The 72,089-nt window shown below is 45.4% G+C and overlaps 1 protein-coding gene across 4 annotated transcripts; it reads left to right on the top strand.

Moving 5' to 3' along the window:
- Positions 1-17,207: 17,207 nt before the first annotated feature.
- SELENOM (selenoprotein M) lies at positions 17,208-48,505 on the top strand. 4 transcript variants are annotated; one of them, XR_015300890.1, is made up of 7 exons: positions 17,208-17,424; positions 18,837-18,872; positions 34,238-34,272; positions 41,430-41,508; positions 44,117-47,199; positions 47,245-47,479; positions 47,526-48,505. XR_015300890.1 is itself a non-coding variant. In XM_086943172.1 (5 exons), exons 1-5 carry the CDS (start codon positions 17,323-17,325, stop codon positions 44,282-44,284), a joined length of 420 nt encoding a protein of 139 aa, XP_086799298.1. In that variant the 5' UTR covers positions 17,208-17,322; the 3' UTR covers positions 44,285-48,505. The 4 variants fall into 4 exon arrangements, 1 of the variants encoding a protein (XP_086799298.1); XR_015300888.1 differs by having other exon boundaries at positions 47,245-48,505; XR_015300889.1 differs by having other exon boundaries at positions 44,117-47,479.
- Positions 48,506-72,089: the final 23,584 nt, after the last annotated feature.

Below are 72,089 nucleotides of genomic sequence, written 5' to 3'. Positions count from 1 at the left end.
TGGATCGGTCTGCTACCGATCTAGCCCAAGACCTTGCGGCATACCAATTGGACCAGAAGATCCGCAAGCAACTCATACCAAAGGACACCTCCTCGATCTTATTTTCTCCTGTCTGGGTAAATTAAAAGTGAAAGCTTGCATCCCACTCCCATGGTCGGACTATTTTTTAGTCCTTTTTTCCTGGTCTTCCCCAATCACGGGCTCACAGACCCTGTTGACACGAACTTGTATATGTCCCTGGCCCAAGCTCCCCGTAGAGGATTGGACCCGTGAACTAGAAAAGACCAAACCATACCAAAACTCCAAACAGATGTTTCTCCACCTGGATTGAGAACTCACTCAACATCGTTCTACCTAAAAAATTAATACAGAAAAAGTTGGGCCTAACAAGTCTGCATGGTTCTCCCCCAAATTACGTCTCCTGAAACAACAATGTAAAAAATTAGAGAGAACGTGGAGGAAAGATTTCTCACCCGATAAGAAATCAGAATACAGGGCGGCCATCGCAACTTACAAAGCAGAAATAAAAACAGCCCAGGCCTCCTACTATGAGGAAAAGATCTTATTTTCAGCCAATTCCTCTAGAGAAACGTTTCTTATTGCTAAAATCTACTTAAAGTCCCTGACACCCGGGGGTACCAGACAAGTCAGGTCGCCACTATAATGAACTTGCTGATTTTTTTCCCACCAAAGTTCAGAACATCCTTAGGCACTTCACCCAAACAGACATTGAGTCAATACCCAAGCTTTCAGACTCTGAACAGCACAAGAGTAATCATTACTTGGAGACCTATACCCCGCTTACCCAGGAATCACTCCTATCCATTCTATCTTATGTGCTTTTACCACACATACATTTACAACGAAATTCGTTGTAAATGCATGAATTGTAAAAGCATGATTTTTTAAAATGTTTGGAAAAGGTAAGTATGGGTATATGGGTATATGTTTTGGGGTACTGAGGTATATGTTTTGGGCTGTTTGGGTATTTTAAGGGTTCAGATATAGTTTTGGGTTATGGGGTACAGGGGTAATTTTAGGGTTTATGGATAGGTATGGGTTTTGGGGTACAGGGTTATTTTTATAGTTCAGGGCTAGGTTTGGGTTTTGGGTTATAGGGGTATTTTTAGGGTTATGGGGTAGGTTTGGGTTTTGGGGTACAGGGGTATTTTAAGGGTTCAGGGCTGGGTTTGGGTTTTGGGGTACAGGGGTATTTTTAGGGTTCAGGGCTAGGTTTGGGTTTTGGGGTCCAGGGGTATTTTAAGGTTCAGGAGTAGGTTTGGGTTTTGGGGTACAGGGTTATTTTTAGGGTTCAGGGCTAGGTTTGGGTTTTGGGATACAGGGGTATTTTTAGGGGTCATGGGTAGGTTTGGGTTTTGGGGTACAGGGGTATTTTAAGGGTTCAGGGCTAAGTTTTGGTTTTGGGGTATAGGGGTATGTTAGGGTTATGGGGTAGGTTTGGGTTTTGGGGTACAGTGGTATTTTTAGGGTTCAAGGCTAGGTTTGGGTTTTGGGGTACAGGGGTATTTTTAGGGTTCAGGGGTAGGTTTGGGTTTTGAGGTACAGGGGTATTTATAGGGTTCAGGGCTAGGTTTGGGTATTGTAATACAGGGGTATTTTTCGGGTTTAGGGATAGGTTTAGGTTTTGGGGTACAGGGTATATTTATAGGGTTCAGATCGGTTAGTGTTTAAGGGTGTTGAGGTATTTTAAGGAGTAAGGGTGGGTTATGATTATGGGGTGCAGGGGTATTTAAAGGGAGCAGGGTGGGATTAGCACGCGATATAAGACATGGCATGAAGGGCGGAACGTACCACACGCCCCCAGCGTTTGTCACGCCCCCAGCACAAGCCCACAGCACAACGCAGACACACCCACAAGGGACTACTTTGCTGGCACGGTTCTTTTACATTTTAAATGTATATGGTGGGCGTCTGCATAGCCTATGTCCTTCTGCTGCAACTGCCCTTTCCAACGCTGTATTGGGTGTTGTGATTGGTGCTGTGGTTTCTGAGATTACCCGCCTCAAAGGTTTGGGCTCTCTCTTTATTATATTAGTATGGATAACTCTAATCACTAGTATATGTAGTAGTCCTTTGTACTCTATACCATTCCTATGTACTCTTAGAGTATATCCATTCGCATACCTTCCCTATGTATATAGAGATAACTCTAATCACTAGTATATGCAGTAGACCTTTGTACTCTCTACCATTCCTATGTGACTCTTAGAGTATATTGGTTAGACCTGGCATCTTTGGCGTGGTTTCCCCTGTCTTTTTGGCCTCTACCTCCTGTATTTTTGATGCTGTGCTGGATTTCGTTTTTGCTGGTTTAGATGCTTTGGACACTCTGCCACTGCTGATCAGTGTCAGAGTGTAAGTGCTCCCTGTGTAAATTGTTATTATGATTGGATATACGTGATTGGCACATTTCTATCACCAAGAAGTCCCTAGTAAAGTGCACTGGGTGTGCCAGGGCTGGTGATGACAAATGCTACTAGTGGGCCTGCAGCACTGATTGTGCCACCCACATGAGTTGCCCCAAAATGGTGTCTCAGGCCTGCCTGCCTGCAGTCTGTGAACTGCCATGCCCTCCTGGTCAGTGTCCCCACTGACCAGGCCTAACTCTTCCCTTTTTGTGCACATTGGTCACCCCTATGGAAGGCCCAAGGTACCCCCTTGGGCAGGGTGCAGTGTATGTGAAAGGTAGAGCATGTACTGGTGCAAGTGGCATGCTCTGGTAGTGAATTACAGCCATTTTCGTTTTTCACTATTGTAAGGCTATCTTGCTCCATAGGCTATCATGGGGGATGCTGGCTACCGTGGCTACCAGCATATCTTCCCATAGGAACAAGATAGGACATAAAAGTCTGGTATCCCTGAACTCAGAATTTAATCACACATCTTTTAGGAAAGGTTGTTTTTAAATCCTGTGTTTGAGAACAGCACTTTTAGAAAGTTGCTCTTCTCTTGTCTGACCTTTCTGTGTGCCTTGGCCTGTTTCTGTATTGACTGTCTGGTTTGAGAGTGACAGGGGCTGGGGATTCCCCATGAGGCTGGCTGAGCCAGCCCTAGGCTGAAAGACTGCATTTGCAACTTGAGTGGTGGGAGGAGATAGCACCTGGGCCTGAATAGGGCTGTGCCTGCCTTCCACAATGCTGGCTCTACCTCCTGCTGGGCGGCTGATGACTCTGCCCCTCACTCTGAAAGGAAAGGAGAAGCCAGGAAAACAAAGTGATCAAGGAACACAAAGAACTGGTTCAGACCGGGCTCAGAGCCCACATGTAAAAAGAGAACAAATACTTTTAGGGGTATAAGTACAGGACCCCGACAACAGAAGATTAGATCATCCTGGAATCAAGAAGGAACCTCTGCTAAGGAGAAAGCTGAAACCGAAGAAGGAAGATTGTCCTGCTGTTGCTATGCTGGATTGCCCTGCTGTTGCTTTGCTGCCAAGGGGAGGGGAAGGACTTTGCTTTGTGCTGTGTCCCCTTGCTTGAAGGAATCTCCAAGGGCCTGAGAAGAGCTGGCTCCCTGTTTTGAAGTCCCAGGAACAAAAGGACTTCACCCCCAACTTCCCCTGAGCTCTACTGAGAGAGTTCTGTCCTTCCTGGAGTGCGTGGTCCATGTGTGGTGCCTCTGGAAGTTGTACGTGTGGTGGGAAGCTGGAAATCACGCTTTAAAGACTTTGTTACAGAAAAGTTATCGCATCGTTCGCTGCGGAGCGCACCAGCGACAGTGCGAGGAAATTCCCGCCGCTACGCAGGCAGAGATCGTCGCAATCAATCAATCAATCAATGCATTTGTAAAGCGCACTACTCACCCGGAGGGTCTCAAGGTGCTAGGGGAGGGGTGGTCCGCTACTGCTCGAACAGCCATGTCTTGAGCTGCTTCCTGAAGGCGAGGTGGTCCTGGGTCAGGCGGAGGTGGGTCGGGAGGGAGTTCCAAGTCTTGGCGGCGAGGTAGGAGTAGGACCTTCCCCCTGTGGTGGCTCTTCGGATGCGGGGGACGGCGACGAGGGCGAGGCCGGTCGATCGAAGCTGGCGTTTGGGGGCGTAGAAGTTGAGGCGGCTGTTGAGGTATCCTGGGCCTTGGTTGTGTAGGGATTTGTGTGCGTGGGTGAGGAGACGGAAGGTGATTCTCTTGTTGACCGGGAGCCAGTGCAGGTCTCTCAGGTGTCCGGAGATGTGGTTGTGACGAGGGATGTCCAGGATAAGTCGTGCTGAGGCGTTCTGGATCCACTGGAGTCTCTTCTGGATTTTGGCGGTGGTTCCGGCGTAGAGGGAGTTGCCGTAGTCCAGACGGCTGGTGACGAGGGCCTGGGTGACCGTCTTCCTGGTCTCGGTGGGGATCCACCGGAAGATATTCCGTAGCATGCGCAGGATGTTGAAGCATGACGAGGAGACGGCGTTGACTTGTCTGGTCATGGAGAGGGAGGAGTCCAGGATGAAGCCCAGGTTGCGTGCGTGATCTGTCGGTTTGGGTGCGGTGCCCAGGGCGGGGGGCCACCAGGAGTCGTCCCAGGCAGAGGGCGAGGAGCCCAGGATGAGGACTTCCGTCTTGTCTGAGTTCAGTTTCAGGCGGCTGTTCTTCATCCATTCGGCTACCTCTTTCATCCCATCGTGTAGGTTGGCTCTGGCGGTGGCTGGGTCGTTGGTGAGGGAGAGGATCAGCTGGGTGTCGTCGGCATAGGAGATGATGTTGAGGTTGTGCTGGCGTGCGATGGCAGCGAGGGGGCTCATGTAGACGTTGAAGAGGGAAGGGCTGAGCGAGGAGCCTTGAGGAACGCCGCAGATGACTTCGATGGCTTCTGATCTGAACGGGGGGAGGCGGACTCCCTGTGTCCTTCTGGCGAGGAAGGAGATGATCCACTCCAGTGCCTTCTCCTGGATTCCGACGTTGCTGAGGCGCTGCACTAGGGTACGGTGGCAGACAGTGTCGAAGGCCGCGGAGAGGTCCAGGAGGATGAGGGCCGCTGTTTTTCCATTGTCGAGCAGGGCTCGGATGTCATCGGTTGCTGCGATCAGGGCGGTCTCGTTGCTGTGGTTGGCCCTGAAGCCAGACTGCGAGAGGTCGAGGGTGGGTCGCAGCACCTGTTGCCGCTGCCAGAGCCGTCGCATCCTTCGTTTGCGGGACGTACCAGACCGGTGCGGGAAGAAAAGGTACTGTTGGCTAAGCGTGACGCAACTGTGAAATTTTCACGCAACTGTGGATTATTTTTATCGCAACCTTAAGAACTCTTCTGCAACCGTATTCTTAAACTGTGTATGTTGGATTTTTGTTGTTTAGGTCTTGTGTAGTTTAGATTAAATACCTTTATTTTTCTAAACTGTTGTGGAGTTAGTTTGTGGTGTTTTCACTGTGTTACTGTGAGTGTTGGTACAAATATTTTACACATTGCCTTCTGTTTAGCCTTGACTGCTCGTGCCAAGCTACCTAGAGGGTGAGCAGGGGGTTATCTCAGAGGGTTTCCTCCTTACCCTGACTAGAAGCAAGGGTCCCTATTGGGACAGTGGCACCTACCTGTGCCAACTAGAGACCCCCAGTTCTAACAATATCCATTTGTATCCCTTCCCTATGTATATAGAGATAACTCTAATCACTAGTATATGCAGTAGACCTTTGAACTCTCTACCATTCCTATGTGACTCTTAGAGTATATCCATTCGTATCTCTTCCTTGAGTGACTTTACTATTTGTACATTTGCACTTTTTCTTTCTGTGTGTATCTCTTCCTTGTGTGACTTTACATTTTGTACATTTCCAATTTTTCTGTTTGTATATTTTATGTAACGCATGTAATCCTTAGTCCTTATGTTTTGCTACTGGTTCTTATGTAAAGCGCTCTGACACTTTCGGGTAAAGTTCGCGCTTTAAAAAAAATCGCATTAAATAAAGAAATAATAAACATTTTTAATGAAGGATAGCTCGTTTTGGGCTTGAGGTTCCAGTAAAACCCTGAGTGCAAGGTAGGAAGAGGCACCGGTGCACTCTTCTTCAGAGGATATTGCCTTTCTGTCACTGACAACCTGTTGAAGTGAACTTCTGTGGCGACATCTGTGGTGCCAGCCAGCTCGATTGCCACCGTAGCGCTGTGGGAATCTGAACGCCCGGTGAAGTCCCTGGTGCGGCGGCTGTCACTCTCGCTACCCGGGGCTTGCTGCTGGAGGACGGGTGAGTGACGCCCCCTGTGCTGCGGTACATGTAAATGTGGGTGTACTTGTAAAGCGCACTGTGACAACAAGAAGTATCCTGGCGCTGAAGACCGCTGGGGAACCCATCCTGGTTTTCCCTGTGAGATGGTCCCTTTCTGGGTATCTCCAAGGTGAAACCAGTCATCCCCGGCGTCTGTTGGGGGCCGTTGTAGAGATGAGGCAAGCTTAATGCCCAGAGTTGCCGAGTGTGTTCCCTGGTTAGAGTAGGCACCGAGGCGAGAATTATCGAGTCCGTTTGACCCTGGTCCACGACCCTGCTGCGTCGGGAATTGAACCCTGGTCCCGGGCTGTCTTCTGCTTATGGGTCTGCCACCTCTAACCAGTGAGCCACACCACTCCACTTGTCTTTGGCGACACCTGTGATGCCAGCCAGCGTGATTGCCACCGTAGAGCTGTGGGAATCTGAACGCCCGGTGAGGTCCCTGGGTTGGGCATAGAGTTAATAGCCATCTCAATCTATTTCACTTCAGAATCCTATTAAAACTCCCACCCTGGATATGGGCATTTGTTAAACAACCTTTTCTTCTGTTCTCGCTGTCTTAAGACTTGCCGCACAGTGAAAACCGTCAGGCTGGCCGTGAAGGAGGGCTACAAGGCCATCATGAGGATGCTGTTGCCTCATCTACAGCTGTGCAGCAAGTAGTGCCAGCTGCACCGTTTAGGCCTTTTACAGCTGTGCAGCAAGTAGTGCCAGTTGCACCATTTAGGCCTTTTACAGCTGCGTAGCAAGTAGTGCCAGCTGCACCGTTTTGGCCTTTTACAGTTGCGCAGCAAGTAGTGCCAGCTGCACCGTTTAGGTCATCAACAGCTGTGCAGCAAGTAGTGCCAGCTGCATTGTTTAAGCCTTTTACAGCTGCGCAGCAAGTAGTGCCAGCTGCACCGTTTAGGCCTTTAACAGCTGTGCAGCAAGTAGTGCCAGCTGCATTGTTTAGACCACTTTATCAGTGGGGACAGTTCTGATTGAGTTAGGACTCCCGCTGCCTCGGCAGCAGCATTGACATTATGGATTCAGGGCATTTGTGCCCCCTGCTGAGATGGCCAGTTGGCCTGGGAGACTGCGAGGTATGTAGGCCCTTTTACGGATATGTGGTGCTAGGAAATGTTTTCCTTGTAGTATGAGTTAAGCACCCTGTTCTGAGTACCGCTAAAGGTGGTCTTATAATGACGAGGTTGTCGTGCATATTTAGACCTTGTTAGACAGATTTTGTTCCACCCCATGCTCTTTGCCCCTAATGTTAGTGATTCTCAGGAGATTAGGGTCCAATAGTAGTCGGTTGAGATTATGGGCGTACAACACGTTTGGTGGCGAATGTGCTTCTGTTACAGGCTGATGCTAAGTTCAGTGATCACCAGTGGTCACTGGGTGTTCGTTTATAATCTGTTCTAGTTTGACCAAATTTGCTTTTTGATGGTTCTGAAAGTAGTCCAGCTGGTCCTATCATATGTAAACAATTCCTTTGTTTATGTAGTGCCAGGTGACATCATGCATACCTAGATGAAGGGCCCAACAAATACCCACCCCACTTCCCGGACGGCACATTAGTTCTGATTTCTTCACCCAACATCTGGAATATATGCCCCCTTCTTGTCCTTTTACTTCTCATCACCACCGCTTTCCTAGTAACACCCTTCTCATATCCCCCCCACCCTCCTCCGTCTCATTTTCCCAACATGGCCACCACTCGAGTTAAGGCTGGAATTAATTGCTACAAAATCATGTATCCTCCCAACCAGACGAAAGCTTCAGTAAAACGATTGAAGCATAACACTATTGAACGTTTCCCTGATTCCCTTTTTGTTGATCAATTTTACAATGGTCGTTTTGGGAGGCTCAAAAATGATTTCATCTTCTTCACTCACGACACCCCCTCTTGGTCCACCAGCTTATATAATTCCCTTAACGTCACCTCCTCCTCCTCTATCCCTCATGGCAAACAACTAAAAATGTCCCCCTCTGCGTGTTTCGACAGCTACCTCACTATCTCACTCTATAGCAACGGTACTGTCCTGATCCAAGGCAAAGACACCTGTCTCTTGCTCTTTGACCAACTCTTCCCCTCCCTACTCCGCTCCTCTGCAACTGGGTTATCCCCGGACTCTTAATCTAGCTCCACCCACTAATCACTTTCTCCTCCTCTGACCCCCCTACATACCATTAGGGTGCACCCTCGAGAAGCACAGGTAGGCCCTCTTCCCTCCCCTCCCCTGTGCCCTCCTCTCCTATGCCTCCCCCCTCACAGTTTGCCCCCCATTCATCACTTCAGCCTTACCTCTAACTAATACCCTCCTCGTCCAATCTGCACCATCCCGGTTCCCCAATCTCTTCACCTCACCCATATTTCTACCTGCCACCCCCCTTTTGAGTCCACCTCTCCTCCAACCCTCTCCCCCGGTTAACCTTCCCTACGCTCCCCTTATTCCTCCATCCCCCCTCTCCTCTACCCCCTCCTACCCTTGTTATTCACCCCGATTTCTGCACAAACCCATTGCATCTCTCTCCTTCCCCCCACTCCTCCAGCTATGCTGTGCTACCCCCTTTCCCCCCTTGGTAACCCTTTCCATTTCCCTCCGTCGGGCACAGCAGAACCACTTCCTTTGTTCAACTTCCCTTTCTCCCAACCTCCTTCACTCTGCCAGATGCCCATTCCCTCACAGCCACCTCTTCTCGATGACAGGACCTCTTCAACCACCTCTCCTCTTTTCCTCCCTAACCTCCTACATTTCCATGACTCCACACAGTCCTCTCCTCTCCTTCTACCATACTGCCCTGATCCGCACCCATCTCCCCCTAAATTTGTCCTTAATCCCTTTCCTTCTTGCAACTCCAACAAAGACAACTCTCCCTTCACCTCTGATTCACTGACTCCCACTCTCAACCTCCAACTTTACCCACTTTTGAACCCTATACCCCAACTCCCCTCCTGTACCCCCACCTCTCCCTGCCTTCCACCACCAATTCCACCTCCTCCTGTTTCCATCCAGCCACCCAACCATCCGTGCTTTGCCTTACTCTCTCTGGAAAATAAGCTAGACTCTCTGATCACCTACATCTTCCAGCTTGTAACTGCCATTTCACTTTTAAGCTCCAAGATTTCCACCTTTCCATACACCTCTACTCCTTTGGAAAACCCTCACCGTCCCACGAGATGCACCTCGCCCCCTCACCCCACTATAGCCAAGCCCAACCTGTCATCTGCAAACTTCGTTAACTTACACAAGCCTTCGAATGCCACCCTTCTTCAACCTGCACCTCCCAGTAACCCTACTAATTACTCTATTACGACCATCTCCTCTGTCAGGACCAAGCATCCACCTAAACCCTCCCGAGCACCCCCGTATAAATACAATATCCCGATCACCCTTCAGAGCCCAAGTGCCCCCGTCACCAAAACAGTCTTGACAGAGCTGTGCTGTCTGCTCCACAACTGCAGATCTGCAGTAAAACACAAACTTGAAATCTCTGATACCATCACCTTTCACAATATAGACATGCTCTTCCTCACAGAGACCTGGTTCAACGATACCTCTCACTCTATCTTTGATCTCCTATTACCCACAGGCTATTCTTTACTTACGAATGACAGAACTGACAGCGTTGGGGCAGGTGTTGCAGTCATCTTTAGAAACTCCCTTCAACTGAAGGCTTTTCCTTTCAGCTCCTTCCACACTTATGAATGCCTTTCTCTTGAGCTACAAGTGCACCACCGCTCACCCATCCGATTCCATGCCATTTACCGCCCGCCGGGTAGCGGCCCTTCGTACATGGAGGAACTCACTGACTTCATCAGCGACCAATACTCGCAAAGTGACAATCAGACCTTTGTGGGTTACTTCAATCTCCACTGGGGCTCACCGCAAGACTCTTCTGTGAACTCGCTGGCCACCTTCCTCTCTGCAAACAATCCTATCTAACACTGCACAGAGTCAACACACTCTAAAGGCTCAATCCTGGACCTTGTCATTTCTAAAGCAGACATGCTTTCTATCACTATCCCTATTCATGTAGACTGGTCTGACCACCTCCTCATCCCATTCTCTCTTCACCTATCACACTCTATAACTCTTGGCCAACCTAGGAGGGCTACCTCGTGGTTCCGTGATGCTAAAAATATTGATGTTGTTTCCCTCTGTGAATCAGCTTTGTTATCACTTCCAAGGCTTGACCCGAACCTAGATGTTGACAAACTCACCTCCCAATGCCTCACAGTCCTTGCAGTCGAAATCAATAACGTCGCTCCTCTCCAAAGCAAAAAGATAAGGCCCACTCCCTCAGGACCCTGGTTCAACAAATGCCTCTATGAAGAAAGGAAGCAGCTAAGATTCCTGGAGAAACAATGGAGGCAAGCGCCCTCCACCGATAATTTGGCCACGCTTCATTCAGCAAGATCCAAGTACCACAAGAGCATCTTCCTTGGGAAAGCGTCGCATTTCAGAACCCTCCTTGACTCTGCCAAAAATAGACCCATAAAACTATTCGATCTCATCAAGATTCCTAACCGCTCTCCCTCAACCTCCAAGCTCGAGGATTCTACAAAGAAAGCAGCAGATTTTGCTATATTCTTTGACGAAAAAGTAAAATCTCTTGTGGCTCAGGTCGCTCATCCTACCCCTCCAGAGGAGCGCAAATCCTGAGCCATTTGGCAGAACTTTGACCCCATCTCTGAAGATGCCCTCCTCACTTGCATCATCAAAACAAAGCCCTCTAACCATTCTCTTGACCCCATCCCCAGTGCCATTGCCATTGACTTCTATTCCCATTCTCTTTCCTATTGGACCACTCTGGTCAACCTCTCCCTCTGTCAAGGCTCCCTTCCTGTCTCCTTCAAAACTGGGCAGGTCACCCCTCTGCTTAAAAAACCCACTGCTTATGCGAATGACCTCAACAACTTCCGCCCCATCACTAACCTACCCTTTCTTGCGAAGATCACAGAAAGATGTGTAGCGAAACAACTTTCTCGTCATATCAAGGACAATGATCTTCTTGACAATTGTCACTCCGGCTTCATCCAAAACTGCTGCAGTGAAACAGCCCTACTGCAAGTGGTTGATGACGCGCTGAGGATACTCGACTTGGGGGTCCTGTCTTCTAATTCTCCTTGACCTTTCTGCAGCCTTTGACACTGTCAATCACGACACTCTCCTCAACACTCTGCAACAGAGAATGGGCATGGAGGGCACTGTGCTTAAATGGTTTGCTTCCTTCCTCTCTGATAGATCCCAAATGATCAAAATAGCGAACAGTCTTTCATCTCCTTTGGCGGTAGGTCAAGGTGTTCCTCAAGGCTCTATACTTGCACCCACATTGTTCAATCTCTACCTAGAACCACTGGGAAATCTCTTAAGTAAATCTGGGATCCACTATCATCTCTACGCAGGTGACACTCAAATCTACCTCAAGGTTGCCTCCACTCACGAGCTCGCCATCCTAAGCTCGACTCTCGACTCCATTCAAAACTGGATGTCAACTCATCAACTCATTCTGAATTCCTCCAAAACTGAATTCCTCCTTCTCACTTTCTCCTCCCCCGGTTCAATCATGGATGGATCAGATTAATCTACTTCACAATAAACCCATCATTGTCGACAGCGCAAAATACCTTGGTGTCACACTCCACAACAAACTCAATCTAATCCCCCACATCAACTCCATTGCAAAGTCTGCACAATACCAACTGCACCTTTTTGGGGGAATTTGTCGCTTTTTCCCTGAGCAAGACCTTAAAATACTGGTGCAATCGCTGGTCCTCTCCAGACTGGACTACTGCAATTCTCTTTTTACTGGCCTCCCCAAATCCCACCCCCTTAAATCTGTCCTCCACTCTAAAGCCCGTTTCATTTGTGGGGCCAAAAGAAGCGACCACATCACACTGTTGTTATCCACCCTTCGCTGGCTTCCAATCGAGGCTAGAGCTATCTACAATACTGCCTGTATCACCCACAAAGCCTTACACTCCTCCTCTCCTCGCTACCTGTCGAATAAACTGAAACTGTCTGGAGGTTCTAGACCATCTCGTAATGCGGAAAATCTACTGCTTGAACCCCCCACTTTCAAGAAGGAAAGATTGATGGCCCAATCCTTTTTCAGGCAATGCAGTAAGAATCCACAGTTCTAATGAATACTGTGGATTATGAGTTGGAATGTACCAGACAACTCAGCGACCAGAGGTACTATACACCCATCGCTAATGATCCAACCACACGCCTACAGACCACGATCACAAGCTTAGTCACAAGCGCGGAGTGTGATCAATGGATCACCAGAAAGGAGGCAGATTTTCTTATAAAAAAGGACCCCAGGGTACCATATTTTTATATCTTGCCCAAGATCCATAAAGCGACCAGGCCAGTACCAGGGAGACCTATTGTCTCAGGGATTGACTCCGTATTGGAGCCCCTCTCACAATTCTGTGACCATTTTCTACAACCCCTTGTGAAAAGCATTCCCTCATACATTCAAGACACCACGGATGTACTACGAATACTGGACACTATCCAGGACATAGGAGAGATTGATCTTTTGATTACCCTGGATATTGAAGCCCTTTATACGAACATCCCCCAGAGGGCTACTCTAGAGGTGATTGAGGAAAGACTGGGCTTAGAGTCTTGGAACTCTAACACTCCTCAGACCTTCATCATGGAATGCGCCACCCTAGCCTTGACGGAAAACTATTTCGAATACAGAGGCAAGTTCTACCATCAGACCCTAGGTACCTCTATGGGCAGTACCTTTGCCCCTTCGGTGACTTGTCTGTATATGGCTAAATTTGAGGGATTACATATACACCATGAGTCAAATCCTTTCCGGGACAACATCAAAATGTGGAAACGCTTCATTGATGACATCCTAATCCTGTGGAGAGGCCCCCCGACTTCTCACGAAGGTTTTCTGGAATGGGTCAACACATTGAACCCTCACTTACATTTCACCATGGCCTCCTCACCTAATGAGATCGCCTTCCTTGATCTAAGTATTAGACTAGAAGCAGGATCCATAAGCACTACCATGTACCGTAAACCCACAGACCGCAACAGCCTACTACACTACAAGAGTCACCACCCGAGGGCCTTACGCACTAACCTGCCCTTTGGCCAATTCTTACGAATAAGGCGTAATTGTAGTGCTGTGTCTGACTACAAGAAGGAATCCGCAATCCTCTCTAGGAACCTACTTGATAGGGGCTATCCCAAGAGCAATGTCCTAAAAGCTAGAAAACGGGCCCGGAATAACAACCGAGAAGCCCTTCTTGAACGGCAGGAAAGAATCCCGGTTGAGAATCAACCGATAACCTGTGTGACCACATTCACCCCATTATCCAATAAAATCAGGAATACGATCAAACATCACTGGGGCATTCTCAACACGGGTGACATGGTCCTGGAAGAACCGAGGTTCGCCTTCAAGAGATCACAAAATCTGAAGGATATCCTAATCAGCACTAGACCCAAGAGTAACAGGAAAGAAACTCAACAAACCTTGTAGCATCTACCCCCCGTGACAGGCCATTACCCTTGTGGCATGTGTGGGGTCTGCAGATACACCATGACACTGAAGACCATAAAAATTTCCGAGACTTTCAAATGGGAGCTCAGACATCACACCAATTGTAACACATCACATTGTATATATATGCTCACGTGCCCGTGTGGCTTACAGTACATTGGGATGACAACTCGTCCCGTCAAGACCCGCATCATTGAACACCGCAGCAATTTTCGCTGCAAGAAGACCCACACAAAAATGTGTAAACATTATGTGGACTCCAACCATGATGCAGACTCTATGAAGTGGGTAGTATTAGAATCCAGCCCTAACTGCCCGAAAAATGCCCTCTTCCGTAAGGAACAGAGATGGGTACATCGATTGTCTTCGGATAAACAGGGTCTTAACGAAGACATTCCCTGGCACTCACTGTAAATTCTCTAGTCTCTTCATTTGCACCGTGGTCACCCTCATACCCGTGCTCTTACATCTAACAAAGGTCCACATCGCAAGCCAATACAACCTACAGTCACTCTCACCCTTGTCATTACTACTACCCCTTCTGACCTTGACCCACGCGCTGACACCGTTTTCCCACCATAGGTACACCATGGTCTACCTGAATACAGGACCCCTATACAGCCACTTGAGCTGCTTTCTCACGTTTCTGCATCAACAGGCTAGGCTTTGAGCCCCTTACATCATGGCCGCCGTAATATAGACACTCATCAGGCCGGGCGTCACCTTTTATGTATGCGTAGAAACTTGATAGGCACAACGTCTCATAAACACGGGACGCCTTTTTGCCCTCAAAGATCCTGCCAATCTAGGCCCTTCCGATTCAAAACCGGGCACTACAAACCCAAATAAATAGCGATCACGCACTTCCTCACCATCTTAAGATGGCCGCCACAGTATCGGCCCCTAACACGTGACCTGGCACAGTGGGCGGCGACGCGTCCCTGCACGCCGGTCCGCTTGTTTGTTTAAATAACCCCGGCCGCCGAGCTCACTCATCTACTCGAGCTCGGCGGTTATGGGTAGGTCTCCCCACGCGGACACAGGAGATTAGAGGTGAGTGCAACAGCGCAAAGCGGGAGAAGGGTGGATAGACCCCCGTTCCTAGAGCATTAACTTACTTTGCCTGCATTTAATAACTAAGAGGTGCATTTAATAACCAAGAGGCGCGTTTGTTATGCTCCTACTCTAGCCACACCCTATGGGCTCATCCCTGATGTTCTGTCCCGCTGATCCCTCATGTGGCAATTAGTGTTTGACCAGTAGGTGAGTAGGGAACGTGATGCTTTATCTCTTAACGCTTGACAGGTCACAGTGTGAGTTTGATTCTGTATCCAGCCACAGTTTGTTTTAACTGGTGCCTTTTACATTAGACCTGCTCATTATTTGACACTCTATGGGTAGGTCATCACGCTAAGACTGCTGCATTTTAACAATTGTTTTTAATCATCACCCTCTCCCATCACAGTCCTCCTCACAGATTCAGTTATTGCGTGTGCTCCCCACTCTGCACGTTGCACGCTCAATACACAAGGCATGTAGTGGTTGTGCTCAATAATCCACAGTACCACCAGCATGCCAGAATTTTCACATGCCCTGGCAATGATGTGACTTGTATTAGTTTACTGCATATTCGTATTAACTATTGTTTCCTTATCTTTTCTCTATGTATAGGCATAGGAGAATCCACAGAGGTAACATACACCACACACATGACACTAGCATGATGTTGATATTCTCACTTTTTTAAGGTCCTGAAGAATCGTGGGCGATTAACCCATTGCGAGAAACATGTCGACCACGTTCACTTCTAGTCTCCTCTAGGGTCACTCGACCTAACCTGTTGACTCCTAGCGAGCTAGCCCCACTTTTTAATTGCAGCCAGGGGACCCCCAGAATAAAGTGAATTCCGGTACCCCTTGCTACATTTTAATAACCCTACCACAACAATACACCGTCCTGCCCACACACCCCCACCTCACCATAAGGCTGTTGGATAAAAAGATCTCCGCCAAAGAGCCCCTCTTTGAGGTGAGCCCGTCGGGGGTTGCACCGCCTCCCCGACGAGGAGCAACCGCCTATGATGAAGCATGACACCCTTCTGGGTGTGTGAGGCAACTACATCCAACATAATGGATGCCCCAGGGTATCATTCGAACACCCTTGGTCACGCCAGGTAAATTTTCCCTATCCCTCCATAGGAACAGTTCAGTAACCCCTTTTGTATCCAAAGTCTGCACAATACCAACTGCACCTTTTTGGGGGAATTTGTCGCTTTTTCCCTGAGCAAGACCTTAAAATACTGGTGCAATCGCTGGTCCTCTCCAGACTGGACTACTGCAATTCTCTTCTTACTGGCCTCCCCAAATCCCACCTGTCCCCCCTTAAATCTGTCCTCCACTCTAAAGCCTGTTTCATTTGTGGGGCCAAAAGAAGCGACCACATCACACTGTTGTTATCCACCCTTCGCTGGCTTCCAATCGAGGCTAGAGCTATCTACAAGACTGCCTGTATCACCCACAAAGCCTTACACTCCTCCTCTCCTCGCTACCTGTCGAATAAACTGAAACTGTCTGGAGGTTCTAGACCATCTCGTAATGCGGAAAATCTACTGCTTGAACCCCCCACTTTCAAGAAGGAAAGATTGATGGCCCAATCCTTTTCCAGGCAACGCAGTAAGAATCTGGAACTCACTTCCGCCTCAGCTTCGGACCACCTCATCCTCCCAGGCCTTCAAAATGGACCTCAAAGTTCTCCTCCTCCAAAGACACCTCCAAATTTAATTCACGCCTCTCTATCATATGAAGGAAGACCTCCCATTATTGAAAATTCTATTGTCCATGACTATGGAAGTGTCTTCCCAGTGTGTTCTGGTAGTTTGAGTGTTTACCATTTATTGCAGTATTATCCTTGTACCTGTGTATGGTACCCTTTTGTAACTTGCACACGTCACTTTTCTCTTGTAACACACTGTTTGCTACCTCTCACATTTTGTTTGCTTTAGATACTTGCACAAGTGCCACCATTGCCTATGTAACGTTTGTTCTTGTGCTGGAGTGTCTGCCATTTACTGCAGTATTACACCTCTACTTGTACTTTGTACGCTTTTGTAACCTGCACACATATCACTTTTTCCTCCTGTAATGTACCGATTGCTACCTCATGTATTGTGGTTGCTCACTATTGTCACTTTTGATTCATGTAACTTAACGTATGATTTTGTAATTTGTTCACTTGTAATTTTCTCCTCATGTATCATTACTGTTCCTATTGTGAAGCGCTCTAACACCTTCGGGTAAAGTCCGCGCTATATAAAGTCGCATAAATAAAATCAAATAAAATTAAGTCATCTGGCTAGAGCCCTGCCAGCCGCCCGAGTCCTCCTCCCACCCCTCTTCCATAGTTCCTAAACCCGTTTTTAGGTCCGCCCCCTAGTTTCTGCCTCCGCCTCCCGCGCCTCCGACCGCCTCTCGAGTCCTTCTCCACACACCGGCCCATCTGCTTCTCTGACGTGGCAGGCAGCCCGGCACTGATCCACGCTCGCGCCCCTGCACTCACTTCCTCTGCTGCTGCTCCAGATACAAGTCGGAGCACCTCTCGCGCGCCATGGCGTGGGCACTGCTGCTGCTGGCCGGGCTCCTCCAGCACGCACTCGCCTACGACGTTGACTTGAAGAGACTGGAGGGTCTGACGAGGGGAAAGGTTGAGGTGAGCGCGCAGCCAGGTGTAAACTGACTCGGTGCAAGATGTTAGACTGCTTTTGCTTGTTTTGCATTCCCGCTGCTGCCTATGTTGCATGTGATGTACTCCGAAGACGCTTGCACTGCCGCTTCCAAACATTCATGCATTAGAGCCTTGTCATTTGTATTGTATTTATATATAGCTCCGGAAGCTCCCACTACCCCTGGCCATTGCTGCTCGTGGATTATCCCCACTGGGTGCGAGAGAAGCTTGCGCTCCTGTGTGTGGAAGAAGCTCGCACTGGTCCGAGGCTCTTGCACTGCTGATGCCCACGTGGGCATGTTCCGTGTGGTGGAAGCTTGCTTGATGCAGACGTCAGTGAAATTGCGGATGCCTGTCTGCGCCATTGGTCTGTCTGATGGAATCACGTTACTTGCGTCAGTCGTGCGATGCTCGATGTGAACTGAGAGAGAAGTGCGCAGTGATACATTTTTTTTTTCGTTTTGTGGGTGACATTTTGCATGAATGACGAGCAGCACAGGTTGTTTTGACAAGAGAGGGGTGGGTGCCCCAGGGGGGTTGTCGATAGGTGTGGTTTAGCTGATATTTGGAAATGTGGAGTCGAGTATCACGCGTGTTTAGAAGTAGAAATCCATGTAACAATTAGAAAGTGAAAAGTCTTTGTGTATTCTAGAAACAGAAAGCACGGGGTTTCGTGGGGTCAGAATGGCTTTAACTTTTGTACTAAAGAAATGGAAGGCTGCTGCTGCTACAGGGTGGGGCTATTAAAAAAAAAAAAATCATGTTTGTATCTGTAAACCTGTACTCATAATTATAGTTCTAGGCGCTTTTCACGAGCACATATCATACTTCGAAAGCATCTGGCCGAAGAAAAGCAGTGTTCACTGCTGTGAGGCTTTGACGTTCACAGCACATCACTCCAGTACAGGGCCCAACTAGAGTAAAATGTAAAAAACGAATATTCCTTACGCAGTCCCCCCTCTTTCAAGAGCCACCAACAATAGCTATTCCAGAATCTTCGTTTGATGACGTCTGCTTGGGGTTTGAACTCTTTTGTGACATCATTCACAGGGTGACCCATTTAAATACTGGTATTACCAAGAAGAGAGTGAAATGATGCCAGTTGACATGGACTGGTGGTGCTAAGTTTATGAACTGCACATGACACGTTGCAGAGTGACTGTACGGGGTGTGAGGGCGTGCAAGGGTAGTAAGTGTCCATTGTGCCAAGAAATGGACATGGGTAGCGCGCATCCACTATTTGTAGGAAGTTAGTCTGCGGATAAGTCCTTGCAGTGCTAGAGTGGAGGCTTCGGAGTAGGTAGAGGCTTTGGTGATGTCGATGGTTGAGTATACCAGCTCAAGGACATGTTTGTTCCTGTGTGGCTCTTAATTTTTTTTTCTCTGTTTCCTTGCAGTCCTGTGGTGGATGACAGTTAAACCGCCTTAAAGAGGTAGGTCCTTGGCATGCACTGATTACCGCTAAGAGGGAAGTGTCAGCAACCCAACTTTATTGCAGATACCGAGCAGCATGTTTGCCAACATGGGGGAATGAAATACCTATTATACACCACAAAGTACCCAGTGTCAGCCTCCATGTAATGACTGTATCGCAGCCTACGCTCTCGCCCTTGTCCAGTTCTTTTCAGCTGGATTTGGGCTGTGAAAGAACCCATATCTATCTATCTATCTATCTATCTATCTATCTATCTATCTATCTATCTATCTTCTCATACATCTTACTAAAGAGTTAAACTAGAGTGTAGGGGACATTACATTTAGCATTCATTGACATCTAAATGGTGAATCCTTTCAACCAGTGACAGTCTTGCCACGTGTTCATCTGTGTAAAGGACACATAACAGGTTGCTGGCTAGGTTACATTTCAGTAACTGGACAACAGATGGGACTAAACTCCTTTAGTAAGTTGTATAGCAAGCCTAGTGCCAGTCAGACAGTGGCACTAGATTTTAGAAAAAGACAGTCATGGATGCAAATAAACATTGTGGTAAGATGATTTGTGCTGCCCTGCGGCAAAAAGTGGACAGTCTGGCGTGCATACGCTGCTTACGAAATGCACCTTTGCTTTTTCACGTAATTCTCGTATAAAATGGTGCCTGCGTTGTTGCATGATTTGTGCTCTGTAGAGCACGCCTTACCTGCGAGGCACGTCTTCAGTGTTCTTCGAGCCATGTTTCCTTGGATGAGCAGCGCCAAGTAAGTGCAGAGCTGGGAGCCCATCGTTCACCCAGCACTGTTGAAACAGCATTTCTGACCCCTTATTTATCGAGTTGCTCATATTTTTCTTTGTATGGCACTAGCTATACATGAATGCAGACCGCACGAATTACCAAGTACTGAATTTCAAGTGAAGTTGGGGCCACGAGTTGCCACACACAGCTGGAATGAGGTGGGCCCCCATATTCCTAGTTCCGGTTCTCCGGCCAGCTTTGTGTGAGCAGTGTTCCCTGGGGCTGGCCCATGCGGTCATACACCCTCCTGCTGCCAGGCAGGCTGTGAGCAGGTGGTCTGCAGCCTGCAGCAGTCTGATGCAACTCAGTTCTGATTCCCAGTAATCTGCCAAACTGCCAATTATGTGAATACTCCAGAGATTTTGTTGAGATGTTTTTCACTTCTAGCTGCCATGACGTTCCATTTAACGCTTTATGGTACATCCCATCGGTTCAGGTGAAATCCACTTTAATGTGGTGTGTCTCATGTAGGCTGCAGTAGCGTCTACTGTAATAAACCATATATTCTTTCTCCTACACAATAGTTTGGAAACCTTTGTATGCTACATATTTTTCTACACTACAATAATAATCCGTTCAGTTCTTCGTATTATCTCTCATATGCTAAGGCAGCATTCTTTTCAATGTTACGTTGTAGCTCTATTGGGTTGCGGTAACATTCAATGAATGCTGTGTATTGTCCTCGACAGTAGCGTGTCTTTCAATTTAATCCATTTTCTCTTGTTCAGACTGCAGTTGTTGTGTTACCTTCAACGGTGAGCATTCCATTTAGGGCCATATTTTCTCCCAGGCTGCAATAATGTCACCTCTAACACTGAACATTCCATTCAGGATTACATATGTTCCTAGGCTGCAGTAACATTGCCTTCTGAGATAATGTAACCTTTAATGCTGAACATTACATTAAGGGATATATATTATGCTAGACTGCAGTAATAATGCCGTAATGCCTTCTCCAGTAATATTGCCTTTTATTCTGAACTTTTTATTCAGGTTTTCATGTTCTCGTAGACTGTAATATCATTGCCTTCTGCAGTAATGTTACCATTAAGGCTGAACATTCCATTAAGGGCTATGTATTCTGCTAGACTGACGTAATAATGCCTTCTACTGTAACGTTGCCTTTTATTATGAACATTCCATTTAGGTCTTCATATTCTGGTGGACTGCAGTAATGTTAACTTTACTGCTGAACGTTGCATTCAGGATTACACATACCCCTAGATTGAATAAAAAATGCCCTCTGCAATAACATTGCCATTAAAGATGAAAATTCCATGCAGTGCTAAGTATTCTTTTAGACTGCAGTAACATTGCCCTCTGCAGTAATGTTACCTTTAAAGGTGAATATTCCATACAGGTCTAAGTTTTCTTTTAGACTGCAGTAAGGTTACCTTTAATACTGATCATTCCATTCCAGGTTACATATTCTCCTAGACTGCAGTATCATTGCCTTCTACAATAACGTTCCCTTTAATGCTGAACATTCCATTCCAGGTTTCATATTTCCCCTAGACTGCAATCAATCCATCAATCAATCAATCATTATACTTGTAGAGCACGCTACTTACCTGCAAGGGTCTCAAGGCGCTGGGAGAGGGGGGTGGGGGGGGGGGGGGTGCCGCTACTGGTTGAAGAGCCAGGTCTTGAGGAGCCTCCTGAAGGTGAGCAGGGCTTGGGTCAGCCGAAGGTGGGTGGGGAGGGTGTTCCAGGTCTTGGCGGCGAGGTAGGAGAAGGATCTTCCGCCGGTGGTCGTACGTTGGATGCAGGGGACTGCGGCAAGGGCGAGGCTTGGAGCTGGCGATGGGGGTGTAGAAGCTGAGTCTGCTGTTGAGGTAGGCTGGACCAGTGTTGTGGAGTGCTTTGTGTGCGTGGATGAGCAGCTTGAAGGTGATCCTCTTGTCGATGGGGAGCCAGTGTAGGTCTCTCAGGTGAGGGTGATGTGGCTGCGGCGAGGGGCGTTGAGGACCAGTCGGGTGGAGGAGTTTTGGATGCGTTGCAGTTGACCGAGATGTTTGTCCGGGATTCCTGCGTAGAGTGCGTTGACGTAGTCCAGTCTGCTGATGATGAGGGTCTGTGTCGCTGTCTGTCTTGTTTCGGTGGGGATCCACTTGTAGATCCTGCAAAGCATGCGGAGGGTGTTGTAGCAGGAGGAGGAGACGGTGTTGACCTGCTTCGACATGGAGAGGGAGGAGTCGAGGATGAATCAGAGGTTCCGTGCATGGTCGGTGGGCATCAATGCTGTTCCTAGCGTGGTCGGCGGGCGTCAGTGCTGTTCCTAGCATGGTCAGCCACCAGGAGTCATCCCAGGCTGAGGGGCTGGACCACAGGAGGAGGATCTCCGTCTTGTCCGAGTTCAGCTTCAGTCGGCTGTTCCTCATCCATTTGGCGACGGCCATCATTCCCTCATGGAGGTTGGTTTTGGCGGTGTGCGGGTCCTTGGTGAGGGAGAGGATGAGCTGGATCTCATCGGCGTAGGAGATGATGTTGAGGTCGTGCTGGCGGGCGACTTGAGCGAGGGGGGCCATGTAAATGTTGAACAGCGTCCGGTTGAGGGAGTATCCCTGGGGTATGCCGCAGATGATGTCGGTGGCTGAGGAGTGGAAGGGGGGGGGTGCTCTGGGCTCTGCTGGAGAGGAAGGACGTGGTCCAGTCCAGGGCCTTCTCTTGGATGCCGGCTTCTTGGAGCCATGTCCTTAGTGTGCTGTGACAGACCGTGTCGAAGGTGGCTGGCAGGTCCAGGAGGATGAGGGCCGATGCTTGGCTGTTGTCCAGTTGGGCCCTTATGTCGTCTGTGGCGGCGATTAGGGCTGTCTCGGTGCTGTGGTTTCTTCGGAATCCGGACTGGGATGGGTCCAGGATGTTGTTGTCCTCGAGGTAGCGGGTCAGTTGCATGTTGACTATTTTCTCGATGACCTTCGCTGGGAATGGGGGCCAGGAGATGGGCCCGAAATTCTTGAGGTCCTTGGGGTCCGCCTTCCAGTTTCTTGAGAAGGGCGTTGATCTCAGCATGCTTCCAGCTTTCCGGGAATATGGATGTCTCAAAGGAGATGTTGATCACTTTTCGAAGTTGGGGTGTGATGGCTGAGTCGGCTTTGTTGAATATGTGGTGAGGGCAGGGGTCTGACGGTGATCCTGGATGGAGTTCATGACCTTGCGGGTTTCGTCGTCGTTGTCGTAGGTCCAGGAGGTCAGGTGGTTGATGCGGGTGGGGTTCGCGGGTGGGGAGGGGACTGGCGTTGTCGGGTTAGTCTTTGTGTTGAAGCTGTCTTGTGTATCTTTCGGTGGAAGAAGGTGGCCAGCGAGTCGCAGAGTTCTTGTGAGGGCAGGATGTCGTTGGCGCTGGCGCCAGGGTTGGAGAGTTTCTATCACAATGCTGAAGAGCTCTTTGCTGTTGTGTGCGTTGTTGTCCAGGTGGGCTTTGAAGGAGGATCTCTTGGCAATTCTGATGAGGTGGTGGTGTCTGCGGGTGGCGTCCTTGTGGGCTGCGTGGCTGTCTTGTGTTTGTTCGTGAAGCCATTTTTTCTCCAGTTTCCGGCAGCTACGTTTGGAGGTCTTTAGTTCTTCGGTGAACCAGGTGGCTTTCTTGCTGGTGTGGCTGTTGGATGGTTTCTTGAGCGGGGCGAGTGTGTTGGCGCAGACTATGATCCACTGTCTGAGGTTGCGGGCGGCGGCGTCTGGGTTGGTGGGGGTCGGTGGGGGTGTTCCGGGCAAGGGTGGTGGTAAGCTGATCCTCAGTGACTTTGCTTCAGCAGCGTCGGGGCAGTTGTTGGGTGCGGTGGTGCGTGGTGGGATTCTTGTATGTGAAGTGGATGCAGCTGTGATCGGTCCAGTGGGGTTCGGTGGTGTGGTCGAATGAGACGTGGGAGCTTGTGGAGAAGATTGGGTCAAGCGTGTGGCCGGTGGCGTGGGTGGGAGCGGTGACTAGCTGCCAGAAGCAGAGGTTGGCGAGGTTGTCAAACAGGGCAGCGGAGTTGGCGTCGTTGTTGTTCTCGAGGTGGAAGTTCAGGTCCCCGAGGAGGATGTAGTCTGTTGAGGCAATTCCTCCTCCAATCCCATTGGCGCGGTCTCTGCGGGCGATCTTGTAGCTGTCCGGGATGGCTTTGGCGATGTCGGGGGCCGAGGCATTGTTCCACCAGGTTTCGGTCAGAAAGGGGACATATGGGGCGGAGGTGTCGAGCAGGTCTCAGAGCTCGACGGCGTGTTTGCGTGCGGAGCTGGTATTTAGGAATATGCAGCAGAGGTGGTTGGGTCCTGTCTTTGGTGGTTTGGCGGCTTTGTTGCAGTTGAAGCTGCAGGTGCGGCAGGAGAAGTGCGTTTCGGAGCGGCCTGGAAGCAGCTGTGGTTTTGTCTGGTGTTGAGTGAGTTTAGGGTGCTGGCGTCGTATTGGAGTCTGGCGTCGTGGCGTTTGTGGGGGTCAGGGGTTCTAGCAACGGGCGTAGATGGGCTTGCCTCCGGCACGCCCGCTGCGCTGCCACGCAGCGGCCACCATATAAGGCGAGGTGGGAGGGAGGAGCAGCTGGGTGGCGATTGGGCGTCGGGTACAGAAGGAAAGGGGGACGTGCCGCAGGGGGAAGCGGCGGTAATGGGAACGGACCGATGAAACGAGGTGGGGAGAGTGGCTAAAGGCACACAGGGGCAGAGCGGCAAAATAAGTGAAAACAGAAGAAGATAAGTACTGAATTGCAGAATTGCACAATAAAGACAACAGTGACAATTACACTAACCGGGCAGCAGCAGGAGGCTGAGCCGAACTCGCTGGAATCGGGAGTGGGGAGGCCTGAGCACACAGGCTGGGCTGTGTGGCGTGTAGAGCGACCTGACCTGCAGTATCATTGACTACTACAGTAAGGTTACCTTTAATGCTGAACATTCCATTCAGGATTATGTATTTTACTACAAATTGTACTGAGTTAGTAAGTGACTGAGATGGGCCAAAGCGCCTTTACGTGCCGTTCTATCTCCCTTTAGGTAGCATAACCTCACTTGAAATTCCTCTGAATTCAGCATCTACCAGAACTGTACAATAAAATCAGGAGTTAAAACCTGGAGATCCAGACAAAAGTTCACATAGAAAGAGTGAACAATTGTATTTTTCAAATTCTGCTAAAAGCAGAGTAAACACAGTAGAAATCCAAAAGAAAATCATACCAACAGGTATTGTAATATTAGGGTTTATGGCCTTCTCTTAACCCCTTAGCTGTGGCGGCTATTCCACCGCAGCGCTAGGGGGGAGGGGAGGCCGCGCGGCGCTCCGGTACTCGTGACGGAACCGCTCCGTCACGAGCCTCAGGTGGGCTGTGCTTGTGATGGAGCGGTTCCGTCACGAGCATGGAACAGGTTACCGCGTTTTCAGAGGGAGCTTATTAAAGTCCTTTCTAGAAATGTTCCTTTCTGTTTTTATGTGTTTTTATTTTAATTTTTTTTTTTTAGTGGTGCAACTGGAAGAGTGGACGTTGGCACGAGGGTGAAAATGTGGCTTGTTTATAAGGTTCTTTCAGACATTGATTTCAAGTAACTTGTACAAAACTAGTCTCTGGTGGTGCTCCAAGCCGGTTCTTCTTGAGGCGACTTGAATTGAAGAGGCAGCTTCAGGTGGCAGACTGGACTTCCAAAAACTAAAGCAAGCTAGTAGACTGCCAGATGGATAGTGTGGTTTTTCCTCAGTGGCTCTCTGCCGAAAAGTTGTCTCAAACAGAATTCAGCATAGGACTCCATATTGCCCACAGTGTTCGAAGCCAGTTCCATAACATAGAATCAACTCTGTGGGATGGGCTGGTGCAGAATTGTTAAGATTAAGTAAATTCTCAGAGTGGCAGAGACCTAACCGAGGGATAAAGGAAGATGTGTGGGCCTTGGATCAACAAAATGGTTGCTCGCAGTATATTCTCTTCAGTATGAATTTTTGAGTCAAAGTTTATTTGAGAATTAGAACTTGCAAAAATGTTTTTCCACCAGGGTATTTGTCAATACGGATCTCTGCATCGAATTGTTGGAAACCAGTTCAAAGCTTTTGGGCCTGCCTAGCAAGACATGGTCCTGTTGGAACTGTACCACCAAATAGAAATTTTGCAATCTCCTTGCTTAGTGCCAATAGGGTGGATGGCAATTTTCTGCTCAGGTTGCCTGGTTAAACACATGGAGGCAATGGGTTTGATCCACCACGAGGACTTCTGGTGGAATTGCACAGAGATCTCATGGGCTGGTCTAGGTGCAGTTTCTTTCCTTTTGGTCAGGTAGGCTGGCACAGCCCGCTATGGTCCAGGTTCTGGAGGTGTGACCATGCTGGATGCTTTATTCCATGAATGACACTGGATTGTGCCAGGCCTGTGGCAGTGTCACACTTGTGCGGCACTGCTGATGTCTATTGCTCTAGGTGTACTTTGGTAAACTTAAATATCAAATGGAAAACAACTTTTTTTCATTCCACATATCCCAGATTAGGAACCTAACAGGAAGACTTGGACAGTTCGTCTGAGCTCAAATGATAATTCACTCTCTCAAATGGGCTCACAAGAAATTTGACCCAGTTGAGGCCAAGTACCCACTGATGCAGGGAAAGATGCGCTCTTTCATCCTCTGCCACTGGTGCAGAGCGGAATGTCAGGACTCTGGAGACTCAGAATTCCCTGCTGAGCATAGGCCTACCAGGGGCGTAACTCTGCCCTACTCTTCAGTGCTCCTCTCTAGAACTGCGAATTATGCACTATCATGTGAGATAGGAGTATTTCCGCAGCCACTCGCCTCATTTTGAAAGGGGGTCAAATCATTTTGTGTTATGCCTCAGATACCATCTTAAGAAGAAAGGTAGAGAACCTTGGAATCAGACCCAGAGTGAGGAACCATAGACTCCTGGGGTCCAAGGGTGAGATCGATGGCACGTGCATCTGGATCTTGGGAGAGCTGCTAAGGGCTTTAAAAATGCCAACTCAGAGCCTGACCAGATCGTGAGCAAGGGGAGGTGTTATCACTTCTCTCAAGGAATTGGTAATGACATAGACAGTGTTAATTAATGGTTGCTACAGGGGAGGAGATTATGTGCGAGAACTGGGAGGTATTCATTTTCCCTGATGTTTACCATGAAACTTCTCAGGAAAAAAGCGCTTTGTTAGATGTGAGGAAGGTGCCAGTATCAGGTGGTGCCGGATACATCCCTCTGCCTCGCGTATAACCGAGGCGACTCTATAGTACGCTTGTGCAACAGCATATTTTACTACAAGTCACTGCGACTCAGGATTGGGTTGTTAATACGATTGTGGAAGTCTATTGATCATTACTTATTTGGAACATGACTAATGCTCTTCTTTGACCAATTCTTTATTCTAATGACGAATATATTTAGTCTGTGCTGAGGTCGAATTTTTCATCCAACCTTGCCACCCACTACGTTATTCTACTGTGCCTGACTCATTTGGATACTTTGGACTCTTGTCTTTCATTTTGGAATTTTATGATCATGCCCACAATCATAGTACTTGATGATGCATGCGCCGTTTAATCCATTCTTATTAGCCTTGAAAAAGTCTGAGTACTTATTGTGAGTACGGACGAAACACGTGTCAGCTGTCTTCTTATCAACTGAGAAAGGAATATTTTATGGATCTTCTAATAAAGAAAAAGATGACACAAATATGAACTTTATCTATTGATCTGTTCTGTCCTGCACTACAAGCTACACATTATATTCAGATCTAATACTGTTATGACTATATAACTCACTAGTTTCATATGGATTTGTACTTTTAGGATTGTGCTCTTTTTGACCTTTTTTGTCTAGATGTGAGGAAAGAGTTACTGACTTTGGAGGTGCAAGACTCAGGAGTGCCACAGGCATGACAACAAGTCACATTGAAAAATAAGCAGTTTGTTACCAAGTGGACACGTCCAGGCCTTTGTGGAAACAGAACAAAGCACTAAGTCCACATGTTAGAACAGAGTGACAGCACTGCTCGTCGTAGGATTTTTGAAGGCCTAGGCATCCTTTAGGCTGTACAAAAGGTCATACTTATTATAGAAGCATCACCCAGCATCATCAATACAAATCCTAAGAAAGCTCTGTGGCAAAAGTGGCACAGAGTACTATTTTCAGGGTTTACTGAACACTCTCTCATCTGCTGTTTAACCAACCTAAGGAACCCAAAGACGAGGCTCCTTGAAGACCGCCGACTGCGAGGGCGGTTATCGACTGGTTTGTACTGTGCCTGATGAGGTGAGTGAATGGATGCCATGTCTGTGTACTGCATTTGGAGATGGAATAGCCTGATGGCACTAGTGCAAAATAAAGCATGAAGGAGCATTCCAAGCAATATTTGCCCTTTACTGGCTGAAAGACGACCCGTGTAGAACATTCAACATGAGGCATGCGCATAAAGATGACACCACCCCTTCAGTGTGCACCTCCACCCAGGCACAAGCGGAACGAGGTATGCTATTCGCATATTGAAATACATTTGGGGCTTTGTCAGGTGTGATAGGCGCTATACAAATGCTCCCACTATGCACTATGCACTGCAGAACATGTAAAGAGGAAAGCCAAGCACATCCTTGTTAAAACTGACTCGATCCTTATCTTCTAACAGCTCCTAATGTCCGCAACTTTTGCTGAGCAAATACTTGAACCAGTCGTGTGTGGTGCTGAGACATCAGTTCCAATTATGTTTTTAAGAGATGAGCAAACTGATTGCAGTCAGGAAATATAGGAGCATCATTTTTAGGTGTGGACTGAGGACCACTGCTCCCACTATCTACTGTTTTCTTAAAAAGAAAGAAATACTTTTAGGTCCTGTCGGCCAGCTGGCTTCCCCTGTTACCCTGCCCACCACTGCGTACATCATGGGGCTGGGGACAAGCCCACTTGATGTACTAGTTCTTATCGTGAGTGAAGGTTTCTTGCCTGTGCGCATGTCAACATCTGCTAACAAAACATGCCGGAGCTCATGTACCCATTTCTTCTTTCATTTACTTTTTTGTTAATGTTGGCTTTCCCAATTATTTTTTTTTAATGAGGACTCAGCAGAACCGGATAGTGCTTACTGGCTGCGTCCTACCCATACTGCGGCTTGCGGTTCTACATTCAAGTACTTTTTAGGTCAAAGACAGCTCTGCTGTCTAGTTTGCTAAAAACATCTTAGGGACATTCAGAAAGCTGACCATGCATTCCGCCCTTAGCTTGTTTGCGACTCTAATTTTCTGGCATTCTATTTGCTTGCTTTAGACTGTCCAACTTGAGTTCATCCCTTCCATCGCCCAAACCTTGTTTACTGTATTCTTCCATGAACTCGTTTTCTTTAAACAAGCCTTTACATCTTGTTCTTATCTTGTTACATTTGCTGTGTGTTCAAAGACCGAGGTCAGATGTCAAGTTCTCCCTTCTGAGGGAGCTTTGTGTTTACTTTTCTTTCTCTGACTTCAAATTGAGAGAATTTATGTAACAATCTTGCTAGGTATCCATGTAAGAGGAGAGGCTTTAGGTTTTTTTCTTCTTTCTAGCACACAGCAAAAAAAAAAAAGAAAGAAACAAAAGTGCTGATATTTTAGAATTGGTACAAATGAAGCACATTTTTTGGGTAAGTCTGAAGAGTGGTAGAAACAAATATTTGAATACAAACAAAACCCATCAATACACTAGGTGATGACATTTGCACACATTATCATTTGTGTGCAGTAAAACCGTATTTCAGTGCAAATGTAATGGTCATTTCAATTCAAAATCTGTTGTCTGTAATGGCAGTGAGCTACCACACCGTGAATACTCTGCACTACGCTACTCTGTGCCCTTCCACTCCATTATACCCCACTCCATGACATGCCACTCCAATCTGCGACATGCCACTCCACTCCTCTTCCCTCTAAGACACTCTGCGCCTACCCACTCAACTCTACAATAAACACAATGCACCACTCCACGCCCAACAACACTACTTGCCCAAACCCAGTCCGTTCTATTCTACCCCACTTCCCTCGTCTACCCTACTCCACTGCAATGCACCCAACCCACTTCACTACAACCTACTCATTCTGTTCAACTCCAGTCTACCCCAACCCACCCCACCCCAATCTAACCAAATCCACCCCACTCTAACCCAATCTACTCCACTCTACCATATTCTTCCCACTCCACTACAATCTACCAAATTCCACTACAATCTAACCCACTACAATCAATCTAACCCAATAAACCCCACCCCAATCCAGTCTACCTCACTCCACACCATTCTACAGCACTCCACTCAAATTTACCTCACCCTGCTCCAATCTATCGCACTCCACTTTACCCTACTCCAATCCACCTAATCTACCCCATTTTACTCTAACATAACCCACTCTGCTCTACCACACTCATCTCCACTCAAATCTACCCCACTCCAATCTACCACACTCCACTCCAGTCTAACTCACACCACCTAACTCCAATCTTCCCTACCCCACTCCAGCCCAGTCTGCCCCTCCTCAATACACCCCACTCTAATCTACTCCGTTCCAATCTACCCCACCCTAACCCATTCCAGTCTACCTCACCCTAAAGTACCCCACTCCTATCTATCTTACTCCAGTCTATGCTACACCATTCCAATCTACCCTACTTTATTCCAATCCAATCTACCACACTGCACTCTACCCCATTCCACCCTAATCTGCCCTATTCCAACCCTAATGTACCCCACTCCAATCTGCCCCAATCCACTGCACTCCACTCTTCCTCAATCTACTCCATTCTACTCCTCTCCAAACTACCCCACTCAGCTCTACCTCACTTCACCCCAATCTATTCAATTCAATCTACCTGGTCCAATCTACTCCACTCCAATCTTATCCACTCCAATCTTATCCACTCTATCTCAACTCCACTCCATGCTAATCCACCCCACCCAAATCGACCCTACACCACTCCAATCTGCCCCACTATACCGCAATAGTCCCCACTCCAAACTACCCCAATCGACCCCCACTCCATTGTACCCTACTATAATCCACTCAAATAACCCCACTCTAATCTACTCCTCTCCAATTTACCCGACTCCACTCCAGTCTACCCCACTCCACTTCAGTCTATTCCAATATAGCCCACCCCACACTACCCCAATCTACTCTATCTGTCCCACTCTAAACTACCCCAATCTATCTTAATTCAATCTACCCTGTTCAAATCAGCCATGCGTAACTACCCAACTCCCCCACTCCAATCTAACCCAATCCACCTCACTCCATTCTACCCCACCCCACTAACGTTTAGCCATGCTGAACAGCAGCCACACACCATGGTGCACGTAATGGCTAAAACAAATTGCCAAAGTAAATCGCTCTCGTGTAGGGGAGTCCTATTTGCTTTGCTAAGGCTTGTTTACATTTGGCATTTTTGTTTTTTGCCTTTGCTAGGTGTTTTTATTTTTTGGCAAAGGCCTACACCTCCCCGCATACTTAGTTCTGCTGATGCTGCCCTGTAGAATGTCACAACCACTTCTGGAAAGGGAGCCGCCATCATTGAATGGTTTACCAATATTTTATCATTGCTTTATCTTAACAAGATGATTGACACCTTGGTTTTAAACCCGCCGCTAATCTTGGAAGGGTGAACTAATGATAAAATGTGACAAAATCTTCGAAATATGTACACTTGTACTTGCTCAATCACTGCCAGTGACCTTTTAGTCGGTTAGACATACATGGGATTAGCCTTCCAATATGGCCAACGCGTGGCACCTGTGTGTCTGCCATCTTGGAAGGGCAACTCAACAACCAAGTACACCAACACCATCCCAAGATGATTGTCCACAATTCCGCAAGCACTGGCAAAAACAATAGCTCAACCATACACTACCACATTAAAGGGCAACTTTTTCTACTTTGCCAGTGCTCTTTTGTGTTGTAGTTAGTGAATGAAAGAGTAGGGAGAACACCCCCAATACTACACTGTGTGTGTAAAAAGGGAATCCTTTACCTGGGAGCAGGATTTCCATATTAAGAAAAAAAGATTTTGGTAAACCTCTAAATGACACTTAGCCGTACAAATGTGGAGTTCCCACAACGTAGATCTGCACACGTAGCAATATAGAGAACAGTTACACACCAGGAAAATTCAACAAAAATATATACAAACGTAACTCGAGAAAGTGTGCATCACTTCCGCTTAGTACAATTGTGAGTTCCTTTGGATAAAGAAAGCACATTTCTTTAATGCGGTTTCCTCTGTCACTTATGTCATGGTTATTATTTTCCATCAAATTCCTTAACTCGTGGGGGACGCTGCCATCTAGTGTCCGAGTTATGAACTGATTTTGTAGTACATGGTTTATTTGCCTTTTTGTGTCGGAGGTCGAACATAAAGGGCATCACATAAATAACACACTATAACCAGTGCTGTAAATGAGAGAAAAAACTCTGGAATCCCATAAATTGGGGTTTAGGGTGTGGCAGAAGAAAGTGGAGTGGAGTAATGAAAAGCGGCTTCAGAGAGTCCACCTCTACGGAAGTTCACTGAAGCTATCTATGCTTCACTGGTGGACCAGATTATGTGGCAGGGTTTACTACATTATGCATCAAGAAAAGACCAATGGCGTGTTGCGGTGATAGTACTATTTCAGTGTTTTGACATTTTTACACGTTAACTCTAGGAGCAAATGCAGTAACGGTATTAATCCTCAAACACAGCAAAAAGCAACTCTAAGGTCACCAGTCAGCTTTTGCAATCGCTTTCCACTGAATGGCAACTCTTGCTGCTGTGTTTTTACTAACCATTTAACCAGACAGTGCTCATGTAGATCTCAGACCTCTGGGGTGTACAGTAATGTCTTTGCAGTGGTGGCAATGATCATACACAACATAGACACACGGTTACATGCACCAGGGCACAGCGAAAGCCATCTGATTGGTTCTTCCTACGCCAAGAATTATTTTGCCCAAGAGTACAAAGATACCAGTGGAGAGTCACAGAACGCGAATACATTCTCCATCAGCAAATTCTGCATTGTTTCTTTGGCAATCTTCCTTATCACGGTCCTTACTAAGTGAAGACCAGCCTGATCGGCGGGACCGGATTTACCGAACGTAGGGGCCAGATGTTCAAACCTCAGTCACAAACGGAGACCAGTATTATTGCGATCAGTAAAGGTTTTTAAGAACCTATCTGTGTACCAATAGGTTTGTTATTTAAAATGTGAATCATAGTGGGTCAGAATCTAACCTGCCTCATAAATATTAATGAGGCACTTCACAAATTGTGGCTCAATAGGATTGGAGGGATAGTGGCGTGTAAACTTTTTTTTTAATGCAGACTGTTTTCTTTAAAGGAAACATAGCTGTTTAAAAAGAAAAGTTTAACCTTTTGTTCTTCTTTTGAATGGACAGTGGTCCCATGGAAACTAACCACTCATCAACAAACTACTTTTCATATTCACAATGGGGCAGGGGTACCTAGGAAACCCTTCCCTTTTACAAATGCATTACCACCTCCTTTGAGGCATTGCAAAAAAAAAAGCAATGTTTTTGCGACTGGATTTAGGTGGCAACATATTGATTATATATTAGATACCTATTCAGTATTTAGAAGCGTAACCTACAACATGTCCCTTGTTGATACCAAATCAGTACCCATTTGCAATCCCATTTTAGAAGTCAGAAAACTTTTCTGATGTTTCAAATGGGAGTAGTACATAATTATAAAAAAACATTTACTGGTCACAAACCTCGATTTGTAGTGTTTGCGATCATTAAAATGCTTTTGTAAACCTGGTGCCTAATACTATTAAAAATGAGATAGGAAATGTTCTTTCCCAGGTCCAGTTCCTGTTGACGTAAACAGGCCTGGGCACACCTCGCTGATATTAATGACAATAGAAAGTGGTCTGAGCAGAGATGGCCATCAGCTGGTAGCAAGAGATACACGGGCCAGAGCAGTTAACTACACATTCTCGATTCTCTGTGCCAAACCTGTAGGTTACTTCAACTCGCATTCTAAATCCGCTACTTGGAGTTCAACAGTTGGCGACGCATTAGGTTTACCCTAGTACATTTCGTTACAATAAAGGAGGCTTTTGGTATAAAGAAAAAAATCACAGTTGTCCTTCCATCGTCTGTGTAGTGGTTCTCTCTAGAAGTTCTGTTTTCTTGAAGGACTTACATAGTTTTCCATCCTCTTACTTCCCTCGACCAGCAGCGGCTCCCCCTTCAAGAGCTGTTTTTCTTCCTAAGGCTAGGGTGATGTCTCGAATCTCCTGCGGTCTGCAATGCCTTTTGATTGAATGCAGTGTTTTCCTGCCCTCAAACCTGCTGCGACAATGTCTCCAGTGCTGTGTGTTTACTTGGTACCCAGGATTCTTCACACCAGCCTCCCAGACCCAAGCAGAAGGCGCATGCAGAATTTTTCTGATACAACCTCGGTGCTTGAAAATGTAACTGTACATAGCAAACCCAAAGTCTATCAACCATCCTTGCCTGATATGTTGTTTTATCCCCCCAGGTCTCATATGCTTTTAATGCCGATTGTTTGCGTTCTCGCTTGTACTGCTTCTTAATGTCACGTAAACTGACCTCAAACATGTGAAGACTTAATTATTTTTGTTTTCTTCTAGGTGAAGGCCTTCGTCACTGAGGACCTCCCTCTGTAGTATCCTTTGTTGGTTGATTGGTGTTGTCTTGTGTGTTGTGTTCATTTTTTTCTTCAGCACACTTTCTCTGAAGAACGTACACAGCTATTCATATATTAAAATCCAGTGGTTAAATAGTAAGGTTTTAAGAGCGCATTAGAGTTTCCAGAAGACAATCGGGTTGTTTCACAGACCAGTAGTCTGGATGGAAATGGCCTCTTTTCATCTAAGATTACACAAAAGGTAAACGTGACAAATATGTGCCAGTGATAAAGGTTTATTTTCTAGTGACCAGTGAATATGTGTATTGTGAATATTTAAGACTCACTCTGAGATTCACACCATAGATGTGTCTCACAGGCTTCATTCCGATCAGAAGTTAAGATTTTTTTTTTCTGCATCCAAAAATAGAAGGGGTGGCTAAGAAGTAAGAATTGACACTCCTAGCATAGGTGGCAGAAATGAGTACAATAGGCACTGTGTTTGCCAATGCAACTGCTACAGTTTACATAATAAACTACTGTGGCATCCTTCTTGTGCATTCACCATTGGCTGGCCTGCCAAACAAGGTCTGAAAGTCACCTAGAAGAGTAAAGTGATATCAAACTGTCTTTGGATTGGTACTTTTGCTCAGATTCAACATTCTTGGAAAACAGTGTATGGTAGTGGATATATTTGTATCCAGTATTTGATCTTTAATCAGTTCAGGTGTTCATTTAAATTATCTCCCCCAGCATCCAGGGTGGTTTCTTGAACACCTTATTTAGTCTCATAAATACTTGGATTTCTTGTAGGAAAAGAAAGTGCTAAATATTGAAAAGCCCTGAGTTCTGTCTATATCACACAGACTACCGCCCCTGGAAACCTTGTGAAGAGGACTTGCTGGGGGAGGGGGTGGCTTAAGAAAAAATTGAGTAGTAGGGATAACATTGGCAGGCAGTAGGACAAATTATTGATATGTAACTATGCAGTTGTGACAGAAGACATTAAAGAAATGGGAATACCTACCACTGACTGTAGTCAAATCAAATTAGTCAAGGTGATTCTGCTGCCCAAATTCTTGTATTCATTTAGATCACATCCTGTTTACATCCCACCTTCATTCATAACTGGTCTATATTCAGATATATCCTTATTCATTTGGAATCATATAAAACCTAGACAAGCTTTTAAGATGCTGCAACACCTTATTAACTGGGAATGTTTGTCTCGTCCTAATATTTAGGTCAAAGCTAAACAGACAGCTCTCTGCTGTCTGGCTGCAAAAACATATTGGGGAGAGCTAGAAGCTGGCCTATAAATGCATTCTGCCCGTTGCTTACAATTGGCTTTGCCTTTTTCCATTTACATTTGAATGCTTTTTGTTCGCTGGCTTTTTGTATTAGGCTGTCCATCGTGAGTTAGTCCCTCCCGTGAAGCATAGCCTGTTTACCACCTCCTTGAGTGCCTCCTTATATTCTTCCACAACTGCTTGCGTTTTGGAACTCTTTTTCTTTTTTGTGATGCACTTCATGATAATGCTTGTTAGGTCTCGCCTGTCGATGCGCATGCGCATCGAGCAAGCAAGAGTATTGGGACTTATCCACTCTTTATCCACACTGCAAGTAATCGTGGCGATTCCTTGCAGTGCCCGTGACTTTTAAGCTCAATGCGCATGCGCATTGAGCTTAAAAGCGCGTGCACGTCCGTCTTGGTTTACCCGCTCCGCCCCCTCCCCTTCCCGCCGTCTCGCATTTCGCAATGCCCTCCTAACAACACACACACCCTCTCCCCCGCTCCGCCCCCTCCCCGCCATGTCGCATTTCTCCTCCACGAACAAGCGGCTGAATAGGTCTGACTGAGACATGAATCTCGCAGCAAAAGAAAGTCCTCCCGTGCAGACTTTTTTTTCCCACCCCGTTTCTTTTAATAACTTGCACTATCTCGTCCCAAAAGGTAAGTTGTTTTTCCCTTCACAGTACAGGACGGTCATAAACACGGTCTTTAAAAAAAATACCAGTGTGTAGATATGTTTTTGGCAGCGCCCTCGCTTGCCGTCGCAGCCCTGAGGTATCGGGTTGCTGCAGCAGTCCGGCGGACCCAGCCATTTAGCGAGTTAAAAGCACGCTCTTGCAGGCCAATCCGGAAATGTTCCAGGTCGGACTCAAAAACGACTTTATTATAACTTAAAAGCATTCTAAACCCTCTCAATTAAACACATTTACAAGAGCGGTTTGAAGATAGGCTATCTTTCCAAAGAAGCATAAATGTTATTGCACTTATGTCTAGATTAGAAGCTGCTCGAAAACAATCACAGCTCCTATATTTAAGTCAGTCATTCCGACATTCTTGCAAATTCTGATTCGAGCGTGAACTCCCCAGCGCCCGACTCTTATGCAAAAGTGGGGTGGTATAAGTAAGTGCACGCGGGGCATACTTCCCTGAACCGTTCCCACCAGTTAAGTTACCCAGCAATTAGTGTGGGGAAATACCAGGACCTATGAGGAATTCGCTGAGTTTCCTTTAGGCAAATTATACGAAATTAACCCTCCCCCCCCCCCCCACCCCCCAAAAAAAGACACTGCATTATGCTAATTTGCCAATGCAGCATGTTTTTTAGCACAAAATGTAGATGCAGGGTTGAGTTTCTCCCCGGGACTCATTTTGAGCAAAAACCCGCTCCGCCCCCTCCCCTTCCCGCCGTGTCGCATTTCTCCTACCCTCTCCCCTCTCTTCCCTCCGTCTTGTTTTCCTTTCTCCACGAACAAGCGGCTGAATAGGTCTGACTGAGACATGAATCTCGCAGCAAAAGAAAGTCCTCCCGTGCAGACTTTTTTTTCCCACCCCGTTTCTTTTAATAACTTCTTGGCTGCGACCCTTCTTTTGTCTTTAAAAAAAAATACCAGTGTGTAGATATGTTTTTGGCAGCGCCCTCGCTTGCCGTCGCAGCCCTGAGGTATCGGGTTGCTGCAGCAGTCCGGCGGACCCAGCCATTTAGCGAGTTAAAAGCACGCTCTTGCAGGCCAATCCGGAAATGTTCCAGGTCGGACTCAAAAACGACTTTATTATAACTTAAAAGCATTCTAAACACTCTCAATTAAACACATTTACAAGAGCGGTTTGAAGATAGGCTATCTTTCCAAAGAAGCATAAATGTTATTGCACTTATGTCTAGATTAGAAGCTGCTCGAAAACAATCACAGCTCCTATATTTATGGCAGTCATTCCGATATTCTTGCAAATTCTGATTCGAGCGTGAACTCCCCAGCGCCCGACTCTTATGCAAAAGTGGGGTGGTATAAGTAAGTGCACGCGGGGCATACTTCCCTGAACCGTTCCCACCAGTTAAGTTATCCAGCAATTAGTGTGGGGAAATACCAGGACCTATGAGGAATTCGCTGAGTTTCCTTTAGGCAAATTATACGAAATTAACCCTCCCCCCCCCCCCCACCCCCCAAAAAAAGACACTGCATTATGCTAATTCTCACTCACCCTCACTCTCACTCACCCTCACTCACCCTCACTCTCACTCACCCTCAACCCCTCACTCACCCTCAACCCCTCACTCACCCTCACCCACCCTCACCCACCCTCACCCACCCTCACCCACCCTCACTCACCCTCACTCTCACTCACCCTCACCCTCACCCTCACCCTCACTCACCCTCAACCCCTCACCCTCACACAGTGCAATAGGTCTCGGAGCATTTGAGTTAGAGCTTTTAGATTTGTTTATGGCTTTTTTTATTTGTAATTCTTTAGCATTGGCTACAGGAAACAAAAATGCTAAAGATTTACAAAAAAAACCCATAAACAATTCTAAAAGCACTAACTCTAATGCTGCGAGACCTATTGCATTTCCAATGCTTGTTTTTAAAGCTGCCTTTCCTTGCATGCTTCTCTTCCCCACCGCTCTTCATGGCTTCTGTAAGGAATCTTGTGGATTCTGCAGTCACTTTTACCAGATGCTGTTTTGCTTTTATCTCGGTTTTTGAGACGCAGTTTAATGCGTGGGTGTTCTTCATAGCTGCCACAGCATGCCTTCTAATGGGATGCCAGAGACAGTCATTTTGTCTTTACAACTGCTAAAATTTGTGGGCCAATTAGCCGGAGAAGAGGGCCTCGTGTTGTCTTTTTAGCATGCAAACAAACATCTCTGGCCCATTTTCTGTTTGACCTGGGGCTTGGACAGACAGTGTTTTCTGTTTCCGCAGTTCTTAACGCTGGTAATGAGATTTGTTCCTGTAACAGAAAGCACCCTAGTACACGTTTTTATTTCTTTGTAAAATATATTGATACTTTGCAGCAGTTAAAATTTCTGTTTAGTTTTTTTGTTGGATACTTATGTACTGTGAGCAAACACTCATTTGATCTCTTGGAATGTGCTTTTCACTACGTACAACACTTCAGCAAAATTTGGATAACTCAGTTACCTTTATTTATTGTTTTGCAGTTGAAAATGCTGAGTCTTGCCCTTCTGCATTTGATACAATAATCTTATAAATGCATGTTTTGTTTTCATAATGGTATCTTATTCCCAACGCACACAATGTTGCACATGTGCTCTTTCTCCAACAAAAATGTATACAAAATGTATCTTTACTACCTGGCTTTAGGGAGCCCATGTACTGTCTTTTTTGCAAATGCCTGTGCTCTTCCTAATAAACCCCCCATGATTTGCATGATTAGGAACCCTATATAAAATAGTGCATCCTATAGGCCGCTGGCGATGGAGCCTGAAGTAAACAGCAGCTCATAAGTCACATCTGCCTCTTTTCTTTATGCCTGTTTATTAGCTTGTATGACTTCACCACGTAAGGTAAGTAATATTAAGGGCGAGTATGAATATATAAATAAAATACCCCTTCAGGCATCTCCCTCTCATATCTTAAAATTCTTTTTTGAGGGGGAATCCACCCCCTCTTTTTTTTACATTGTACTCATAACGTGCCTATACCACAATCCACCTGTAAACCCTAAAATTACGCTTGCCACCAGTACCAACCCCTAAACACTAAAATTACCCTTATCACCTTTTGCCTGTCCCCACCAACCTGGGGCACATTAATGAACCACTTTGTCTTTCTCTGTTTAGCTCTGAAACCCATCCATTGTAAGGTGATCGCAGATTGAATTCAATCATGGAATGCCATTTAAAGATAACTTAGGATCCCAAACCAGTATGGGGATAGTCCACACGGGTTAATGCAGATCTCTCAAAATCCTGGCAAAGCTGGATACATACTTTACTGCAATCATGTGGCAGCTGTATGATCAAAATCGTTTCAGACTGTTAAATCGTTTTCAAGCCAAATGTTCTACTCTTAAAAAAGAAGTTCTCTAAATATCTAAAGCTTAAAGATGTATTTTTTATAGTAAATTTCATAGGCTAGGAGTGCGATGTAATATATACCCAGAAGAGCTATATGCAATCCTGTTACATCCAAAAGAGAGTCTTATCAAAGACTGTCAGGTATGTCTGAAAACGGCTCAAGATGTAATTCCAAGATGTGCAGAAGAACAGATTAATTGGTTGGTCTGCTTTGGAGAAGATGATACATCAATCAAGCTGATGTACTCCTGGTCTGCTACCGTCGAGTATAAGATCCTGACCTAGAGGGAGGGAGGCGGAGAGAGAATGAAAAACATAGTACATGAGGGCCTCTAATGTGTCATAGTGAAAGGAAAAATGATAATAGCACATCATTGGAATGGTTATAGAATACAATTAATGCCATATCTAAATTATCAATATTTATAAATTCAAATAATTGGATGATGATTATATCAAACAGCATGGGCCAGATGTGATGTTCTGAAATTTAGCGGTGGTTATTTTTTTCCTTGGCAATGCACAGGCGAAATTTAATGAGTGGGTTGATCTGGTTTGTATATTGGTTAATTTAAAAAAAATGCATACTGTTACACTCTGCCTAGATGATATTGTTGGTTGCACTAAAGAAGTTGGGCCTGATTCACCATAAGTAAGTTTACACTGTTGAGTAAGTTTTCTAACTTTCAGTCTTCACAAACCTATTTTTGTAGTAACTTACACTTTTGTTGTAAGTCCAGCACTGCATATGACCAATCACTGATACTGCATCCCCCTCACAGCGAAAACATTAAAGGTAGGAACTTAAATAAAACCCATAAAAAATAATGGTAAATTAAACTATTTAAAATATAAATTAAGGTTAAAATATATAAATAGTAAACATTGTATTTATTTGAAATATATCTAGGTTATTAAATAGACCTTTTAAAAGATTGCATTTTTGTGTCTAACCCGATTAAAGCCCTTTTCTCAAAATTCAAAAGCTATCAATGTGATGTAGCACACTGCCAGCAGATTTCAAGATTACAATTGACCCATTCCTTTGTTACTCATGGTGCGATGCAATTTTATTTAAGAGCAAATTTTAGATTCTCAGGTGAGGTCTATTCACATTAAGTTTACATTTGGTGTTTTCCCATTAAGCGCAAACCCACGGCCCAAAGTTAGAGGAGTCCAGGGACCGGGCAGTTGTCAATTTTGTAATGCCACGATACAAGATTTAGTTCATGTGCTGTTCTGTTGTCCAGGCCTAGAACATTTCAGCCATAATTATATGGTTCAGATATGAGAAAAATTCCCCTGTGTGACTTGTGATGAGACCTTGTTCTTCATGTTTAACCTAACCTCTATGAATATTTTTAATGTGCTTTTTTTAAATTTTAAGGAGGTTTTATAGACCGCTTTAACATTTTATTTAAGTCAGCACTTGTGGAAATAGCATCATTGGTTGTATTCACGATATTTCAATTTTTTAAATTTAATTGTATAGTCGTCATTAGAGGAATTAGACGTTAATTTAAATTATTAAAGATCACCTTTTTACCGAACAGTAATTTGATCAGAACTGAGATGAGGATTTATTTTATAACCATCTATTTGTATTTAATATGATGTAAGCAACAGCGTTGTCTCTGTGGGGCACAGATGGGGATTGTGAATGTCAAAGACTTTTTTTAGAGTATGCCATGCAAGAAGAATTAATTAATAGGCAGTAACTAAAGCTCTTTCAGACTAGTGTCTTTTGATGTGTGAGGGGCTTACAAGTTAAAGCACACCATAGTTTTCTTTAAAGGGCTGTTATAAAAGTTTCTTTTTAAATATCTTACGTCAAAGCAATCTGTCCTTAACTGATACTTCTTCTAGCCACAACCTGGAAATGAAGCACATTGCCGGGGCGGATCCTGAGCTTGTACTCCTTGATAGCAAGTACAAAGAGCTGGATGTAAGTAGTTGGAAGAGGCACCAGTGCTTATTGTGTTAAAGCAATATGCAGGGGCCAAAGGTTTTTCTTAGGAACCTATCACTAGTATTCGGCATCACTAGTGCTGCCGAATACCAGGGATGCCAAAAACCAAGGCTGCCTAGTCGTGATTCCACCTCATCCCTCTTTCTTCCACCTTCGTACACTTCTTGTCTCTTTATTACACTCTCCATATGTTCTTTTTTCATCCCTACTTCGTCTTTCTATTTCTCTTTTCCTTTCTTGTTCCATATCCTTTCTCCCTTTTTGGCGTTTGTCTGCCTCTTGCTTTAAGTCCAAGTCTGATGATGGAATCTAAACCTGGATTATCAGTAATGATATGGTGCCCATCAATTGCAACCACCTGCACAAATTAGGCACTGGATAATCATGCGGTATGGTAGACCCAAGAACTAATAGTGTGGTTGTTTAGAAAGCCTAGCACTGAATTTTGTACTGTTGTAAATTATTTGGAGGGGGAGAGAGGTTGCAACACAGCTGGGGTGAAAAGAAGAGGTTAGTGAAATTGTTATGAGCGGGTACATGTAAATTAAGTGGCCTGCAGAAAGCCTGGCAGAAGGAATACATACGCTGGATACTGAACTGGAAAAGGGAGCGAGGAAATGCACTGTAAGGAAGTTGAAGGATTGGAGATTTGGGACACCTAAAAAAGCCAACTAGGGAGAGGTGTAGAAAGAGAAAATAAGGGCAGTACTCCAGATGCTAAAGGCCACAGCAGTAGTTAAAGTTGTGTGTCAGACAAAGAGAGAGAGCCTTCAAATAGGAACTTAGGGCATTATTAAGAGTTTGGCTGTGCGGAAGATGGACCGTCCTGCTCCCACACAGTCAAACCCATGTAGAAACTACTCATCAGATCAGGAGAATGCTCCTGTCTGGGGGGCAGTTCTTTGGCGTTCCCAGGACTGTGCTGTAATGGGAACATCAAAGGCAGTTCCTGCGCGGCATGGACTGCTGCAGTCTTTATCATGCAGGTACAAGTGTGTATGCACACAGGAGGGAAGCACATGTTGTGCCCCCCTGTGTACCTCCACATGGCTTGAGGCACAAGCGGGCCCTGTAGGACCCCTGTGCTTTCTCACCACCACAATTTTCATGGCGGCCACTCTGCCATGAAAAGTATGGCATTGAGGAAACTCGCAATATGCTTGGTGGGGCTGCAGCGGCCCACCAAGTATATTGCGGCCCCAGGACCACCACGCAACATCGGTTGCCGCGAATGCAGGGCTGACCGCCCTAGTCGTATTAGGCCCTTAGTAATAAAGATCACAAAAGGAGCAAGATCTATCAGGAAATTAAGAAAGGGGTAATCAAAATAGTGGATGGTATGGTTGTGATGAAAAGACAGGAAAGGATGAAATGAGGTAGAGCGGAATTAAATTTGAGAGGAGTTAAGCAACATGTTAAAATAGGTCGTGTGAGATAGGTAACTGTCAAAAGACATGAAGAGGGACAACTAACCAGATGATGTAGAGGGCAAGAAATTGAAACAAGAGAAATTAAAACCTAAAGGAAGATGGAAAAACCAATACGAAAACTAATTTAAGAAGGAAAGCATGAAAGAGAAAACAATGACTTATTTTTATGAGAAAAAAATAAAAATGTTAAACGAAAAAGTATTGCAAAATAAAAGCAAAAGAGATTTTAAGATCCAGATGAAGACTTATTTATTAACTATCTCTAACTTTTCCAACATCCACATGGGTACTTAGTGGCAGATTTTAGGTGGAGTGTAGTGATGAAAAAAGTACTAGAACAGCTTACACTGTAAGGCTGGAGGCACACTATGGTCTCAGTTTGAAATAAACAAGTGACAGTTAATATGATCACAGTGATGTGCTACATCATCATCCAAAGTACCACGACATACCAGTAAACCTCCTCACTGGGTCAAGAAAAAAAAAAAAACTTTGACAGCACTGACAGTTGAATCTTGTCCACGTAAGACCCTTTGCAGATATAGCTTAAGTCTAATAAATCCCAGAGTTATCAAGCACAAAAGGAGCCCTTGTGGGTGTACGTTGAGCCCCAAAAATCCTTAGACTTTCTCCCTCTATGGGTAAGCAGACTGGTTTGTCCTCCCCTGCCAGTCTTGTCGTTTTTTTCCTGTTTGTAGTGCTTAATGTGTACCTGGGTTTGGCACCTGCACTCATTTCTTAACAGCAGAACATTTTATGCCAATCCTTCACATGGTGGTATTGCCTGCCTAATTTTAAACAAAGCACATAAGCAACGTCTTCCACAATTTAATACATATTTTAAAAAAATACCACCAGTGAGCCCAGGCTATTTCCCCCCCCCCCCCCAATAGTCCATATTGTCACAATTGGAGGAGTGTGACGGCTTGCATGTAGCACCAGTACTGGCAAGGGCAGTGGATGGTGCAAACAGCAGTGGACGTTTGAGAAATATGTTTGGCGCTACAATTTTTTTTATTTATTACAAATTAAGCACTGCCTGATGCTGTTGTTGACCGATAATCTTTGCAGGAATTCTGAAAGCACCAAGTCCATTTGTTTGGAGGAATCTTAGTTTCAGGGTGTCCCTAATCGTATTTGCTTATTTTTTTTAGAGAATCCCCCTGAGTGATATGAAGAGAAACGAGATAAATGACCTGCTGAAAACTCTGCATTTTTATAAGAAGAGCTCCGCTGGGGCCGCAGTTCCAGAAGAATTTAAACTCGCCCCTGCACAGCAATCCTCCACTACCACAGGGTCCGATGTTAAATCCGATTTATAGGAAGGCAGTGTAATCCTGGACTGAGGATGGGAGAGGTGGTGTTAAAGAAAACGTGTGACCCCATTTTAAGTTTAAAAGCCTAGGACTGTGTGTATGTTTATGTATGTATTATATCGGATAATGTGAGCGTAGGCCTTTCCATGAAGTTGCATAAACACGTGAATATATTCCCAAATGTATGAATTTTCGTTGATGTATAGATAAGTTTGTTCATATCGGTCTATGACAGAGGTGCAGCAGTTGTGTATGAGGGCACGAATGCATATGAACTCACTGCATCTGTCCGGTTTTCTGTGTGCAGGAGGCTACATGATAGTATATCGGAATAGTTGTGTCTAAAAATGGTGGTGCATATGAGTTTAACTACGAAGACCACTCCTGGATTTAAAAATGTAGTGGCATAGAGATGGAAATTTAGTGGCACTCCGTTGCATTTATTGCAAGGTTTTGTGGAAATGTTATTACTTGAAATGCATTCCTTTTCTATTGTTGCACTAATTTGTAGCTAGTTGATTGGCTCAAGCACCTATTAAAGAAACCTGTGAGCTTCACTCCAGATGAGTGTTGTTAAGTAATGCTGCATTCAACCCCAAGAACTCTACATCTTTCACCCACCAAAAGTCCATAACCGGTATCATGCACTCCACCACTTTCAAAAGATTTGATCCCTGTGTTTGTGTTTCACAGAAGGGAAGGAGGGGGCTCCAGATACCTGGGGCAGATTTACAAGCCCCTTGTGCCCCTTTTACGCCGCTGTTCATCACTTTTGTGACGCTGCGCAAAAGATGCGCCATGGTTCGGGGTACTTACAACGTGACGCATCTGGGAGATGTGGCACGTTGTAAAGCCCTGCGCCAGAAACAGGTGTTCCTGCGCAGGGGTGGGGGCGCGTTTTGGCACGGGAACACCTAAAAGTGGGTGAGTGAAATCTACAAGATTTCCCTCAGTCACTTTTGGGCCCATGCTGCATCAAAACCCTGCGCCTGAAGCAGGCGTAAGGTTTGACGCAGCATTGTAACAATAGAGCCCCCCAGAGCATTGCTGGAGCTGAGTCGTGCTTGTGACGGAACTCCAACAATGCGCTGCTTATACGGCACATGATGCATCACGCATCTGTGCCGTTTTTGCGCCATGGTGCGCCGCATTGTAAATGCAGCGCATCCATGGTGGCGGCGGCATGGCACGCAATAACTGGCGCAACCCTGCTGATATGCAGGGATGTGCCAGTTATTGTAAATCTGCCCCCAGGTACCTCGCTCCCTCTTCCCAAAAACACGCACACTTAAACACTGACTCCCTCAAAGACCAGTATACTACGAGTCCTGTCCCCTATCCCTCCCACATATATGTGCATCATGGCTCTGTAAATCACTCACTCTCCACCCCTCACATGCAACCTTTAGCCTTGCTTTTCAATGTCACCTTCGGCCAGCCCGTTTTATTTTTATTGTATTTTTATTTAACTCCTGCTTCCAATGGTACAAGTCCAAGAATGCAGAGTGCTGTTCGAATCAAAGCCAGGCCTGGAGGAAGGTGCAACACATGAAGTGGGACCCCTTGCCACGATTCACCGGGCTTTCCACCCCACTGATTCTAAAATGGTCATATCTGCAGACCTGCCAACTCGTAGGGTGCCACTATGTGTCACTCAAAATGAACTCCCTTCATGGAGTCACGCAGTGGCAGGGAAGCCGTGCTGGAAACTCTGCAACAGAGTGGGTATAAAGCTCGACTTTGGAAGCTTTAAACAACCGATTTCCATTAAAGGGTGTGAAAAATATTCCCCGGCAAGCCCTGCCCCCTCCTCACATAGCTCTGGGTCTGATTTAGAAGACTGATATTGTGCTTTTCTGTGAGGGTCTCAATGATTTATCTAAAAATAATCGAAGCTTACAGCGCCGGTTACCATCCAGCCTGGTTGCTGTTTTGGTGCACTTTTTTGTGATGCATTCACAAAAACCATTGTAAGCCTTGCAGAAGAATATATGCACCGTTCTTGTGCAAGCAGGGGCAGCGGGGTGAGAAGAGGGCATTCTGCAAATCAATGTACGCAAGAAATTATGAATACCTGCTCACTTGCAAGTTGATATAATGCTGCAATATACTCACATCCTGTATAGATTTATACATCCACCCAAAACTACGTTTGTTTGTGAATGACTGTTTGAGGGTATGAATATTGGTGTGAATTAAGCATTACATGCCTGTGAGACTGTTTCGCAGTAAGTATGGGTGTACTCATGAACAATTCACATGCTACATTTCCTAACTGTGTCTGCTGGTGCAGTAGTGAAGGGTCAAGGTATTCAGTTACTAATTTCTATCGTAACTATTTATTTTGATGCAATATAATATGCACATTTTATGCCATTGCAGTGAAAACAAATGTGGCTCAATTAAAAATTATTTAGGGCAACTGTAATAATTCAAATTCATACATTTATTACGACAGCGCACTGTTAAAATTCCAATTTATTACCACAGTACTGTAAAAGCGAAGAAAAATATTGTTTAGTGCTTCACAGATTGCATACATATGTTTGTAGCATATGTGGATGTAGATACATATGCTTTACATACTCCTACCACCTAGTGTTGGGCCCAGACATTTGCATCTTGTTTTTCTTCAAAGACGTTTGAGTCACAAGACCCGTTATTACGCCTCGTTGGTCCTCAATTTAGATGATGCGGTTCTTTTTTGTATATTAGTTATAAACAAGGGGGCATATTACCAAGCAATAGCGATAATTATCGCTAATGCTTGGTTAGAGACCAAAATTTAACTCTGAGCTGCGGCGATTTTTACCGCAAATAAACCTTGGTATTACCAAGGTTTATCGCAAATGCGATAAAAATCGCCGCAAAGCATGAATATCGCTGAAAAGTCAGCGATATTCATGCATTACCGAGCTAATGCTCTTAGCCATGTTATCCACCTCCCATTGGATAACATGGCTAAGAACTGCTCAGGGCAGGTGTTAGCTTTTGGAGATATTCGCGCTTAGCACGATTATCTCCAAAAGTTGGTAATAGGAGATAGCGATGTTAGCAACTGTTTTCAGTCGCTAACATCTTGGCACGCCCACTTTGCATGTCATTAGTGATAAATATCACCGACATGCAAAGTGGGGCCCAAGATGGTCGCTATCTCCTACTAACTGTCGCTAACTGGTGTTAGCGGCAGCTAGGTAATAGGTAGATAATTTTTTCTCTGCTTTCTTGGCTTTTAAAGCCAAAAAAGCTGAGATAAACCCCCTTGATAATATGCCCCAAGGTGTTTTAAAAGAGAGCCAGGGCTCAGCCTCATTGCACAGACTCATAGCGTGAAGCAATGAAAATCCAGGACATGGTCCAGAGTCATCTTTCAAGTACTGTAGTAAAAACTGAAGTAAAAACACAGCTTCTACCATAGATCTTTAGCAATAAATGTCTGAATCTGCTTTTATTACTACACTTGCTCCAAATAACATTTTTATTGTTTCACGTCTATTATCATTGGCAGAGCACAAAATGTGCACAAAAAATCAAAAAGTAAATGCAGTATGCTAAGACATGGAAATGAGGTTAAGGGGGAATGACAGCCCCTGGCAGACACAGTTTAGCATTGGTAATGAAAGTAAGACTAATCAGAGAAATAATTGGATATTTTGGTGCTGCCTGTACTTATCTGCTTCCCAAATTATGTGTTTTTTCTAGAAAAGTTTGTATGTAAAAACAAGGTGAGGGCGTTTTCTGCTTCACCAAATGTGATGTTTGGCTCCCCTCCCCCAAAATCACCATGGAAATAAGATTCCTTTGTTCTTATAACTAGCTGGTATGTGTGAACTATGTGCATTTGTGTAAGTGTGAATTGATTCCTTTGAAATTACTATGCAGTAAATAATAATCTATAAACATGCGTTACACCCCCTGGTGTTTTTGAGACTGGGAGTTCAGCATGGAAAACAAATTCTGTCTTGGTCACCACTGGATTACATACTGTTAAATCTTACTTCAGGTACTGCTCGAGTTGCATTGTTGACTAGTGCTCTTCTCTCTGAGCATGCGCACTCTGTTGGCAAGGGACAGAATGACGTCCTGAGCTGAAAGATTTTCTGGCTGAGGACTGATGTTAGTGTTCTAGAAGACGAGAGTGTCCTGCTGAGAGTTGAGGAATTCTAGGTCATTTGAGGCAATAAAAGTTTATTTTCTAAATTTTAATAAAATAACTCCTTAAAACAACCGTGCAAGTGTTTCTTTCCTTTTTTTAAAACAGCTGTACAAGTGTTTCTTTCCTTTTTTCAAAGCTGTCCTTACAATATATATATTACCATTATTAGGATGTTCAGTATGCATGCCATTGCCTTATACTCCTTATTCAGATATTTCTTGAGTTTGTTCCTCAAGATCTACTTCAGCCATCATAATGGTCGTCCATGGCCTCGCACAGAGAAAGCTTCCCGGAGAAGCTTCAGTCCCTTTAATACAATGGATTTAGAATTAGGGGTTAATTCCTTTTGGGGCTGAGGAGTAAATATACACATTTTTGGAGGATTACCCTCTCTCCCCCGCACCATTATGAACTGTACCAGCTGTGAAACCACACCTGGTCAAACAAAAGGCTTCTCCATGCAGATTTTACATCCTGCTCTTAGTAGGCGGTGATTGTGTGCGTGGAAAAGGGCCCGTAGTTGGGAAAGCAGTTGTGGGAATGAACCCACATCCTATTTTCCATTCTGGCAGCGGTGGCTCCTCTGCTAAGGAGCTTAGCTCCACTGCTCTGCAAGCATTTTAAAGAGGAAAATTAAAATAAAAGCGCCATGTTATTAACATTTTGTTTTTCGTTCTTGCTTAGCTGCGTGGCGGGGTTGGTGCCAGAGCAGGGGCAATTGGGAGGAGTGGTGAGCACACTCCAAGTGCACATGAGGGTTTGGCCGGCTTTGGGCGGGCCAAACAGTCATATGACCTTTGCATGTTCTCCACCGGCTGTATTGCACAGCCTGGGTGGAGAACATGCACAGGCTCAAAGTCCCCGTATGAGCGCTGAACCATGGCGCTCAGACCAATCATGACACTGCTGACAGCAGCATCGTGGTTGGCTAGGGGAGCATGATGACCGAAGAGCACCAAGAGACGCCGGCCGGTCTGCAGGTTAGTGGATTTTTTTTTACCCCCGTCCCCAGTAAGCAGCAACCGGAACTGCATTCTGGGCTGAACATTTGTGATGGTCGGTAACTCGCGTGGAGACACCACCTGGAATCTGTAACTCCACTATGCCTAGTTACTGATCCTCTCCTAAAGGGTGCCTCAGTAGGGCATCATCAAAGCCTGCCTTGCAGTTGTGACTGGGTAGTTAACCAGAGTTCTTTATTGCAGCGAGTATGACCAGCTGAGCATGAAAATATACAATATGAATGCATGAAAAACACAGTCACCACTGTGCCAATCATAATTATTCTAAAGAACCTCTACCTTGCCAATCACTTATCGGAATGTTAGTCTAGGGTAACTTTTGCATCATATTTAAAACTGCCCAGTTAGAAATTAATGTGCCTCTGCAACTACTTCCACTACTTAATTTACTTCGGCCACTTTCTATAATTAATTATTTTCTATCCCTCTCCCTCAACGGCCTAGTTACGGCATTTACATAGTTTAAAGTCGTGTACACTTGATAAGCCCTTCTCAGCCAATGCCGTTACATTCTTACTTTCAATTGGATGATCTTGTATTTTAATCCATATATTATCTTTTTGATATTTAAATGTATTTCTTTAATGAACTGTGTAATTTAATCTATTAGCAAATGAATACCTTCATAATTTCAGATTCTAAATGTTTGCATTGCATTACGTTAGCTTGACACTAGTAGTCTCATATTTAATATTTAATGTTTTAATTGTACTTAATATAATGTTGAATAATAGATATACTGTTAAATTAAAAACACAATGAAAACAACTTCTCGCAAAAAAAAAAAAAAAAAACAGCAGGCGCAGAAAAGCATTTCCACAATGCTGGTGGTGCAGGTGAAGACGCACCTCTGACTGCAATTCAGAGAAGCACTGATTGCTTTTAAATGGAATTATGGATTATTATGAGTCTAAGGAAGGAGGAAAGAGACATGGGCATGTTAGCTTTGCACGCTGTACTGTTCAGAAGAAAGCCTAAAGCAAAAACCTCATTTTATAGATAACCGCCCACCCCACCCGTCATTCTATAACCATTGAGTCAAGGGGTGTATAGAGCAGCTAGGTATTGATACTATGTAAGTGCCTTATTTGTCTGAATGAAAACACACTAATCCGCTGTAATTTAAGGTCTATAAATCTCAATCGTGTAAGCGTAAATAGCAGACCGCATCTTTAGCACTAAAGAAAGGTTGAAGTGAAAAAATCCCAGGCAGCCTCGTTTCATTTGGAATCACAAATGACTTCACAGAGGCCATTTAAACACAACGTGCATGTGGCTGGAATTAGAGGTACGTGCTTTTAACAAAGAACAGCACTTTAAAATTACCCATAAACCAAAGGACCGCAACCTTTTTGTTTAGGAAAGTTATATTTCAATGTTTATATTTCAAATGTCTTTCAGGCTGCTCTCTAGACACAGCCTTTGTTTAGCGATGCACATCACAGCAGGACCGTCTCCAGATTGAAGCACCCACAACAGAGGCACAAGGAGGTTTGATGGCTCTGCACTGAAGTGTGATGAAGGTAGAAAAATGCCTCAACCTGCAGCCCCACCCCTATTCACCCATAGCATCTGCAAAAAGGGCAGAGCTTCAAGAAGTTTAATCAGCAGCCATTTGCTAACAAAAATGTCTGTTGAATTTGTAAAGGGAGACCTTTCGCCATCCCCTGACCTCCAGCAATTGGAATGTAGGTAATACTCTTCCACAGTCTGGGAAGCTGCCCTCATCTTCCATCTGGTCCAATTGCAAACAATAGGCATTTAATGTATCCCACTCTTCTCTTTAATTAATACTCTGAGTCAAACCGGAGTATGAACGCCAGAATCTCTTTTTCAATGTGTACGTTATTTCCCATGTATTTTCTCAACATATGCAACCAGCCATCTTATTTCACTTTCAACCCTTGAGCTGATCAACTGGCCTGGCTGGATCGGTGGTCTAGCAGTAGTCTAACAAGAGAGAGATGGTTTACCTGATTCTAGCGCCTATATAAAATTTCCAATGTAGCACAATCTTCACAAGTGAATAATGTTTCTTTTTATATTCTTGCAATCTCAAACTGCATGCTGTCTCGAAAATAATTTCTCTACGTTCCTTAAATCCGGAATTAAAAAAACTGTCCGTTAATTAAAACCTCTCTTTGTCTCCCCTCCTTTTTCCTCTCTCTTTCAAATATCCCTCTCCTTCCCCTCCACCCTCGGCATGCCAGCTGTCTGAGCACAAGCTTCTCTTGACACATGCATGTTTGATTATTCTCTATTTCAGCAAATTTCCCACAACTTATTTACAAAATCACAATCTCACCTGCTTCTGCTGAAAGTTGTACCTACGCAACCTAACCATACTCAAATCTTCTCTAATTCTTGTATTAAGCCCAGCAACCATGAACTTGAGCTCACCTCCCCCCCCTTACTAATGATTGCAACCAACCACTATTACTTTAGTCCACCATAAAAAACGGAAACTACTGTATGGAATGGTTTGCTTTGAGCGCACATAACTAATCCCAATAACAAGCATTAACCAATAACACTGAACTAACCATTAACCTTATGTGCCAGAGCAGCCGGCGGCCTGGCTTTGAGTGCTTCGACGGCTCATCAGGGTTAGTATGCGCTAGATAAATACAATTACAATAATCACACATCCCTATGCAATTAGTCTTAACCCCTTCCAGGCTCATGACGAGCTGGGCTCGTCATGGTGTAGCCTCCTCGCACGCTGATGACGAGCCCAGCTCGTCATATAACATGGGTTTTTAAAAATCTCAGCATAGGTGCAGAATTCCACTAGCGCGCATGTGGTTAAACCTTACCAAAGTTGCCAATAGCTGACTAGAGCCTCAATAGTTCTAGTTATATGCTGAGTCATGTACATCCCGCAACCCCCCAAATAACATTGCATGAGGCCTGATGTCGGAGAATAGTCTGTCCACAGGGGCGGCCTTAGAGATGTGCAAGCTGTGCACCTGCACAGGGCCACCAAACCCCAGGGGCCACCACACCAATATATATCCTTAATATAATAATCCTCTGAGGATGGATACATATTTGTGTGGTGGCCCCTGCCAGGGATTTGGCGGCCTGCGGCTCTGTTCCACTTCCAAACACCCTGACCCCCCACTCTTCACTGGCCTCCGCGCTCCACCTTGCCCGGACCCCCTCTTCCGGGGCCCCCTACCTACTCTCCCTGCCCAGGGCCGCCATGAGCCTAGAGCCGCCCCTGCTCTCCGCAACTGCTACAACTGCATCATCCTGCCCCAAACACCTTTTCATTACAGAGGCTGTACTTGTTTTACAGTATAGTTAACCTCGGTTCTACTTTCAGGAAGCACACAGAAGCTGTTGCTGCTTGTTGTATCTCGTTTGGTTTCATATTGGAAGGAAATACACAAGTCTGTAGCTTACCATGTCATGTTACACTCTTTCTGTGAAAAGTAGAAAAATATTTTTCTGACCTCTTATTAAGGGCAAGAGGGAAATACCTTAAAATTACACACATTTAATATAGTAAATCAGCATTTCGAGCGAGCTCATGTAAGTTGCAGGCTTAAACAAGCATTTACAATGCAATAGGTCTCGCAATTGCAAGTTTTTGAGCTACTGTCATTGTAAATGGCAATGCCTTTTATTATATTAAAAGGCATTGTCAATAACAATACAAATAGTTCAAAGTTTTGCTAAAGCAATACCTATTGTATTGCTGAGCGCAGTGTCCATGAAGGGGGCGCCGCATCATTAAAAAGGTTAAAAATAAATCAAAAATGAAACCGAGCGTGGTGTCCATGAAGCGGGCGCCATGCTCAGTATTAAAGTTATAAAAAATAAACAGAGCACGGTGTTTCTGAAACGGGCACCGTGCTCAACATCAAAGTAAAAAAAAAATGTTTTTAACTGAGCGCAATGTCCCTAAAGCAGGCACCGCGTTCAGCATACAATGTAGAGTGGCATAGCGCTGTATAAGAAAATAGGCAGTCCCCAGCACTGTCAATAAACAAAATAGTGCTCATCCACTTATCATGCAGACCTTGTAACAAGCCAAGTAAAAGGTCCAGTTGTTATAGGCAGTAACAAATGCAGATAAGGCGTTTGTATATTTTCCTGCTGTGGGCACTAGGCCTACCCACACAAGTGAGGTACCATTTTTCTCGGAAGACTTTGGGGAATGTGGGGTGGGTGGAATTTTGTAGATCCACGCAGATTCCAGTGCTTTCCACCACAGAAATGTGAGGCAAATGTGTTTTTTTGGACAATTTTTCCGGTTTGCAAGGGATTCTGGGTAACAGAACCTGGTGAGAGCCAGTCAAGTCACCCCATCCTGGATTCCCCTGGGTGTCCAGTTTTAAAAAATGTATAGGTTTGCTAGGTTTCCCTTGGTGCCGGCAAAGCTAGGGTTAAAAGAAATACAGCTTCGCACTTTGCAAATAAAGGGTCATTTTTCACTGTGCACATGTGGTGTGTTCACCTTGCGGTTTGGGCCGTTTCCTGTCGCCGGCACTAGGCCTACCCACACAAGTAAAGTACCATTTTCCTCGGAAGACTTTGGGAATGAAGGGTGGCTAGAAATCTGTGCATCCACGCAAATTCCAGAACTTTACACTACAGAAATGTGAGGAAAATGTTTTTTTAAAAAAAACAATTGTTCAGGTTTGCATGGGTTTCTGGGTATTTTCTCAGAAGACTTTGGGGCACGCAGGGTGGGTAGAGTTTTGTAGATCCACCCAGATTCCAGAACTTTCCACCACAATTGTGAGGAAAATGTTTGTTTTTTAAAAAATGTTCAGGTTTGCAAGGGATTCTGGGGAACAGAACCTGGTGAGAGCCAATCAAGTCACCCCATCCTGGATTCCCCTGGGTGTCTATTTTTCAAACATGTATAGGTTTTCTAGGTTTCCCTGGGTGCAGGAAGAGCTAGGGTTCAAAAACTACAGCTAAGCACTTTGCAAAAAAAAAAAGGGTTAGTTTTCCTTGGGAAACTGTGGTGTGTTTACGTTGCGTTTTGACCAGTTTCCTGTCGTGGGCACAAGGCCTACCCACACAAGAGAAGTACCATTTTTATTGGGAGACTTAGGATAACGCAGAATTGTAGAGCAACTGTTCTTACCTATCGACTTTCTATGCATTTCTGCCTTCCAAATGAAAGACAATGTGCAAACATAAGTAATTTTGAAAAAATGACCTATAGTTCTCATGCTAGTATGGGTACTCCCAATTTGGGAAATGTGCAAATATCAACTGTTTCTACACTCTATACTTTGTTCCCATTTCGGAAATACATATGTGTCTTGCATGCCGATTTTTCCATGTATACATTTTCCCAAAATAATTGCTCTGCACCCAGTACGTAATAAAAAACCATTGCAAGAACTGCTCAGTTATTGGCTCAGGGTTCGTTGGGTTCTTGGTGAATGTTAGACTTGGCATCTTTTAGCATGTTTCACCAAGTTTTTGCTTTCTGCCCTCCCATTTTATTGCTGGTTTAACGTTTCTGCGTGCTTTTTGCGCTGCTGCTCCTGTGGTAAATGGTGTTATGATTGGATGTGTGACTTACTTGTCAGTCCCCAGTAAAGGGCACTGCGGGTGCAGGTGCTTGTGAGTCCACCGCTACTCGTGGGCCTGCAGCACGGGTTGTGCCACCCACGTACAAAGCCCAAAAAAGGTATAAGTGAATTAAGTTTGGTATGCCTGAACTCAGTGTCAGAAGACGCATCCTTTAGCAAAGGGTGACCTTTTCATTTTGAGTTCATAAAGGCCACTTTTAGAAAGTGGTTATTATTTTGCTCGGTCATCCCGTGTGCCATTCTGCTGGAATGTGGTTTGTCTGTCTGGTTTTTGAACGACAGATGGCTGGGAAGCAAGGTGGCTCCCGATAGTCGAGGTAGGTCAGGAAAGGGCTACATAAACCTGGGTTACGCTGGGGAAAGAGGGAGGAGATTTCCTTGCACCTCAAAGGGCCTGGTCTGCCTCTGACAAAGCAGTCTACACCTCCTGCCAGGAATTCACGCCAGAGAAGGCCCAACTGGTTCTGGCCAGACACTGACACCCTCTGCCTGGCAGATCAAAGGATTTTTCTGTCTGTACAAATGCTGGGTCCCCGACCCTGGAACTTTAGAACTCATCTGGATCAAGAGGACTGTACAGAAGAAGCACCGGAGAAGCTGCTAAAGCTAAAAGGAACAACCGCTTTTCTGCGTGCTTTGCTGGGCTGACCTGCAGTGGCTGCTTCTGTCTTGGGCAGTGAAAGGACTGGACTGGACTTTATGCAACCGAATTGGTGAGATTCTCCAGGGGCTTGAGGTAGAGCTTGACCCTTGTTCACGAAGTCTCAGGAATAGCAAAGACTTCAGGTTCTTCGACCCACAGCACTGGTGACTGTTTGTTTTGCGCTGCAACCCGAAGGACTCAACTCGACGACGTCTACGACGAACCTTCCGAACCAGTGTCCTGAAGGCACCGCAGAGGGCACTGCTGCAACGCCGCACAGCGTCCCTGGTCTCACAGATGATGCCTGATGATGCCATCACCGAGCCGCTGCCTGCACAGCGACCTGTGGGCACCGCACTCCGCATCGCCTTGCTTCACGCCGAAGCTTTGGCACCACAGAGGACACCGTCGCCACACTGCACCACGACCCTGTTCTCACTGAAGACGCCTGCTGATGCCATCACCGAGCTGCTGCTCGCACCACGACCGGTGGGGATTCCTGACACCACCTCTTCCTACCGAAATAGACGCCGCTGCTTGCACCGTGGTTCAGGGGCAGCTCTCGTAAGTTATATGAAGCTCCACCCTCTTCCCACATCGCATCCTTGGCCACCTACGCTGATGTCATCGACTTCAGTTTGTCAGCCGACGACAGCGCTTCAGCAATGACAACGCCGCTGCTTGCACCATGACCAGCTAGCACCGTGATGAGCACCGCCTCCATCTCGCACCGCGACCCTGGTCTCACCGACGACGCCATCTGACGCCGCCACCGAGCTGCTGCTCACACCGCGACCTGGGGGCAGCGCTCTTGTGTGGCGTTTTAGGTTCCGATTGAATTTTCCCGTTTCATGCCCTTATATAGGTACAATTCACGTTGCCCTTATATAGGCATAGAAATCCAGACCTTATTTAGGCATAGCCCATGCAACCCAAATTCAGGCATGGCTACTTCCATCCGTTCATCAAACGTCACAACGATTTCTTGGAAAACCAGCTTAAGCCGTTAGGGACTTCCCCTTGCTTGAATATTGATTGCTCCAAGAACTCGGTTTTACAATCAACAACTATTCCTTAGGGGTTCATTCATGAATTTCGTATGCCTGACTTTACGTCAAACATGGCATTCCTAAACACATTCAAGGTATAAATATACCTTCACTTGCTATGGCAAAGCACGGTGGTTCGGAGCAGATCGACAGCCTACTGGCCCGGCGCAGCTCGCTACAGCAAGTGCCGAAGGAAGCCGACTCTCCATTTGACGGACTGATCAGGAAGCTGCCCTCCTCTGCTGAGAAATCCAGCTCTAGTGTTTCTGACTCCCCTTGCGGGGTGTAGGGAAATAGAGTCCTGAGAAAGAGATACCAGACCTCCTTCATTCTAAGGTATGGAGCTGATTAGAATCTATAGAAACCTTTGGTAGATTCTTGGCAAAAACTAAACCTATGCTAAAGACAATACTTCTTCCCTCGTACTAGACTTAGGTTAGGTACATTGGGGTAGGCGTATTTCAGAAGCACCATTTGAGTATTTTAGTCTGTTATTTATGTATGCATTTTATGGCTTAGAAACCATACAATGTTCTTACAGTATTATTATATAATATTCTCGCTGTATGCATTATACTTTGCATTCTACCTAACGATTGTAGCAGTTCATATCTCTTGCATGAGAAAGAAGACTGTTCAATAAACCTTTTATTTAAAACGCCCGTCTCACTATTTCTCTACACACACTGTAGAAACGAAGCATGCACAATTGACTAGGTGAAATACTTCTGTATTGTTTCCACGACTCTGAGAGATATATTCTTATTCTTGGGAAACAACGTTGTCATGTTTATGCGGTTGTCGGAAACTAATCCCTTCTTGTGAATTCGAGAAAGTTTCTAGTGACCTCTGAGCTAGCTGGCACACACAATTAAGTTTAGTATATTCAATAGAGACCTATTGACTGAGTCCTACATCAAATCTATAGGATATATTACTCCAATGCGCAGAGCCTATTGGGCATATAGGAACTACACTACACCGCAGGCCACACCGTTGCGCTTCATACCGCAGCACCCAACACCTGTTGGCACCAGCGCTCCAGATCCCATCAGAAAGGAGCTCGACCTGCAACACGAGTGACTTCAAGGGCCCCCATCGCCCTGCACCTCTGAAATGTACTGTTTGCGGGGGTCTTCCTGACACTTTAGTTGGCCTGCGACCCAACGGTCAGCAGGAACTGTTGGATTTGTTGTTCACGATGCCGTGATAGCCACGGACGGAGCTATCGACATCAAGGAACTATTTTTAAAGCATCTTTTGGAAGTGAGGATTTTGAAGTACAGTTTTGTGGATTTTTTTCCGTCTTTGGTCTTGTCTTGAGTATATAACAATTGGATAATTTTCTTAAGTGATGTGGCGTCCTTTTGTAGTGTGTACACTGTTTTACTGTTATACAAAACCAGTCCACAGAATGCAACAGCGGGCCTTTGATGCCGCACCTCACACCAGTTCCAGAGGTTCTCTCCCAGTACCGTACACACAACCACTACTCCAGCTGCTGGTTGGCGTATCTGTGCTCCAGATAATGAATAATGTTGGGGGTGCACATTTTACAAAGTCCAAAGATTCGCAATAGTATTGAAAAGTCACTTCTTTATTTGCAAACAATTGTTCTGTCCTTTAAAAAACATTTACGAAACGATATCAGCAAACGCGTTTCGCTCTCTAGCTGAGAGCTTCTTCAGGGCAAAATAGTAACATTCGGTCTGTCCGAATTTCAACATTTTAAAGCTGTCTCATGGTAAAGTAGTACTTGTTTCAATAAAACATCAACTGTTAAAAGGTTAAAAATAAATAAAAAATGAAACCGAGCGCGGTGTCCATGAAGCGGGCACCATGCTCAGTATTAAAGTTATAAAAAATAAACAGAGCACAGTGTGTCTGAAACGGGCATCGTGCTCAACATCAAAGTAAAAAAAATTTTTTTTTTAACTGAGCGCAATGTCCCTAAAGCAGGCACCGCGTTCAGCATACAATGTAGAGTGGCATAGCGCTGTATAAGAAAATAGGCAGTCCCCAGCACTGTCAATAAACAAAATAGTGCTCATCCACTTATCATGCAGACCTTGTAACAAGCCAAGTAAAAGGTCCAGTTGTTATAGGCAGTAACTAATGCAGATAAGGCGTTTGTATATTTTCCTGTTGTGGGCACTAGGCCTACCCACACAAGTGAGGTACCATTTTTCTCGGAAGACTTTGGGGAATGTGGGGTGGGTGGAATTTTGTGGATCCATGCAGATTCCAGTACTTTCCACCACAGAAATGTGAGGCAAATGTATTTTTTGGACAATTTTTCAGGTTTGCAAGGGATTCTGGGTAACAGAACCTGGTGAGAGCCAGTCAAGTCACCCCATCCTGGATTCCCCTGGGTGTCCAGTTTTAAAAAATGTATAGGTTTGCAGCAGGAACTGTTGGATTTGTTGTTCACGATGCCGTGATAGCCACGGACGGAGCTATCGACATCAAGGAACTATTTTTAAAGCATCTTTTGGAAGTGAAGACTTTGAAGTACAGTTTTGTGGATTTTTTTCCGTCTTTGGTCTTGTCTTGAGTATATAACAATTGACTAATTTTCTTAAGTGATGTGGCGTCCTTTTGTAGTGTGTACACTGTTTTACTGTTATACAAAACCAGTCCACAGAATGCAACAGCGGGCCTTTGATGCCGCACCTCACACCAGTTCCAGAGGTTCTCTCTCAGTACCGTACACACAACCACTACTCCAGCTGCTGGTTGGCGTATCTGTGCTCCAGATAATGAATAATGTTGGGGGTGCACATTTTACAAAGTCCAAAGATTCGCAATAGTATTGAAAAGTCACTTCTTTATTTGCAAACAATTGTTCTGTCCTTTAAAAAACATTTACGAAACGATAACCAACGCGTTTCGCTCTCTAGCTGAGAGCTTCTTCAGGGCAAAATAGTAACATTCGGTCTGTCCGAATTTCAACATTTTAAAGCTGTCTCATGGTAAAGTAGTACTTGTTTCAATAAAACATCAACTGTTACTATTTTGCCCTGAAGAAGCTCTCAGCTAGAGAGCGAAATGCATTGGCTGATATCGTTTCGTACATGTTTTTTAAAGGACAGAATTGTTTTCAAACAAAGAAGCGACTTTTCAATACTATTGCGTATCTTTGGACTTTGTAAAACGTGCACCCCCAACATTATTCATTACTGTTTTACTGTTGGTAATGTGCAAATGCTTTACACACTGCCTCTAAGATAAGCCTGGCTGCTTGTGCCAAGCTACCAAGGAGGTGAGCAGGGGTTATTTTAGAAGTGTAACTCCCTTATCCTGACTAGGGTGGTGGTTTCTGCCTCGCTTTGGCGCAAGTCTCAGCTAGCCAGAAATCCCATTTCTAACAGTGAACCTACAAGTCCTATATATCTCCACAACCAGAAAGGTCCAGCAAATGTAACAGTATATTGCTTTCAAACAGCTGTCATAATTAGATGAAGTTACAGGTGAAAACGTTGACACAAATGGCTGTTTTTCCAACTAATTTTTAATTTTTCCTATATGTAACTGTTAGTTTCTAGGAAGAAACCATGAACGATCTACACAAATGACCCCTTGCTGAATTTAGAATGTTGTCCACTTTTCTAAAATGTTTAGGTTTCCAGGATCCATTATTGCTTTCATACCCATTTCTACCATTAACTGGAAAGGAGGTTGAAAGCACAAATAATAGCAAAAATATGCTGTGTCCCAGAAAAATGCCAAAACTGTGAAAACATGGGGGGCTTGGTTTGGATGCCGAGGAAGATGGCGGTCTAGAGCTTTTCTCCTCCCGTAACGCGGCTTCATATAAGGGATTGGAACCTTTATAACTAGCCCAATCTTATATGCGGTAGCAGTTCCGCGAATCGGAATATGAGGGGAGTGTGGTGAGCTGTTTTCTAGGAGTGGAGGTGCCCAAGGTTCTACAAACCTTGAAGAAACCCTGCCGCAGCGTCGGCGGAAAAAGCGAGTGTGTGGTGCCTCCGCGATCATCGGAAGAGACCGATTCACCTACCCATGCACTGAGGGCTTGAAGGGCTCGAGCCCGACCTGAAGCAACAGCGGATTCCTAATCTGTACCATGGGCGCGTGAGTACATTCTAACTTTCCAACTATTCGTCACGGACATTGCATCTGGCGCTCGGAGCCTTTACCAAGATGGCGGCCGCCATTTTCGCAATCGCCTGACGTGATCCAACTCCGCTTTTACACTTGAATGAACAATAGCGGAAAACTTCCACAATAACATAACAATAATCATCGCACTGTTTTGGCACGGTGGATTGGCCATTTGATGAGGGTATCGTCAGCGAGTGGTGCACACGAGTCTCCTATGCGCAGTGTTTGTCTCTATGAAGCCACGTGTCCTGGCAGCCACGAACGATCGATCACAGCGGCTCAACGTGCATTCAAGGTCAGGCCCACAGGCTCTTCCACGCTGCCTTACAGTCACAGACTGGGTCCACTGTGCTTATACCTATACTTATAGCGGTCTTAATATACAACCTGAATATGTGCTCACCATAAAGCTGTTTCTTGTGTGTGACAAGGAAGTGAGGTGAATGGAGAATGTGGCTTTTCAAAGCAACCTCAGTCGCTAAGTACCATACAGCGCTCAAAAGATTCGGTTCTCATTGCCTTTGGCCCAAGTAATGGCGTTGAAGATCTAATTAACCTGAGCAATTCATGATCGATATCAATGAGGATGAACTCTTATAAACTGTGTGTTCTGCTGTAAGATAAATGGCAATGCGCTCACAAATGCCGTAAGAGGTTCTCAATATCCTTGGAGCTATCACAAAAAGAGGAAGTGCATTGCTGCTGTCTTCACCGAGTCACAACCATTGGCCACTGAGCATACCTGACAGGGGGTATCACCCTCTGTAATGCAATGAAGGTACTCTGTCCAGCTATCGCCACCTGATCCTATAAGCCTCCATCTGGACCAGCTCCTCTAAGGTCCCGCCGCTCTGCTGCCCGTGCTGTGATACTAACATAAACTAACACAGTACATACCAGTCTTACGTGCATGCAGACACGTCTCCCACGAGGCATCAGCTACATTCCGGAGCAGGAATAATGGATACCAAGGAGCAAAATACCCTGAAAAGGGTTAAATCTGACCATTCAAACCGAGGATCACCTATCAAGACCAAGAAAGTTACCACCGACGCAATAGACATGATCCTAAGCAGGCTGGATGAGGTTAAAGATCTGGCCAAGACAACCAAAGAAGAAGTAGTAGCAATTCGGCAGGACATAAGGGATACTAACGCACATCTTGCAGAGACGGAGTCAAGGATTAGCCGACTTGAAGACATCGAAGTTAAAACATGTGCGGCTCTGAAACATTTGAACATAACCTCGGACCAAACAACAAGGAAGCTGGCCGAATTGGAGGACAGGAACCGGAGGGGGAACCTACGCATTTTCGGCATACTGGAAGGATCCGAGGATTCACAGGGTTCCTGTGTCCCATTCCTGGAATCATGGTTCGCTCAAACCACCAATTTGACCTTCGTCCATCCCCTAGAATTTGACAGGGCACACAGAGTACCGGGGAGGATCACCAAAACGCAAAAAGGCCCCAGACCCATCGTCTGTAAGCCACTACAATACCAGCACGTGGAACAAATCCTCGCCTTTGTCCGGAAGCACAACCATATTTTATGGAAGGACGCAAAGATCTACATCTCGCAGGATTATAGTAAGGATACGGTGGATGTGAGGAAAGCGTTCCTGGCTCTTCATCCGTAATTGAAGTCAAGGGGTTATCAATTCGGCTTCGTGGGTCCAGCAAAGTACAGAGTGATCGTTCGTGGGTCCCCTCACATCTTTTCAGACCCCATGAAACTCAAGCGTATGTTGGACGACCTGGAAGAACGTGACATGGACACCAACAATTTGGACAATATGGCGGCCTCAGCCTCTGGCTACAAATGAGTATCCTTTGCTTAAGCTAGCTATGTAAAAACTCTATTGGGTGTTTTGAAATACCACGGCCAAGGGTCCATAGCTCTGTTTGTGGCATTGCCAGGGTTGCTGCTCTTTGGTTAATACAAGGGTTCTACTGACAATTAGATGGTCATCTATTGATATCTTTCAGAACCCCCTCTACTTCTATGAACATTGTTCTAGCGCATCAATCTTGGGCACAACCAATGCAATCCACTATGCTCTTGACTCTTCTATATCACTTATCGCATGGAATGTTTGTCTCAAAAAGTGCTTTATTGCTCTGACCTATTATGTTGCTAAGCACTGTATGCCATCGTAGTCGCCTTTAACTGCTCCGAATAATGAAGGTGGGGTGTTCGAAGCCAGGCGATAGGTTATGACCCATAATTGAAATGCTGCTTTTATGCACAATGTTAAGAATTTTGGTAATAAGTATGACAGGTTATAACAAGTCACTTCCTTTCACAGTTCATTTCTTAGACTTTAGGATGTGTCGGCTCAGAAGGGCTGGTAATGATCGACAGCTCACAGCTGCCTCCTCTAGCTCTAACAAGCACAAACCTGATTCACTTATTGTTACGTATATAGGTTCTTGTTTAGAATTGACGCAACTGCGGATCCAAATTTGAGATACATCTCTCATGGGTCTAGCAGATCTAACATTAGGTTTAATGTTTCAAGAAATTGTTCCGATGTTTCTACTATATTAACATTGACGGGAGGTCACCATGCTTTCTGCTTGCGGTTGGGGAGGGTGGGGTGGGGGGAGTAGGGGGATAAGGGGGGGTGTGTGTTGTATGTTTTGGTTTTCATTTTCTTGCTTATTTTTTGTATTGACAAGATTTGACGTTTGCATGTCATCCTTACAAGCTTTCACGATTAGTCAATATCTTAATTGGTCGGGTGCCACACTCAGCAAGTCGCTGGGACTTGTCACACGTCATGCTTACGCTGGGTTGCATAGAACAAACTTTCCTAAGAATCATATGGATCATATAATGTCTGTAACTGTTTGAAATGATGCATTCCACATTTGACACGCCTCTTGGGGTGGCCACGGTAGACAAATTGAAAATTCTGTCCTTGAATGTAAAAGGATTAAATCAACCCATAAAAAGACAAAAGATACTGGATTATTTGCGCAGGCAAAAAGGTGATATTGTACTAGTGCAGGAAACCAAACTAGACACTAAACAATTCTATACGTTAAGGAATAAATACTATTCTGAGGTGGTGGGTTCTGAGGCGGTGGGTAAGAAGAATGGAGTATTGGTGCTGATAGCGAAAAAATCTAAAGTTGAATTACTCTCTTCATCGGCAGATGAAAAGGGCAGATGGGTTACGGCCAAACTGAGCAGAGATAACACAGAGTTTTATGTCACCAACATCTATGCTCCTAATACTAGCGACCTAAGTTTCTGGGAGGGCCTAGCGAAGCAGGTCGAGAATATTCCAGACTCGGCTTATGGTTCCGTGGTTCCGAATTGGGTTCGATAGTTCTGAACCCGATTTATAAAGATCGTCGGAAATGGACGATTTTGGTCTCTACAGACCGCAAATGGCGAGTGTAATGTGTCTGAGTGTTTTCGTATGAATCGATATAGGAGAACACTCTGCATTTGAGGATTTAGTTTGAACCCTCGGGTTCCATTTTTGTATGTGGCAGCCATCTTGTGTGGTTGCCCTAACATAGGCCCGATGATTGTGGCCGAACGAGTCCTTGACACGTACGCCTTAGTTGACTTCTGGTTGACCTGGCTGAACTGACTCCTCGCCTGGGGCGAATCCCGCTGAGCCAGTTCCTTATCCCACAGCTGGCCTGATAAAGATCAAAGGACAGGACGTGGTCCGATTTTATGGTACATCGTTCCCACTCCTCTATCTCCTTTCCATCTGTTTCTGCCTTTCCTTTACGACTTGATCATCGATCTGGGTTGAAGGTTTTATGATGGGTTTGTCCGGCCTGATCGAACAGGAAACTAAGCATGTGTGCGATCGTTTTGGTGGGCTGGACAACGGAAAGTGGGATTAACTTAAGTTACTTTTGAAATGCTACATTGCTATTGGTCAGTTTGTATGCACCAAATGTAAATTGTGATGTTGCCAGAGGCGTACTTTTCGGCATAAAAGACCGAGTTTTGTTCATTGATGTGGTGCAGTCTCTGTCGAACTACCCGTACCTCTGTCCCTGGTTGCAACCAATAAACTTTGGTCTTTGACATCATCGAGAAGTATCCCGTGTCTCTGTTTGCCAAGACAGGGGAATCCGGGGTCTTTGGGTGTTGCCCTGACACCGCTGGGTTATTGTAATAGTATTGGTTCTGAAAAACCCAGTACCTCAATTGGCGCCCAACGTGGGGCGACTTCAGCGGTACCGGTCCAAGCCAGAGGTTCGTGAGAAGCTTCTTGAGAAAATTCTGGAGGAAGGCCAGCCACTTCATCGATCCCTGTATGTCGTCGTGGTCCGAAAGTCTTTGCTGCGAGGTTTCCCGCGTCCCGACGGCTACAAAGGACTGCTGCCCTGACTGTCGCCCTGTTTTGGAGCCTTAGACGTTTGTAGAGCGAGATGATTGACGGGTCTTCTGGTGACGCCACCGACAACTCAGTTAAGTATAAAGGGAGTGTCTCCTAGTCCTTAGTTTGTTTTGTTTCCTTTAGTGGATAGCTTTGATTTGGTACCTGCAGGCCCCAAAGCCAAGGGATTCGTGTATTCACGAGATTATCGATTTTAGATTCCCCTTGTTGTTTGAAGCTAGACTACAGAGCAAGATGCCTGGTTTTAGCAGTCTTAGGAATTTGTTTAGCTGTGGTACTTTGAGGGATTCCCGGTTAGAGGATTCGTGTCCGGTTCCTCCGATTGGAACTCCTACTTACGACCTATACGTGAAGCATGGTGTGGGTCCTATTAGCTATAATGAGATCTGGATTAAATATACGAAGAATGACGGTGTCCTACAGTGGCCCCATTATGGTAGTTTTGAGACAGAAGTCTTAGATAACCTTGAAGTGAAGTTGTTCAAGAAGAAAGCCCGGCCGGCAATGTTTGACTCTTTCCGCATATGGCGCAAAGAAGCCAAACAGAAAGAAATTAAGTTAGCGAAGAAGAATAGAAAGGGTAGGTCAATGGTGCAAGCTGCTGTTGCATACAGAGATAATGAAGAAGAAAAAGACAGTGAGCAGATGCTTAGAGTGAGGAAGTTAGCGGTAGACAAATGCTACCCAGTCTTGCCGGCTAAAGAGCAGAAAGACGAGAAGGATCTTGTGAAAGACCCTTTGATGTCGCATTTGTTAAATTCACCACCACCTTATGTGCAGAATGCTACGGCACCACAACCACCACCGGTTGTGGCCGCACAAGCACCTATTGCTTTGCCTCCTGTTATTCCTCCGCAGCCAGCTTCTTCGTTGGCTGTTGTTCCTTATGCGCAGCCTTCTCAAGGGTTGCCAACTTTGCCTCTTCCTGCTACTACTGCCTCTATGCCTGTTCCGACTATGGATCCTACTACTACTGCTTCTTCTTCTCTTGTCCTTCGACTGCTCCTTCTCCTAGACAGCGGATGACCGCTGCCTTTTCTAATTTTCTAGCTCCTCTTTTGGGACAAATGGGTATGTCTCCTGTGAGTGAGCGTAGACAGTTGCGTAGCCATTGCCTTATACAGATGAGCGAGTGGTTTTGGATCATATGGCACGTAGATGGGTGACGCATAAGTCCCAGTATGATCTAGAAGGTATCATGGATGTTTTCCGACAATGGGAAGCACCAAAGCAGCATTATGTTTTCGAGCTTATGTGTGCGTTCCTCCATGAACAATGGATGGACGAAGTGGGTAGAGTTCCTGTAGAATTGTCTCGATTGCGTTCAGAGTTTGCTAAAGGGACGATTGTGAGTCTACACGACATCGAGAAAGCGGTGTCGACGTTATTGTCGCTGCGTAGCGATGTCCCTACTGAACGGCTGTTTGAGCCAGATTCGTCAGTTAGAAGACATGCGCGTCAATATCCGATGCGAGAGGTTCCTCCGATATGGAGACCTGCTGATGCTGCTGTTAATCCACCTATTGTTGCGCACTTTCAGCGAGTGTGGGTTCATATTCCATGGAAGCGTGCAGAAGTTCTAGCGCTTAAGCAGAATTTACCAGATCCGAGAAAGAATCCTGCTGGATATTATAAAGAGCTTACGCAAACTGTGAGTTTGTGTATTATGAATTTGGCGGGTATAGATATGCTGTTTGGGAATGTTGTTCCACAGCCCATCTGGAATGTCATTCGACATACAGATCATGATAATGAATTGGGGGATTCATGGGTGAATCTTGTTGCAGCAAATGATAGACAAGTTGGAGGTGCTAAGCCTGAAAATGTTATTGCTGAACTTCCTGGTAGAATTATCACTTTCATGAAGACTTTGATGCCTGAAGTCCGTGTTAATTGAGACAAGTTGTCGGCTTGTAAGCAGAAGAAAGACGAGTCTGTGTCAGACTTTTTCTCGCGTTTCGAGGAAACTTTTGTTGACCACAGCGGTCAAGATATGGCTATTGAGGGTGGCCAGAGACTGTTCATTGATACATTTGTGCACAATCTTCTTCCTGAGTTGTGTACCAAGTTGAAGGATTCAGAGAGTGCTTGGCCTGTTTCTACTTCGGCGCAGATTCTAGCTACGGCTCAGTACTACGAGAATAGGCGTAAGGATGAGTTAGAGAAAGCGGATAAGAAGACTAAGGAATTGAAGACTAAAGTTCTTCTACAGCAAGCTTATCCACCCCGTGTTAATAATCAGCGTGATTATCAGCAATCACCACAGTATTCGAGGAACTCGCAAAGAGACGAGCCTCCTCAACGTTTTCTGTATGGTCCTAATCAGTGTGCGTATTGTAGAGAAGAGGGTCATTACAAGAATAGTTGTCCGGTTCTGTTGCAACGTGCGAATAGTGCTCAGGGTGTTAGAGGTAGAGGTGCTCAACAAGCGCCTAGAGGTAGAGGTCGCGGACAGAATGCGCCCCCTTTTCCTCCGCAGAATTCAATGAATAGTTTTGATCAACAGCAGAATTCGTCTGGTAGGACTACACAGTACTATGTCGATGATTACTATGTTGAAGGCGACGAAAAGCAAGGTAATAATTGTTAGGACAGCCATGGACAAAGAGAGGGAGTTTTTTCAGTTCCGGTAGATCAGAGTGGACCCTACGTGGAAGTGATTGCCTAAGGTGTGTCAGAGCCTTTTCTGCTAGACACTGGTGCTAGGAAGAGTTCTATTATGCATTCCAAACTCCCTGGCGCACCTTTGTCTGGCTTTAATAATGTTTCCATAGGTTTTTCTGGTGCCCCCGTTACGAATCCGATTTCCGTTCCATTGCCTCTTTCTGTTGGTCCTCGTAGGTTTGAAGCACCCCTTCTTTTGACTACAGGTTGTAATGAGAACTTGTTAGGTTTGGACTTGTTGAAGAGATTGTATGCAACTTTGTACTGTTCTCCGTCAGGAGTACATCTTACCCTGGGTGAAAATGTGATCTCTCCAATATATGTTTCGAAAGATTGTCTCCCGCCTGAATTGTCTTCACTACCAGATTCATTGTGGGCTACGGGTCCAAATGATGTGGGCCTGTTAGACATTCCCCCATACGTTGTGACGTTGAAGGCGAATGCTCAGTTACCGCGCATTCCACAATATCGTATTTCAAGTGATGGTTAACGAGCGCTTTTGGCGATCATTTATGATCTGATTGTCAAGGGTGTTATTGAAGAGACACGAGGTAATGTTTGTAATAGTCCTGTTTTGCCTGTCTTGAAGAGAACTGATTCTTCACAACCTCCTGTATATAGGTTCGTTATCGATCTTTGTGAAGTGAACAAAATTGTTGTTCCGCAATTCCCTGTTGTGCCAGACATTACTGCATTATTGACATTGATTCCAGCTTCTGCTACTTGGTTTTCGGTGATCGATTTGAAGAACGCTTTCTTCAGCATTCCGATTGCCATAGAGAGTAGAGATATCTTTGGATTCTCTTTAGGAGGACGAAGTTTCCGCTTTAAGCGCGCTCCTCAAGGCTATTGCGAGAGTCCATCGATTTATAGTCAAGCTTTGAAGACGCAACTTGACTTGTTAGCTCTTCCTGATGGTGCAGCCATAATTCAGTATGTTGACGATCTGTTGGTCACTGCTGATACTGAAGACATATGTAAGTATGCCACTGTGTCCTTGTTGTCTCACTTATCTGATTGCCATCATAAAGTTTCTCTCTCGAAATTACAATTCTGTCGCCAAGAAGTTACCTATTTAGGTCACCTCTTATCGAAGGAGGGAAGGAAACTGACCCCAGAAAGAATTCAGACTATTGCGAGAATGAGTGTCCCTACGACACAAAGAGAAGTACGAGCGTTTTTGGGTATTACGTCGTACTGTAGACAGTGGATCCCGAATTTTTCTCTTTTATCGAAGCCTTTGATAGCTCTTACTGTTAAGGATACTCCAAATCCCATTCCTTGGACTGATGAATGCCAAAAGAGTTTCTCTGAATTACGCAATGCGTTGTGTTCGGCTCCTGTGTTGAGTACTCCCGACTACAGTAAGCCTTTCACATTGTATGTCCTCGAGAGAGAGGGATGTGCATTATCGGTGTTGACTCAGCAGTTTGGCGGGAAGCAACGCCCATGTGCGTACTTTTCGTCGACTTTAGATCCTGTGGCTAGAGCGTTGCCGAGTTGCTTGAGAGCTACAGCGGCAGCGGCTGTTTCGATTCGACAATCTGCAGGCTTGGTTATGGATAACACGTTAGTGGTCATGGTTCCACATGCAGTGGATACCTTGTTGAATCGTACGAAGACACAGCACTTAACTAGTGCTCGGTTGTCAGGGTATGAACTTACGTTGTTAGCGAGTCATGTGCACATCAAGAGGTGCAATGTTTTGAATCCGGCTACATTATTACCGGTTTCAGTTGGAAAAGATGATGATAGCGAAGAACAACATGATTGTTTTCTAAGAACTGAAGAAGAGACCAAAGGGAGAATTGATTTGAGGGATACTCCTCTTCCTGACTGTGATGATGTTTTGTGGGTTGATGGTTCGTGTTTTAAGTTGCCGAATGGCCTATGCTGTGTCGACTTTGCATACGGTCGTTGAAGCTGCACGAATACCACATAATTCCGCGCAAGCAGCTGAATTAATTGCACTTACGAGAGCATGTGTGTTGGCGAAAGGTAAACGAGTGAATGTGTATACAGATAGTCAGTATGCATTTGGTGTGGCCCATAGCTTTGGACGATTGTGGCGTGAACGTGGATTTTTGACATCACATGGGTCAAAGATTCAGCATGGACAGTTGGTGAATGAACTCCTTGAATCTCTTACGTTACCTTTGCAAATAGCGATTGTGAAATGCAGTGCCCATAAAAGGATCACGGATGATGTTGGTCGTGGTATTGCGTTTGCGGATGAGGTTGCGAAAGAAACTGCTAGGAACGTGATGAGTCGAATGTATGTTGCGGGTCCAGCGAGATGGGTTCCAGAGAAGGGTATGTGTGAAGACACCATTGAGAGCGTGAAAGTTATACAGAGTGAGGCCACAGAGAAAGAGTTGGATGAATGGAGAGAGAGTAAGGGTAGATTGGACTCGAATGGCTGTTGGACTGATTTGTCCGAACACCAGAGATGGTTGTTGCCTAATGCGTATGTGTTGCCAGTCGTTACAATGGCACATGGAATGGCACACATTAGTGTGAAAGGGATTTGCAAGTTGTTGGCTCCGGTTTGGCAGAATGTAGGGATCCCCAGATGTGCAGAGAATTTAGTCAAGGACTGTATGGTGTGCTTGATGCATAATCCTGGTAAGGGAACTCCAACACCAGCTGGTCATTTTGCTCCTCCTACGTATCCGTTCGAGGCTTTGTAGCTAGATTTTATCCATATGGAAAGATGCAACAACTTAAAGTATGTGTTAGTGGTTGTTTGCTCTTTTTCTAGATGGGTAGAAGCTTACCCCCTTAAGGACAATACTGCTTTGTCCACTGCGAAAGTTTTGATAAAAGAGTTTTTTCCGAGATTTGGTTTGCCGAGAATCATTTGGAGTGATAACGGAAGTGAGTTTGTGGGTCAAGTGATGAAGAGGTTGTGTGATGGTCTCGGAATTAGGCAGAAATTCCACGCTGCAAATCATCCCCAATCAGCTGGTTTAGTCGAGTGCTATAATGGCACTCTTAGGCTTAAGTTGGCCAAAATTCAAGAAAGCACTGGTTTACAATGGCCAGATGCCTTGCCATTAGCACTTTTGTCCACCCGAATGACTGTCCACTCAAGAATGGGCTTGAGTCCATATGAAGTAGTGTTTGGTCGCCCGGCAAATATTTGGGGCGTACCAAGACCGACGAGGTTTAGTGACCTCGAATACCCTGTTTTGCTTGATTACTTGCGTGAATTAACAACTAAAATGAGTGTTTTACGGCAACAGGTATACGATAGTCTTCCTCAAGCTACAGAGGATCCTGGTTACTCCCTTGAACCTGGTGCGTGGATCTTTATCAGAAACTTCCAGCGTACGAAGAACGATCAGCCCCGCTGGACTGGACCCTTCCAAGTCCTGTTGTCGACGAGATCTGCGGTGCGAGTACGTGGGAAGCGTCACTGGATTCACGGCTCCCACACGAAGAAAGCACCCTTACCTTTGCCGTATGATAAGTGGGTACAGGATGGTCTCGCAGATTCTGAGACCGAGACAATACCGAAGTTTGTAACGTTCAGTGATGCTCGTTTGATTGGGACTAGCTCAGAACAGGAAAGTGATCGACTTTTGCAAGCATCAGTACCTTCTGCAGATCGATTGGACACTACCGAGCCTCATCTTTTGTTTGCCGATCAAGAGTTACCTGGAAGAAACAGATACAATTTGAGATCGAGAAATATGGACAAATAAAGCAATTAATAAAGTTGATTTTGTTTACTGTTTGCAGGTTAACTCTCCACCAAGGATCTACTCATTTTTGTTTTTCTGAACTGCCATCCGGTTCTTGCTGCTAGGGTCGCGGTTGCTACCAGTCTTGGGAGTGTAAGTCTGAGACACTAGGTCTTGGGTTCTGTTGGTCCGAGGCAGCCTTCCTGGGTGCAGCAGAGGCACTCTCAAGCAGAATCAACCAACCACCGCGGGCAGCAACCTTAGTTTAGGATGGATTTCTTTGAGTTGGAGAGACCTGTGCAGACACTGACTTTTGGAAAACGTATATGCAAAATAATGTCGAAGAAATGCTTTTTGATACCATGCATATTTTTGCTATTGAGTTTCGCAATTTTTATAACTGGTTATGTAGCATTTGTTTTTAAATTGACGTCTAATTCCACTTTGCAACCTACACCTTCACCTACTATTTCCTCTCATTCTTTCCACCCTTTGCCTGAATATGAGGTAGTCAGACGTCTGGAATTCGCT

This window comes from Lissotriton vulgaris, chromosome 11 (genome assembly GCF_964263255.1).
Source record: "Lissotriton vulgaris chromosome 11, aLisVul1.2, whole genome shotgun sequence".
Classification (NCBI taxonomy): domain Eukaryota; kingdom Metazoa; phylum Chordata; class Amphibia; order Caudata; family Salamandridae; genus Lissotriton; species Lissotriton vulgaris.
Note: the sequence above shows the minus strand (reverse complement) of the source record. Positions and strands in the feature narration are given on the sequence as shown.